The 71,103-nt window shown below is 45.3% G+C and overlaps 3 protein-coding genes and 1 pseudogene across 3 annotated transcripts; all 4 read right to left on the bottom strand.

The window, feature by feature from the left end:
• Positions 1 to 1,808: 1,808 nt before the first annotated feature.
• On the bottom strand, positions 1,809 to 6,518 carry LOC136652547 (vomeronasal type-2 receptor 26-like; annotated as a pseudogene).
• Positions 6,519 to 16,699: 10,181 nt separating this feature from the next.
• LOC136652546 (vomeronasal type-2 receptor 26-like) lies at positions 16,700 to 30,798 on the bottom strand. The gene is made up of 9 exons (XM_066629485.1): positions 30,303 to 30,798; positions 29,833 to 29,932; positions 27,356 to 27,647; positions 25,321 to 25,330; positions 24,485 to 25,005; positions 21,027 to 21,099; positions 19,801 to 20,661; positions 17,310 to 17,358; positions 16,700 to 16,763 (listed from the first exon to the last, which is right to left on the bottom strand). Exons 1-9 carry the CDS (start codon positions 30,796 to 30,798, stop codon positions 16,700 to 16,702), a joined length of 2,466 nt encoding a protein of 821 aa, XP_066485582.1.
• A 12,123-nt stretch (positions 30,799 to 42,921) lies between these two features.
• LOC136652545 (vomeronasal type-2 receptor 26-like) lies at positions 42,922 to 59,386 on the bottom strand. Its single transcript, XM_066629484.1, has 6 exons — positions 59,289 to 59,386; positions 48,950 to 49,241; positions 47,436 to 48,311; positions 46,223 to 46,450; positions 45,316 to 45,442; positions 42,922 to 43,820 (listed from the first exon to the last, which is right to left on the bottom strand). Exons 1-6 carry the CDS (start codon positions 59,384 to 59,386, stop codon positions 42,922 to 42,924), a joined length of 2,520 nt encoding a protein of 839 aa, XP_066485581.1.
• Positions 59,387 to 60,888: 1,502 nt separating this feature from the next.
• On the bottom strand, positions 60,889 to 69,192 carry LOC136652544 (vomeronasal type-2 receptor 26-like). The gene is made up of 6 exons (XM_066629483.1): positions 69,173 to 69,192; positions 68,247 to 68,489; positions 65,909 to 66,134; positions 64,967 to 65,179; positions 62,148 to 62,274; positions 60,889 to 61,793 (listed from the first exon to the last, which is right to left on the bottom strand). Exons 1-6 carry the CDS (start codon positions 69,190 to 69,192, stop codon positions 60,889 to 60,891), a joined length of 1,734 nt encoding a protein of 577 aa, XP_066485580.1.
• Positions 69,193 to 71,103: the final 1,911 nt, after the last annotated feature.

The following is a 71,103-nucleotide window of genomic DNA, read 5'->3' as shown; positions in this document are numbered from 1 at the left end:
TGCCCTGAGCAGCTGCTGTGCATTGCTGGAGAGGAGCTGCAAACACTGGCTGGCGGAGGGCATGTTTGTGGGGGAAGGATGAGGAGGATCTCTGGCAAGGCTGGACAGCACATTGTACACACGTAGAATCCCTTTTCACCTGCCCTTAGCATGTGAAAACGGGTGCAGATATATATCTCTGCCAGGATTAAGAGCCCAATCCTAGGTATGTCTACTCTGAAGTAAGTCTCGTTCTAGTCAATGGAGCATACTCCCAGGAAAGTGCCTAGGATTGCAGCCTAAGAGCCCAATCCTATGCATGTCTACTCAGAAGTCCACTTTAGTGAATGGGGCTTACTGTGGATAGGATGGAAGCCTTAGAGTCCAATCCTGTGCCTGTCTACTCAGACGTAAGTTCTATTATAGTGAATGGGGTTTACTGTGCATAGGATGGCAGCCACAGGGCCCAATCCTGTGCCTGTCTACTCAGCAGTCAGTCCCATTAGAGGCAGTTGGGCTTCCTCCCTGTAAAGTGTGGACAGGACTGCAGCCTCAGAGCCAAAGCCTATGGCTGTCTCCCCAGAAGTCAGTCCCATTAGAGTCAATGGGACTTCCTCTCAGGAAAGTGTGGAGAGGACTGCAGCCTCAGAGCCCCTCCTCTGCCTGTCTCCTCAGAAGTCAGTTCCATTAGAGGCAGTGGTGCTCACTCCCAGGAAGGTGTGGAGAGGACTGCAGCCTCAGAGCCCTTCCTCTGCCTGTCTACTCAGGCTGCAAGGCTGTGACACTTTCCTGGGAGTAAGCCCCATTGAACACAATGGAACTTACTTCTGAGTAGACATGCATAGGCTTGGGCTCTCAGGCTGCAAGGCTATGCACCCTTTCCCAGGAGCAAGCCCCATTGAGCACAATGAGACTTACTTCTGAGTAGACACGCTTAGGCTCCTGCTGCAGATTGGCAGAGGGGCTGCACCAGCCAGGTTCCTTCCCCTCCTCCTCTGCCAAGCCAGTACCTGGGCATTCCATGGGTGCCGCAGTCTGTCTCCCTGGCTGGCTGGCTGGCTGTCCGTCCTCTTCCTTAGCGTAGGCGCGTGACCCCCGCGCCCTCCACCAGCTTGGAAGCTGCGCGGGGAAGCAGAGCGCGGGGGGAGGGGAGGCAGGCTGGGCTCAGGCGAGAGAAAGGAGATGGGGGCAGGAGGGTGTCATTGTGCAGTCAGGCAGGGGCCAGGCGCCCGCCCTCCCTGCACCCCCCAGCACCCACCCAGCGAATGCCTCTGTTATGCTGCCCCCCCTCCTGGAATGACTCCGAAGGGGAGGGGCCCCTGCAAAAAGGAGCCAAAACTCCGTTCCCCCACATTCCATTAGAAAAAATGCCTGATAATAATAATAATAATAATAATAATAATAATAATAATAATAATAATAATAATAATAATAATAATAATAATACAGGAATTTATGTATCGCCTTTCTTGGTCTTCAGATTTCTCCTCAGACTTTATTCAAGGCGGTTTACATAGGCAGGCTATTTAAATCCCCGTAGGGATTTTTACAATTGAAAGAAGGTTCTACCTTTCAAGAATCATAACATTTCAGATGTTTTTTTCTGATCTGGTTTCACATTCTGGCCTCCATCCTCCCACGCTCAGAGCAGATAACTCGGCTCAGCTTGTCAACTGCTTCAAGGTTGCACAGTGCCGGTGGCCTCGAACTGGCGACCTGTGGATGTTATCTTCAGGCAAATGGAGGCTCTGCCCTCTAGACCAGACCTCCTGCCTGTTTTAATAACTTCTTTTCTCTGTTAGCAGCTGCTTGGAGTTGAGAGCTGGTTTTAGAACAATAACATAGCATTTAGGGAGAAAAATGCAAATCAGGAGGCCAGTGTTGGAGGCCAAGATGGCAAAGACCTCCATGGCCACCACGTCTTTCCCCTTGGTGCTCAGGTAAGCAGGAATGAAGGTGATCCACACACTGCAGAAGACCAGCATGCTGAAGGTGATGAATTTGGCTTCATTGAAAGTATCTGGCAGTTTTCAGGCAAAGAAAGCGACCGTGAAGCTGGTGAGGGCCAGAAAACCAACGTAGCCCAGGACAGAATAGAGCATGATGATCGACCCTTCATTACACTCCACTATGATGTGTTCAGTCTGGGAGTGCATGTCAACATCTGGAAAAGGAGGAGAGGTGGACAGCCATACAGTGCAAATCCCCACTTGAATGAGGGAACAGGAAAGGACAATGGAGTGGGCCACTTTTCCCCCCAACCATTTCCTCATCCTGTTCCCTGGCTGGGTGGCCATGAAGGCCAGGACCACAGTGATGGTTTTTGCCAAAACAGAAGAAATTGCCACAGAGAAAATGATGCCAAAAGCTGATTGTCGGAGAAGGCAGGAGACCTTTCCAGGTTTGCTGATGAAAAGCAGGGATGAAAGATAACATAGCAGGATGGAGGTGAGAAGAATGCAGGTGAGGTTTTGATTGTTGGCTTTGACAATGGGAGTGTTCCAGTTCCTTAAAAAGATCCATATCACCAAAACTGTCATTATTGAAAAGGAAAAAGTGAAGGAAACCAAACTGATTCCTAAGGGCTCATTGTAGGTTAAGAAGGCCATGCGTTTGGGGATACATTGATCTTGGTTCTTGTTTGGGTACTGATCTGCTGGGCATATGAAGCAATGTACTGCATCTGAAAAGGACAAAGAGTGTCAGTAGAACTATTAAGTCATAAGAATGATGGGAGGTTGAAAGCAAATGTTGGACAAAAATTCCTCCTTTTCCTTGTTAGCTCTCCAGTGTTTAGTATGAGGGGATTGACCAAATGCAGCAAGGGATAGGCACCAGCGGGATTAAGTGCACTTAACTGTATGATGGACTGCCTCTGAAGTCCTTCAAGGTGCCTCCCTTGTTGCAGTTTTAATCAGTGTTACCTTTAAGAATCAGTGCATCATAAACTTAAGTGTTTGGAGAAGAGCAGGCCAATACAAAGCCATATGTTATGGTTTTAGGGTGGACTAGTATTTGCAAATATATCCTGGAAAATCTGTGCATTTCCATTTACCTGTCTGGTTAGACATCATGTCATCGGGACACGGAGTACAATCATAGCAACAGATTGCTTCCCCCTCTTGAACCGTCTTGCTGTGTCCAACATGGCAGCTCTCAACACAGGTTGAACGAGGCAGATTCTAAGAACAAAGAATGGGGAGAAACACTGAAGCGAATATTTAATGCCCACCACCATGACCATCCTTCCCTTTCAGTGCACTTCAGCTTATCGAGAGTAGGAGCTCACCTGACCAGCAACAGATTACTCCCCTGCTGCGAGTGACCTGTTGAAGACTCTGTTCTGTTGATTTCAGGGAGAGTTCTATACTCCCATTTTGGTAGAGAGATTTCTTTTTCCTACTGAGGCTCAAAACAGCTCAGGGCAGAGCCAAATGAAACAGGAAATACATCATTATTAGATTTTATTCCCAATGTGCCCTTCTGCTAGCAGAAAACCTAGCATGCTTTTTTTCATCAGGGAATTGGCTCAGTAGCACTGACATTCCTGGCCCCTGTGCCGCCCGAGGCCAGGACCACAGAATGCTGCCTTCCCAGTGTTTGCTACCCCTTACCATCGTGTAGCCTCCTCTGGCGTTCCAGCGGCCTTCAAGTGCTTTTATACATTACTTCCCGTTTTTGTCAGAAAACCAGAAGTGACAGTTTGAAGGGCTTTTAAGAAGGCCTCGGGAGGGCTGACCTTGTGCCGCCTTCCCGGATCCCAGAAGGACTCCAGAGGGCAGTTGAAAATGGCAGTTGGGAGGTGTGGATGGTGTTGCGGGTGTGCATGGCAGCTAACTGTGTTTCAGGATCAATTAGGTTGTTCACGAACCAATTTCAGGCGTGTCTCCATTCACTTCACTTCATTTTAAATATATTAGACTTGATGCTACCGCGGTATGCATGTTGGGAAATGCTATAGATCTGACATGTTTACATAAGTTTACATAAATGAATATATTAAAGATGAACTTATATGAATGAATCAAGGTCTTGCAATAGCTCAAGGCCTATAAAAGGTCTTGCACAAAGCAAGGCTGGCCTTTCCTTTGCTGCCACTACTGCATCACAGATGTGAAACAGCAAGCGGTAGAGGGAGCCCTCATCCCACAGCTCATGAGAGAGGTCAAACAGTCGCCCTCACACTGAGAGCAGTTGCATCGGGCCAGTGCGGGCTCCAACAAATCTCCAGAGGGCCAGAGGCTCATTGGAGACTGGGGGTTCCCTGAGGGCTGCACTGAGAGGCCTCGAGGGCCACATGTGGCCCCAGAGCTGGGGTTTGGGCACCCATGGTATAGATTAAAGTGGATTAAGATATTTAATATTATGCATGTATACTAATGGTGTATTTGCAGCATTCCTACAAGACCTGAACAATATCGGCAGGGGTGGGCCATGGGCAGTGAAGAAGATAATGGGACACTTCAGGGGAGGAGCCGGGGTGTGTCAGGGAAGGAAGGGGTTGTTCTGATGGCAGTCATGCATTTCGGATCGTATTCCCTATTTTTCAACCTGCTCCACTGTCTGGGTCTCTTTGGGCTTATACCAATTATATAGCTGGCATAGGCATGAGAAGACCCATAAGCTGTCAGCAGCCTATGCAGAGGCAAGTGAAAAATAAGTACCCTTACATCTCAAAGGTCTCTCAGTCATGCCTCCACCACTGTATGCAGTGCATGACTCCAGGTATGTTCAGTTGTTCAGGAATGCTTGGGTGGTGTGGGTAAAATCATGTTCCCAGGCAAATGAGGCGGTCACCTTGCTGAAGGATTTTAGCCCAACCTGCTTAAATCTGCTATTCCACACAATGGCATCATCGTGGATGGTAAACTCTTGACTTGGAGACATCTTTCCAACTTGAATCTTAAGGAAGGATTTATTGGGGAAAGTGACCCAATTAACAACATCAAGTCCAGATGACAATTCCTCCTGGGCAAACCAGACTTCATGGACAGCACCATTGTTAAAGTGGACATTTTTCAGAAAAGTGTGCATCTAGATTGGCCAAAAATGGAAAATAGAAAACAGTTCATACATTCTTATTATAAACTTGTATTGTATCAAACCTCTGGTCAAAAAAAAGTTACCTGTAAACCTGAGATGTACAAATTACAAGAACATTTTATTCATTCATTAAAAACAGAATAGGCTTGGCAGATCTTCCTCATCTTCCTCTCCTCTCAGCTCACCATCATATCCAACATTTCCATATCTATGGGCCCAATCCTATCCAACTTTCTAGCACTGATGCAGCTATGCCAACAGGGCATGCACTAAATCCTGCAGTTTGGGGGTAGTCACAGAGGCCTAGGGGCTACACTGCAGCTGCATTGGTGATAGAAAGCTGAATTGGTTGAGCCTTATTGAAGTATATAATTTGTTCCCCTACTCAAAGGTTTCCAGGGAGCTTTGTGTTAACAATGCAAGTGGCTGGTTTGCACAATTAAATAAATATTTATATTCCACCTTTCTTTCATTTTGCAACTTAAAGCATTGCATCTGGGATACTCAGTTTGTCTGTCTTCAAAGTTCTGCAAGATCCAGATCTGCTTAGCTTCCGCAGTGTGTCCACCCCAAGTGCCCAGGGACATGATTTCACCTGCACCACCCATTCCATCCACAGCAATTTCATTTAGAAGAACTTTTCATTCTGCTCAGTAGCAAGTTTCTTCCTAGTGGCAGTATCATACATAACCATATCAATACAGTGAGGAATATACCTGCCACGGTTCAATGTTCAACAGTTTGGATGCATCTCTGTTCAGCATTGTTTTTGGTCTGGGCATATATATGGCATTTAAAGCATGAGCTACAGCATAGAGAGCATTGTAAATGCGGTAGCTCTGATCACTCATCTCCATTTCAAACAGAGACTGAGGCAGGCTCTCCAGTTTCTCCTTTCCCCTACAGTGTTTACAAGTTTTAATTTTCACATCACTGCAACACCCGAATGCAAATTTGTAGAAAAGGCAGAGAAAACGTGTGAGTGACTTATCAGGCTTTAGAGTCTGAAGGAAGTCCTGGAATCCTGGCACGGGCCTTGTGGAGGTTGTGAAACACAAAGTCCCATGGAATGTTTTTGCACAGCAGTCCTCAATTTCGCTGGTGAAATCCCACTGAGGTGGTGTGATCCAAACTTTCCCTATAACAGCTCTACGGTGAAATTCAGCAGTATGTAAAACGACTACCAATGGCAACAGAGTCTGATTGTCCCCGTTAACAACAACAACATTGGCTGTCATGGACAAAAGTTTGGAGTGTATACTTAATATATTGTGCTTGACTGTATTTTTATTGGCGTCGAAATTAAGATCCTTGAAAATGACAGTCCTTTCTAAGAAGGCAACACAAATGCTGTTCCGGGCCAGCAATGGGGTCAGTCTCTGCAGAAAGCCTTCTCCACTGTCATCCTCTGAAACAATGAGACCAATCCAAGTCCATTGGAAATGCAGCAGTAGCTGGACGATTCCGGTGTGCAGAGTACCTTCCCTTATTGCCATCCAGTATATAAAAGGAAAATTATTTCTTGTGACTGGTATCTCATATGTTCCATAGGTAATCTAGCAAGGGGAAACATGGCTCACAACAGGTTTGAAAATTAACCACTGTTTTCCATACCAAAGTGTTTATTACAGTCCAGACTTTTGCTTATCGATGATACTTTAAGCATACTGAACAATGTGTCTTTGGACATTCCCGCCTAGAATTTATAGCAAGTCTGCAACACTAAACATGCTTTCCTGGGAGTAAGCCCCATTGAACATAGGGAGACTTGTAGACATGCAATAGGGTTGTGCTCTGAATTTGTTACATTTGCTTTCACCATGTCCACAAGCCATCACTTAATGTCCTGAAATGGGTAATGTATTTGATTCAGACCAAGCTATTGTTTTGACTGAGCTTCAAGTTTCCATTTTTTTAAAAGAATAAAATCACCTTTTATATCTGGTTTGTATCCCCAGAATATGAGACATGACTAAGCAGTGTTGAAATCAGTGCAACAAGATTGGTGTGCTTAAGCTGAAGAACAGTTTATATAATGGGCTGTATTTATGACACATTTTCTTGGGAAACAAAACTGAGTTTTATATATTGAAAGACATATTTTGTGCAGGAGGTCTGGCTCAGTGGTAGAGCTGCTGCCATGTGTGCCTGAAGATCTGAGGACACCAGTTTGAAACAACCAGATGTATCTGAGAGCTGTCGACATGCTGATAACGAGTTGACCATCAGTGGCAGAGAGGAGTTGCTATCAAGTTGCATGGGAGGCGAAGCAGCCAGAGGGAGGCCAGACTGGGAAGGAATTCAACTGTAATGAGGTTTTCTTTTAATGAGGCTTTCTTAGTAATGAGGCTATCCTTTTATAAAAATTCTGACGGGGGTTTAGAAAACCTTACTATGCAAACTGCCTTGAATTAAAGTCTGAGGAGAAATCTGATGACCAAGAAAGGCGGCATATAAACACTATTATTATTATTATTATTATTATTATTATTATTATTATTATTATTATTATTTTGAGCTGAAGGTCTCTCTGCCCACACCTGGGTTGCTGGTCAGTCATTTTATGTCCTCCTATACAACTGAGATCTCAAGAACCTCCTCAAATGGTCACTTCTTTTGAAAAAAACAATTTACTTATTGCAGTGCATTGCCCCTTTGCAATTCTTTTCAAGCTAAAAAAAGGGGATTCACTGATAAAGTCCCAAATAATATACGAAGTGAAGAGCGGTTTTATGCCACCCATTCATGCATCTGAATGTACATACCTGTGGAAACTTGTAGTGACTAAGAATGTTGGCCATTTGGATGACATACTCTACCGTGAATCCCCCAATGACAGACAAGACATCACCTTTCTTACCACACTTGTAATTGGGCTCATTCCTTTGCTGTTTGAAAAGTAGATCCAGGATGGACTTATATGTGGCCATTCCTTCAAAAAAGTTGTCATAGATTTTAAAGCCCAAGGTCATGTTGGGCAAGAGGTTGGGATTCCTGTTGATCTCATGAATGGCAAAAATGAAGGCCAGGACATGCTGATAATGTTTGTACTGCATTCTGAAATTAGATTGACATTGAGGCAGAAATAAGGTCTATCATAAGAACATAAGAGCATACGAAGAGCCCTGCTGGATCAGGCCATAGACCCATCAAGTCCAGCTTCCTGTATCTCACAGTGCCCTACCAGATGCCTCAGGGAGCACACAAGACACACCCGCCTTGGGTGCCCTTTGGGGACAAAGGCGGATTACAAGTCCAATAAATAATAAATAATAATAATAAATAAGACAACAGGAGACCTGCATCTTGGTGCCCTCCCTTGTATCTCATGTGCATCACATGTACGTGTACAGTAATTCCATCTGCAATAGCATTTCCTTGAGGGTTTTACTACAGTGTTGTTCATCCTGGGCATGACTGACAGCTGTTGTCATTGTGAGCAGTGCATTCTGGCCAATCAGTGTCAAGAACAATGTCGTTTTTAGTGCTGAATCACACAGCACTCGATTTTAGGGGACAATGACTCCCCTGCTATTGGATATACACTTCTACAGTGAAAAGCTCATTCCAAGTACAATTAGAAAAGGAAACAAAACTAAATAGGTGTAAGAAAGAGGGGTGCAGGAATGGAGTTGTTCATCTGAGCAGAACAAAAATGATTAGGTAAGGGAACATTTCTTCCTTTGTCCTGAAGCAAGTCTTAGCTGCTACAATGCACCTACTGTGCCTATGATTTTGCTGGTGCAAGTCCAAGTGGACATATGTAGGTAGTCTGTGGCCAGGAAAGGGGTAGGATATAAACAGAGCTGCTTTCAATGCTCTCCGCTTCCTTCCTGGCCATGGCACAGCCCCATCCCCAAACTGTTCTTCCCAACAAGCTGCACCTGTTGAAATATCACCCCAATGCAGTTGTTTGATCCCTAGTCTTCATATTTCAAAAAGCATGATGGGTACCAAACAAGAAATAACTTACGTGAAATTGACTCCCTCCATTGCTGGTAGTCTCTGAAAATTGATTGCAGTGTGTACAGGACGTATAAGAGATAAGACCCCACCAATGACAGCATCACCTAGCCTAGTATCCCCATAGCTTTCTTCAAATTCACATTTACTGGGCACATCCTCCCAACAGACAAGAGAAGGGAGAAGCAGCAGCAAGAAGAGCAAAAACAACCACAGGGCTGCAAATGCATGTCTAACCCAGTTGCATCTGAATGTCTGCATCCTGAACTACAGTTCCAGCTACAATGATATATCTATGGCAGGCACCTCGCTAGAGCCTCACTCTGGAGCCACATGGAAGCAGCATATGTGCCCACAGAGATTCCTCCTAAAAGTATTTATCCAAAGAAGAGATGCTTGGTGATATCTGTTCCACCATGGGGCACTGATACAGTTCAGGATATATCCAACTCCTTTTGAAATATGGATGTATTTCTTACCAACTGCACAAGGAAGGAAATGACAGTATTCTGGATAATTACAGAGTACCTAAACATCTCCCTGATTGTCTTTGTGAAATGAAAAACATACATGTTTATGAAGATCAAACGGTATGCAATTTTACGGAGCGCAGTCTGTACTTAGATCATGGTGAGATGTGAGATGTGTGTTGCCTTTGCTGTGATTCGAGTTCAGATTTCACCCCACATTACAGATCAGCTACTCTATGGTAAATAAAACTGTTAAGGGAATGTTACACAGGTGGGCCAAATCATATTATACATGGTGTACACATAAAACATGGTGTTTTTTCAATAGCAGTGGGGCAACATTTAACAAAGCAGAATAATGGTGGAGGGTGGGGTGGGGGCTTTAGGACTTTAGGACATATGGTTACACTTCCCATCATGCCCCTATGTGAAAATTTAAACAGAAAGAAGCACCAAATGGTTTGTCAAGGCAAACATCGTTCTGTTTCAAATCGTGCAGCAGTTCCCAAACTGTGAGTCTGAAACCCACCAGTGGGACATGACCCCATTTTTGTTCGGTTGCAAAACTAACAGGGCAGATTGTTCATTAAGGGTTAAACAAACTGCAAATTGGGGGGGGGGTACTGCTGCCCAACCACCATTATAGCCACACACCTTAGTGTTTATAAATCAGACAGCAGCCTCTAGGGCCTGTAAAAAGTTTGCAACCACTGGAATATTGTATAGTAGTGAGATCAGGAGTAAGCCACAGCAAAGTTCTAAAGAACGGTGGCCACATCCTCAAAGTTCTGCTCCAATTGCCAGGTCCTCCAACTGCTCTTTTACTTATTAAAAAAATGAAAAAAGAAGGCAAAGCAGCCACCCCATGCTATGACTTTAGTGGTATATATTATTTACTCTGGCACTGACTCGCGTCTGAGGCCACTGACTCGGAAACGAGTCCCCACGCGGGCAGAATCAAGTGTCTCTGTCTGGGTGTGCTTGCTTACTTTTTTTGAGGCATGAAAGGCATTGTGGGGCCATCATTCAGACCAGGTAAGCAGCAGGGCCCTTCCAGCCAGAGGCAAGGAAGACTGAATGTCTTGGTTTTGCATTGAGAAGGAACTGGGGGGAGGCAGGTGAGCTCTCTTGTCCATCTCTAAAGGAACCAGTGATAATTGGAAGAAGGTTTTTCCCCTGGAAAAGGGGGAAGAAAGCAACATGGGTGGTGGTGGTGGTGGTAATTCATAGCCATCCAGGAGTCATGGCATGGTTTCAGCAGGCTCATTGAATGTCTGGTCATAATGAAAATACTTATGAGTAGAGCTGCAAAGGAGTGGGTCATACTGGTAAGCCTGCCCGCTGCTGCATGTGACCCTCCTCCCTCGTGCCACTTCTGTCTGCGCACTCACAGTTTGCTCCACTCCTCCCACCTTGTTTACAGATATGATGGGGACATCAGTGGAGTATTAAATGAGAATTCCAACATATACACACACCCTGGCAGCAGCTTCATTTTTGTCCACAGATCTGGAGTTTAGCCTTCTGTGAGCATTCTGTGGATTTTTTTTTTTTAATACGGATTATGGAAGACAGAAAAATGCTGGATGGAAGTTTGCAGAAGTACATTCAAAGACTAATGAGTGAATCCATGCAACTGGACTTTGGTGCCTTCTCAGGTTTTGTATTGGTGGATTCAGCTAAGACGTTGAGCTCCACAATCCTACAGTGTTTTAGGTAGTTGACTTTTCCAAATCTATAAACTAAGACTCTGTAAAACCCAGGCATGCATGACATTTACAGTACCACATTGTCGAATTTCTTAGGCTGCCATGACAGCAGTCAAAGCACTGATAGAAGCCTCTAGCAAGGTCCATGCTTGGTTATGACAAAGTTCACTCACTTCACTTCAAACTTGAACTCTTGGACAGATGTTTTTGGGTGTTGCCCTCTGCTTTATGACTGGGGCAGAGAGGAAGGGTCAATTACAAGGACGTTCTAGATGTGGGTTGCTGTGATTGCATAGTTTATTATTATTATTATTATAGTGATTGCATAATTATTATTGAATCTGTGGTCTATCTGTGTGTTTTAGTACATGTTAATCCTTTCTAACTCGAGGGGTAAGGCAGAATAAGGATAGGTCACTGTTATAATCATTTCTTTACATTGCAATTGTAACTGATGTGCATGAAATTTTCCAATTGCAACTGAGCCCATTTTTTTCCACATTGTTTTGCATGATTTTCAAGACCTACTTTCAACTCCTAGCAGTAGCAGATCTGCCTAAACGGGGCCAATGCCCCAGGTACAGCGACCATGTATTTCCCTTTGGTGCTTAAGTAGGTGGGAATGAATGAGATCCACACACTGCAGAACGTCAGCATACTAAAAGTGACCAGCTTGGCATCATTGAAACATCAGGTATGATTTACTCTGGCACTGTACTTGAGTCCAGGCCACTGACTTGAAAATGAGTCCCCACGCATGCAGAATTGAGTCTGCCTTGAGTCTGCAGGGAAATTCCAGCCAGGAGACAGGGAAGGGTTAATGTTTTGGTTTTGCACTGAGAAGCGGGGGAGGTGGGAGCAGGCTTTCTTGTCCATCTCTGAAGGAACTGGTAATCATTGGATGGTTTTTCCCCTAACAAGTATGGGAAGGGTAGTTGGCCCAAGTTGGCCAAGGGTAGTGGTGGTTGATAGTCATCCAGAAGAAATGGCATGGTTTCAGCAGACTCAGTGAATGACTGGCCACAGTGGAACTACTTCTGAGTCAAGCTGCAAAGGAGTGGGTCGTACTGGTAAACCTGCCAGCTGCTGCATGTGGCCCTCCTGCCTCTCACCGCTTCTGTCCCCACTCTCACACACTTTGTTCCACCCCCTCCCACCTTGTTTACAGATGGGATGGGGATACCAGGGGAGTAGCAAATGAGAACTCCAACATACACACACAGACCCTGGCAGCAGCTCCATTTTTGTCCACAGAGCTGCAGTTGCCTTTTTTACCTAAAAAGTCAGGACTTGAGTCTTTTAGAGTCCCCAGAATGCTCTAGGCAACTCGGAAAGTCCACTTGTTTGGGCTCCTTTTCGAGTCAAGTTAAAGGGGGTGGAGACTCATAACTTGACTGAAGTCAAGCTGCACTGGTTTTGTCCATCTCTGCATTTGTGCACCTTTTTGGTTGCCTGCTGTGTCACAATAACACATCATTGGTTCTTGGAACTATCAGTGTTATTGGTGAGTTTTGAGTTCAGCAAATTCACTTTTTGTTGCATAAGGCAGTTGTGTTTTCTTTTGGGGGGTTAAATGGCCCAATGTGTGATAGAATGCAGATAATTCAACATGGTTTGTTCCATTTATGTTCTGCATGCAATTACTATTCCCATATAGAACATTTAAATCCCATATAACTTGATGCTATTATTCATAAATACGGAGAGTCTAAAAGGTTTCCAAAACGTCGGCCACTAGTGGTTCCATCCCCCTGAGGGTGTCAGCCGATGCAGTACGCACCTTCCACACCTCTTCCTGATACCACAGAAGGCATATCGCAATTTCTCTCTTTCCAACCCAGTGACCCCACCAGTGCAGCAGTGTTGGGTGCTTATTCTGGTCTAATGCATCAACCTAGAGATCATTATGATTGAGATCTAGATGATGAACATTGAAAGAAAAGGGCCCAGTTTAAGTGTACTATAAGTGTACTGTAGTAAAAGTACTGAGAAGCAGCACTTTATAATGCTCAGAAGAAATTGGGTTATTGGATCATGACCAGAAATATCGAAGATTGGAAAAAAAAACCTCAGAACTATAGAAAATTTCCAATAGTTTGGACTACAAAAATTCCCTTCCTCTACTCAGAAAAATTGTTGTTCATGTGAAAGAAGGACTTCTTGGAGGAAGATTCTGCTCTTAGAGGATGGAAACCTTTGGGTTCTTTTGGTGATCCTGTGCTGCCTTAGTATCATGTCTTTATATGAACTTTGTATTTCCTTGTTTCAACATTGATTTCTGGGTTGTGTCTTTGTCCTGCGTTATTATCATTATCCTTGGATAGCTACCAAGGAGATGCAACTATTGCTTCTGAAATGATTTCTCATCCCACCGTATACATTCCATCCCAAAGAATCTGGACTGAGTTAAAAATGTGATATGCTGTGCTCTAGTATTCTTGCTGTGTGGAAACAGAGAGAGAGAAAAACATGCAAAACAACTATCATCTTGGAATCGGATTTAATTACTTCTTTTCTCTGTTAGCAGCTGCTTGGAGTTGAGATCTGGTTTTAGAACAGTAACATAGCATTTAGGGAGAAAAATGCAAGTCAGGAGGCCAGTGTTGGAGGCCAAGATGGCAAAGACCTCCACGGCCACCACGTCTTTCCCTTTGGTGCTCAGGTAAGCAGGAATGAAGGAGATCCACACACTGCAGAAGACCAGCATGCTGAAGGTGATGAATTTGGCTTCATTGAAAGTATCTGGCAGTTTTCGGGCTAGAAAAGCGACTGTGAAGCTGGTGAGGGCCAGAAAACCAACGTAGCCCAGGACAGAAAGAGCATGATGATCGACCCTTCATTACACTCCACTATGATGTGCTCAGTCTGGGAGTGCAGGTCAACATCTGGAAAAGGGATGGAACTTGACAAAAGATTACTAGAACTAATTCGTGTCCTACACCTAAACACTTCCTCTCAAGTGAAATTATCCCCACAAGGTGACCTTTCAGCTCCAATCCCGATCAACAAGGGGGTCAAGCAGGGTTGTGTGCTGGCACCCACTCTGTTCATCCTTTTCATCAATGATTTGGCCCCCATCTTATCAAAGCTTGACTCGCATTGCCCCGAACTAGGATCGGTGGACGTCCCTTTACTTTTATAAACTGACGACATGGCTCTGATCTCATGTACAAAAATGGGCTTATGGAGACTGGTCAAAGCCTGCATTGAATATCTTACAACAAACTCTTTGCAGCTAAACTATGAAAAGTCTAAAATTGTGGTATTGTGGTATTGTGCATGTCATATAGTGACTTGCTGAACAATAAAGGAGAGATTTTAAGTAAGTCTGAGTTAGAAGGGAAAGGAATAAAGTTGGACTGGTGGAATGAAATGCAAATAAGAACAAGATTACGAGAAGACCAAAAAATAGGTCTATGTGAAGAAGATATAAGTTTTGATAAAATATTTTTGATTGATGAGGGGAAGTATATAAGAAAAATGTACAGTTTTCTCCTGGAGATGAGAATGGAAGATGAGATAGTTAAAGATGCAATGGTGCGTTGGTCAAAAAAATTTGGATATAATATATTAATGGAGGATTGGAATCAAATTTGGAATACAAATATTAAGATAACTAAAGCAGTGACTTTTAAAGAGAACTTATCTAAAATGTTTTATAGATGGTATTTAACACCAGAGAAGTTAGCAAAAATGTACTCTGGGTTATCAAATAAGTGTTGGAAATGTAATGAGCTAGAAGGAACTTTTTATCATATGTGGTGGACATGCGAAAAAGCAAAGAAATATTGGAAAATGATACATAAAGTGTTGCAAGAGATATTGCATTGTGTATTACCATTCAAACCAGAAATATTCCCCCTAAATGTGACATCAGAAATTAAAGACCAACCTAAGAAACACCTTATTGTAAATATTGTTACAACGGCAAGAATATTGTTTGCGCAAAAATGGAAATCTATAGATGTACCAACTAAAGAAGATTTAATAGATAAAATTTATGAAGTAGCAGAAATGGATGTTTTAACAGAAAGAATGAAAGAGAGAGATTTAGATAGAGTAAGAAAATATTGGAAGTTTTTTTATGATTGGGCAGATAAATCTAGTTAGATAAAATTGAGTGTTTCGTAAAAATTAATTTTTTATATTGATAAATATGCGAACCTTTGTATTGATGATTATTGTGTGTTTTTTTGTGTTAATTGAATGATGTATGTTGGAATCTGGGGCCAAACCTTATGCGTAACCTGTGTTGTACCCTACCCAAAGTTAAGCCTATTTCCTTTCCTGTATCTGTAATAAATGAATAAAATATATTAAAAAAAAGAAAAAAAGAAACCTTCATTTATTCATATAAGTTCCATCTCCAATATATTCATTTATGTAAAACCATTATTCAAATTTTAAATGTAAAGGAATTCTTTTTTTCCTGGCCCCCAACACATATGTCAGAGAGATTATGTAGCCCTCCTGACAAAAATTTTGGACACCCCTGCTCTAAGAGAAGAATCGTCCTCCAAGAAGTCCTTCCTTCACAAGTGGAGCACTTTTTCCAAGTAGGGACCTCTATAGCCCACTTGACTTTTGGAAATTTGCATGCAGTATCTACTTTTCCCCAGTCCTGGATATTTCTGGTCATGATGCAATAACCCAGCTTCTTCTGAGCATTATGAAGCACTGCTTCTCAGTCATGTTACTTAGAACTGGGCTGCCGTCTAGCAGAATTTCAGCTGCTGGAGCTCTTATCTTTTTGCCTTAGTGGCAACGCGGGAGGTTTTTTCTTCTCCCAAGTTATTTTAACTAGCTGAAGACCCTGCTGACAACACTGATACTGGTTATTTTGCCGCTTTGGAGTGCCTACTTCTGTGGATTGATTTGGATTGAGCATGGGCAGGAGAAAGAAAAGGCAGCGAGCTGGCAGCGGGTCCCCTCCAAAGGTCTCTAAACAGCTCAGACTGGACCAAATAACATCTTGGAACGAGACCGTAAGTGTTACTCCCAACCCTGCTTCATCTAATAACTCGAGCTGTCTAGAGGCTGAAATTGATTTGGAGGGGGAAGAACATAACAGCATACCATGTTTGGGAAACACTAAGAATGGGTCCTGCCCTGAAGCGATCTCAGTAAATGTTTATGCTCATGAGAGTGCACTGGGAGATAAGGACCTAACTCACAGAGACCAAGAGAAACAGGTGGACCTTGAACCAGGCAATACTTCCATCTTAACTCTTTTGGGAGATCACTCCCTTGTTGCGGCTAGAACAGTTTTGGCAATCTTTCGGGAAGTAAGTTTATATCCTCCCAAATTGATAAACTACAAAAGAAGCTGCAGGAGCAATCAGCCCCAAGACCCAAGGGCAGTTCTCCAGCAACAACACAAGCTTATAGCCACACGCAGATAATGTCCAAGGACGCCTCTGTCTTTGCGAAAGAATCTAGGATCAAACCTGTCTCTTTGCTTAAAGCTGCTGGCTCTCACTCACGCTGTTTCCAAGCAAACCAAATTCTCTTGGAGGTTGGCAGAGTGCCAGTAAATTATGGAAAATGGAGGGACAGGTTCTGTGTAAAAATATCCTTAAGTAAACTTTTATGTATGGATCTTAATCAAATTGACATGATAAGTGCCCAATGGCTAAGTAGTCCTGCATCTAGAGTCAGACTCCTTCTGTCCTTTGACACCTCTACAATTCCCCTGACTCTGCTTCGAATGAGAAGGTTTCTCAGTACATTCAAAATAACAGCAAAGAGAGTCTTCTCTGATTTCTCTGACTCTAATCAAGAGCTGCTGCGCTCCTCCACACATAGCTCCAAGCCTCTGACCACTGTATCATCCTCCATCCCTGCACAAAGTGATTCTTGCCTGCTCAGACAGCTGATAAGACTGCAGCAACATCCCCCTCTAATGAGCAAACAAACTCTCCGAGTCCAAATATAATAAAGAACACTACTGAAAGGGACTCTGCTACCTAGCAAAGCCTATCCCTCTGCCTAGAAACTGCCTTAACTGAACTGAATCGCAATTCCAACCTGCGATATCCAGGAACTGACAAAGACATATGTGGAAAGCTTTCCCAACCCGCTCTGTCAGAGTCCCATCTGATGTATACGTTTGCCACAAGGCAGGAACAAATGAGGGAGACTGAACCTAAGTCGGTAAGCTGTCCTTTGGATGTTGATGAAACAGCTGATGTCATTGTGGGCACAATGCCTGGAAATCCTAGGAAAGACCTTTTATCACAGCTCGATGCTACTGAGCTTGATAGTATGGAAATTGCTGAAGAATCCAATAACTCAAGGAATTTGGCAGATGGGTCTGTTCCTCCAGATTCTCTTTCATCCATAGAGCTGACTGCTAAAAGAGTTTCAACCACCTCTGCAGGTCTGAACCAATGACCCCCCGCAACACTAAATGACCAACTGGTCAGGATGGACCATGTGAGTTCACCTTCAATAAGGTGCCCTAAGAGGGTCATTAACTCAACTGCAGAACCACAGGATGAGATGCCCGACATAGATATGGAATGCGCCAGGAAACATCCTTCAAAGAACTCTGTGCTCAGCTCTGAGGAGATTGCAAGTACTGGTGATGTTCCCCAGCGTCCACCTAACGACCCTCCACAAACTATGATATCTCCTCAGAAAACTGGCTCTCTCAGCAGCAACACAAGCTCCTAGTCAATAGATCTATCACTGTACCTGAACATTGATGAGGACACATTGACCAGGGAGGCCCTGGAGGCTTTTAGATTTCTTCCCCGACGGGAACAACTAAGAATGGTCAAGAAATTGGAGATGGTATGGCAAGAACTAACGGACATTATATTGATCCCTTGTGGCTCTGCATCATCTAAGAGCTTACCTCCTTCATGAGACCATACAACTTCTGTTCCAGATGCAGCCCCGCCTCAGAGGTGATCCATCCAGGCAGAGATTCATCAGGAGCCTCCAGCTGGAGGTAGTTTGTCCTCCTCTCTAGGTCTATCATCTGTCAACATGGCTCAGATCTCTGAGGCTATGGAACTGCCTCTGAATAATCTGGACTCACCATATACAGAGACCATTGTCAGTGGCCTTTGCCAATCAATGGTAGTGTTGGAGAAAGCAGCGGCAGAGAACTAAACAACAGACAGTATTTGCTAATCTAGAGGAAGCTACAGCACAACTACCACAGCTCTCATCAGAGGATATTCAATCTAGCCAATTGGTGCAGATACCTTCTACACCTGATTACACTCATCCTCTTCCAGAAACCAAAACAACCTCAGAAGGGGCAAAGCTGCTGAACAACCTAGATGCCAAGTCAAGACTGTCTGAGGACACTACCCCTGAAAAAGGGACACGACATTCTCTTATAAGAAATCAGAGGGATTCAGATACTCAAATTCTCTCAGCGTCAACTTCATTAGATTGACTTCCACCTACCCGCTCCCAGAGCATTCCACAGGGCCAGCTGAAAATCCTTTCTTGGAATATCGCTGGTTGGTTTGCAAAGACTCGTGGAAAAGAGCTAGATACTGTTTTAAGAGACCGAGACATTATTTTACTGCAGGAAACTTGGGCAATTAGACCTATTGAGTTTGATGGGTTTCTTTCTATATGTTTACCCGCACGGAAGAATGCAGTAAAAGGCCGCCCAGTTGGAGGCCTTGCCATATTAGTGAAACCTGCTTTCAAACATGAATTGCTATTTATGGCTGACAGTTTTTGCAAAATTCAAGCGATCAAGGTGAAGCTAATGCCCCAAAGCATAATGATAATATGCCTCCTTTAAAAGATAAATCTGCTACTGAAAAGCAATGTGCATATCTTAGTGGTATAATTAATGACCTGACTGGTAAATTTCCCTCTTATAAGATTCTAATTGCAGGAGATTTCAATTCCAGGGTGGGGCACAATTCTGACATCTTTCATCAACTTTGGGACGTACCTACTGACACGATATTGCCAGAGACCTGTCTATTCGAAAGGCAATCGAAAGATAGAACAATTGTTGCTGTGGGGCTGCTTATGTGTAATGTATTGAACAAAGCAAGGCTGGCCTTTGCTGCAGCTTCACAGATGTAAAAGAGCAAGCAGCGGAGGAAGCTCTTGGCCTGTAACTCACGCAAGAGGTCAAACAGTGGACCCTTTCACTGAGAGTAGTCACGTCCGGCCAGCACAGGCTCCAACAAGTCTCTGGAGGGCCAGAGGCTCACTGGAGACTGAGGATGCTCTGTGGGCTGGTTTGGGGGTCCCCAAGGGCCACAAATGGCCTCCGGGCTGGGGTTTGGGCAAGGCTGTTTTAGAGGATGGAAACCCTTGGGTTCTTCTGGTAACCTGTGTTGCCTTAGCATCATGCCTTTAATATGAACTTGATATTTCCTTGTTTCAACATTTTGACTTCTGGGTTGTATCTTGCATTATTAACATTATCCGTGGATAGCTACCCAGGAGGTGCAATTATTGCTTCTGAAATGATTTCTCACCCCACATTGTGGATTCTAAAGAATCAGGACGATTAAAAATGTGAAATGCTGTGATCCTGTATTCATACTGTATGGAAACATATAGAGAGAAAAAACATGCAAAACAACAATCATCTTAGAATCTGACTTAATTTCTTCTTTTCTCTGTTAGCAGCTGCTTGGAGTTGAGATCTGGTTTTAGCACAATAACATAGCATTTAGGGAGAAAAATGCAAGTCAGGAGGCCAGAGTTGGAGGCCAAGATGGCAAAGACCTCCACAGCCACCACGTCTTTCCCCTTGCTGCTCAGGTAAGCAGGAATGAAGGAGATCCACACACTGCAGAAGACCAGCATGCTGAAGGTGATGAATTTGGCTTCATTGAAAGTATCTGGCAGTTTTCGGGCTAGAAAAGCGACTGTGAAGCTGGTGAGGGCCAGAAAACCAATGTAGCCCAGGACAGAATAGAGCATGATGATCGACCCTTCATTACACTCCACTATGATGTGCTCAGTCTGGGAGTGCATGTCAACATCTGGAAAAGGAGGAGAGGTGGACAGCCATACAGTGCAGATCCCCACTTGAATGAGGGAACAGGAAAGGACAATGGCGTGGGCCACTTTTTTCCCCAGCCATTTCCTCATCCTGTTCCCTGGCTGGGTGGCCATGAAGGCCAGGACCACAGTGATGGTTTTTGCCAAAACAGAAGAAACAGCCACAGAGAAAATCATGCCAAAAGCTGATTGTCGGAGAAGGCAGGACACCTTGCTAGGTTTGCCGAGGAAGAGCAGGGAGGAAAGGTAGCAAAGCAGGATGGAGCTGAGAAGAATGCAGGTGAGGTTTTGATTGTTGGCTTTGACAATGGGAGTCTTCCAGTTCTTTAAAAAGATCAGTATCACCATAACTGTTATTGCTGTAAAGGAAAAAGCAATAGAAACCAAACTGATTCCTAAGGGTTCCTCGTAGTTTAGGAAGGCTGTCTGTTTGGGGATACATTGGTCTTGGTTCTTGTTTGGGTACTGATCTTCTGGGCATTTGACGCAATGAGCTGCATCTGAAAAGGACAAAGAGAATTTCAGTAGCTCTATGAATCCAGAGGAATGATGGAAGGTTGAAAGCAAACGTTGGACAAGAATTCCTCATTTTCCTGGAGAACAATGCTTAGTATCAGGGGAACGACAAAACGCAGCAAGTGACAGGCACCAGTGGAGTTAAGTGCACTGAACTGTGTAATGGACTGCTTCTGAAATCTTTCAAGGTTCCTCCCTTGTTATAGTTGCAACCAGTTTCCTTTTAAGAATCTGTGCATCATAATTTAAGTGTTTGGAGAAGGACAGACCATACCTAGGCATATGTTATGATGTTAGGGTGGACAAATATTTGCAAATATTTCCTGGAAAATCAGCAACTGTCAGTCACCTGTCTGGTTAGATATCATGTCATCTGGACACGAAGTACAATCATAGCAACAGATTGCTTCTCCCTCTCGAACCGTCTTGCTGTGTCCGACATGGCAGCTCTCAACACAGGTTGAACCAGGCAGATTCTAAGAAGAAAGAAGGGGAAGAAACGCTGAAGCAAACATTGGATGCCCACCACCACGACCATCCTTCTCTTCCAGTGCACTTCAGCTTATCAAGAACAGGAGATCAACTTGATCCTGACCAGCAACAGAGAACTCCCCTGTTGCCAGCGACCTGCTGTAGACTCCTGTGGTATTTGACTTCAGGGAGAGTCGGCAGAGAGATCTGTTTTTCCTACTGGGATTCAAAACAGTTCAGAGCACAGTCCAAAAGAAGTAGGAAATACACCAAGATTTGGTTTTAATTCCAAAGTGTCTTTCTGCTAGTAGAAAACTCAGCGTGATTTTATTCATCAGGGAATTGGCAATTGCACTGGCATTCCTGGCCCTTGTGCCATCCAGGGCAAGGATCACAGAATACTGCCCCCCCTCACCGGTTGCCACCCCTTACCATCGCGTTCAGGCCGCACGTGGTCTCCTCTGGCCCTTATAAGGCTTTAAACAAAAGGGCTTTTAGAAGCCTTCCAGAGTATTCAGAAGGCCTTCGGAGGCAGGAGGAGGCCATATGCAACTTCCCCGGCCCCCAGAAGGTCTCTGAAGGGCAGCTGAAAGTGGTGAAAGTGGTGCTTGGGAGGATGGAGGCATGGATGCTGGCAGGGGGGCAGAGGGGTGAAATCCTGGGACGTGTGTCCCCCTTTACCCTCTGTGGTACGCAAGTGCCCAATAGCAATTAGATTCTGAATGGGGTAGCATCTAAGAATAAAAAGAATGGGACAGAAGAGAAAGCTGTCTTTTAATACTCAACACTAGGGACATCCTCCTTTTTTCTGTGTGTTTCAACTTGTGAAAAGGTGGGGCCCACCTTGGAGTGGGGCCCAACTCAAACCCCAGCTATCTATTTGATATTTTTCTCAATATAGGTATATTTATTTACCATCTTTTCCTCAATATAGATATTTGATTAATCAACTTGATAGGCTATGTGCCTTGCAAATATGATTAAAATGATTTTATTCTGTGTCTGTAGAGGACAGGAATGACCCAGTATAAGTTTAGGTTAAAGTGCTTGAGGATATTTACTTTAGGCAAGTGTACTAATGGTGTAGTCGTAGCAATCCTACAAAACCTGGATAATACCGATCTGTGACTCTTGCAGTCGTATTCAGTGTTTCTCAAACTGTTGGTCAGGACCCATTAGGTGAGTCACAAACCAATTTTGGATGGGTCCCCATTCATTTCAATGTGCATTATATTTTTAATGTATTTGACTTTATGCTACCATGGTATGTATGTTGGGGAAATGTTTCAGATCTGTACTTTTAACAGGCTACTATGTATATGCTTTTAACAGTGATAGTCAATGGGTCTTACTCGAGGTAAGCGTGGTTAGATTTACAGCTTCTGGGATGTTTGGGGAAAATAGATCAGTTAAAATTCATTTACATGTACTAATGGTTTGTTTCAGCATTCCTACAAGACTTGTACAATACCAGCTGTGACTGTAAGGCTGCAATCCTATATACACTTTCCTGGCAGTAAGCCCAATTCAACATAGTGAGACTTATTTCTGAGTAGTCAGGCATATGATTGCACCACAGGAGTAAAATCCTTTGGTCACCCTGCACTGCTATTACTCATATTCCAGCATTGCAGGACACTTTCTGGCTGCCACAATTGGAGACTCAAGTAAGTTGTTGGCAGGGTTGGGTTTTGGGCAGAGAGGAGGAGTAATAGTGCACTTCAGGGGAGGAACCGGGGTCGGTCAGGGAGGGGAGGGGTTTGATCTGGCGGGAGTCATGCATGTCGAATCCTGTCCCCTAGTTTTCAAGCTTCCCCACCCTCAGGCTCTCCTCAGGCTTATATCAGTTATAGAGCTGGCATAGGTACAAGGAGACCCCTAGGCTGTCAGGGGGCCAATACGGAGGTCAGGGGAAAGTATGCTCCTTTACATTCTCAAAGGCCTCTCCATCCTGCCCCCACCATAGCATGCAGTGCATGCCTCCAGGAATGCTCTCATGTTCAGGAATGTTCCCAAGCAAATGAAGAGGTGACCTTGCTGAAGGATTTTAGCCCTACCTGCTGAAATCTGCTATTCCACACAATGGCCTCGTCATGGATGGTAAACTCTTGACTTGGAGAAATCTTTCCAACTTGGATCTTAAGGAAGGATTGATTGGGGAAAGTGACCCAGTTGATGACATCAAGTCCAGAAGACAGTCCCTGATTGGCAAACCAGACTTCATGGCCAGCACCATTGTTAAAGTGGACATTCTTCAAAAAAGAGTGCATCTAGATTGGACAAAATTAGAAAACAGCTGATAGCTTAAATGTATATTGCGCACTGTATGACCAATCCCCTGGTCAGAAAAGACACCTGTAAACCTTAGATGTACAGGTTAAAAGAACATTTTTCATTTATTAAAAACTATAAGAATACACCTAGCAGATCTTCCTCATCTTCCTCTCCTCTCAGCTCACCATCATATCCAACATTTCCACATCTATGGGCCCAATCCAAACTTTGCCGCACTGATGCAACTATGCCAATGGGGCCTGCTCTGCATCCTGCAGTGTGAGGGTAGTCACAGAGGCCTTGTCGAGGTCAGGGAATAATTTTTCCTTTACTTGGGGCTACGGTGCAGCTCATTGGTGCTGGAAATTGGGTAGGATTGGGTCCTATTGAAGTATTCAATTTGCTCCTCTACTCAAAGGTTTCCAGGGAGCTTTGTGGATGCTTTCACAATGAAAATTAATATTTCAGGGTCGTGCGGTTCAGAGCAATAGGTGTGGCAGAACTGCCCTGTCTTTGTCCTTGGAAAAGCACCTCAGTTGCCCTGCCTGCTTACACCCGAGGAGGCTCTCCTCGCCCCTACTTTCTCGAATGTAAAGAGAGCCTCCTCAGGTGTAAGCAGGCGGGAAAGCTGTGGCACTTTTCCATGGGCTACAAAGGGGCAGTTCTGTCTTGCCCGCAGCCTGAATCACACATTCCTGTTATATTCTGCTTTTCTTACATTTTGGAACTTAAGACTTCAGCCCTAAGCGTTTTCCTAGGAGTAAACCCCATTGAACACAATGGACTTATATCTGAGTAGACAAGCATAGGCTTGGGCTATAAAGGAATGTGCCTGGGATATACAAGAGGTCTGTCATCAAAGTCCTGCAAGGTTCAGATCTGCTTAGCTTTAGCAATATGCCCCCCCCCCATGTGCCTGGGAACATGATTTCACCCACACCACCCATTCAATCCACAGCAAGTTTACATAGAAGTGATTTCCACTGTGCTCCAATTATCTTCCTAGTAAGTGTGCTTGGAATTGCACCATACATAACCGTTTCAATACAGTGAGGAATATACCTGCCAGGGTTCAATGTTCAAAGGTTTGCATGTATCTCTGTTCAGCATTGTTTTTGACCTGGATGAATATATGGCATTTAAAGCATGTGCTACAGCATAGAGACCATTGTAAATTCGGTAGCTCACATCACTCATCTCCATCTCAAATAGAGTCTGAGGCAGGCTCTCCAGTTTCTCCTCTCCGGTACAGTGTTTACAAGTTTTAATTTTCCCATCACCGCAACACTCGAATGCAGATTTGTAGAAAAAGCAGAGAAAATGTGCAAGTGACTTTTTAGGCTTTAGAGTCTGAAGGAAATCCTGGAATCCTGGCACGGCCTTCACGGATGTTGTGAAAGACAAAGTCCCATGGAATGTTTTTGCGCAGAAGCCCTCAGTGTCAACAGTGCTGATGAAATCCCACTGAGGTGACGTGATCCAAACCTTCCCTATAAGACGTTTATGCATAAATTCAGCGACATATAAAATGAATGCCAGTGGTTTCAGAGTCTGAGCATCCCCATCAACAATAACAACGTTGACTGTAGTGGATAAAAGTGTGGAGCGTATCCTGAATACATTTTGCAAGAATGTATTTTGAGTGGGATAGAAATTAAGATCCTTGAGAATGCCAGTCCTTTCTAAGAATGCAACACAAATGCTGTTCCGGGTCAGCAATGGTGTCAGCCTCTGCAGGAAGCCTTCTCCACTCTCATCGTCTGAAACAATGAGACCAATCCATGTCCATTGGAAATGCAGCAGTAGCTGGACTATGCCGGTGTGCAGAGTACCTTCCCTTATTGCCATCCAGTATAGAGAAGGGAAATTATTGTTTGTGACTAGTTTCTCATACGTACCATAAGTAATCTAATGGGGGAAAACATGGCTCATAAAAGCTTAGAAAATTAACCACCGTTTTCCAAACCACAGTATTTATTACAATCCAGACTTCTGTTTATCAATGATATGCTAATTCTTCTGAACAATGTATCTTTGTATACATTCCCATCAATAAATTATAGTAAGTCTGCAATTGTATGCACACTTTCCTGGGAGGAAGCCCCATAGACAGTGGCTTAGCTACGGGGGTGCAGGGGGTAGCCGTTGTACCGGGCATCAAACTTTAGCGGGACAACAAGCTGAGCTTGACACTAGTGCCCAAAATTGTGAAAATAGTGTTATGTATGAATAATACCATCATGTTATATATCATTGGAAAGGTAATGTAACACAGAATGCAATGAAACAAAATGGCATTGGAATATCTGTATTCTATCAAAAGTTGTGGCCAATTAACCAGAAAATAAAAACAACTGCTTTATGGAACAAAACGTGGATTTTCTTAACTCCAAACTGACCTATGAGACTAGTTGTTCTGAGAGCCAATGATATTTTATGTTATTGACTTGTTGCAATGACATATTGTCATGATACAGCATGAAACCAAGAAGGTGTTAATATGAGTCAGCTCTCGTTTCCATGTATCATAATACAGTTACCCTGCTAGCTGGGTAAAAAGGCCCTTTTTCAAGTGGTGCCCCTCTTATATTTAGCAAGGGGATAAAAACCATCCCTCTTCACCCCATCACAGTATCTTGAAATAATCAGGGGCACAATTTTCATTTATTTTATCGGGGTGGGGGGGCTACAAATCTTATTTGACCCGTGGGAGAAAGTAGATGCCTTAGTTATGCCACTGAGAAAGCAGAGCAAGTGGGTGGTGAGCTGCTGGGAGGAGGAGGCGTGTTCTTCCCAGTTTTCACTTTTTTAAAAGCCCGGGTGTGACGTCACTTCTGGTTGTGACATCACTTCCGGGGCAACATTTTGAGCTTAGCAGCGGGCTACACAATCATTAGCTACGCCACTGCCCATAGAACACAATGAGACTTACTTCTGAGTAGTCATGCATAGGCTTGTGCTCTCAATGAGTTACATTTCCTTTCACCTTGTCCACAAGCCATCACTTAATGTCCTGAAATATGTAACGTATTTGATTCAGACCAAGGTATCGTTTTGCCGAGCTTCAAGCTTCCATTTTTTGAAAGATTAAAATCACCTCTATGGTTTGTATCCCCAGAATATGAGACATGACTAAGCAGTATTGAAATCAGTGTGATAGGATTGGCTTGCTTAAGCTTAAGAACTGTGTATATAACTGGCTGCATTTATGACACATTTTCTTGGGATACAAACCTCGGTGCTATACACTGATAAGCATATTTAGGGCAGGAGGTCTGGCTCAGTGGTAGAGCTGCTGCCTTGTATGCCTGAAGATCTGGGGACAACAGTTCGAAGCAACCAGAAGTACCTGGGACATGCTGATAATGAGTTGACCATCAGTGGCAGAGAGGAATTGCTGTCAAGTTGCACTGGAGGCAAACAGCCAGAGGGAGGCCAGACTGGGAAGGAATTCAGCTGTAATGAGGCTTTCTATGAAACATCAGAACTATTCTATTATAAAGGTTCCTACAGGGTTTGGAAAACCTTGCTATGCAAACCACCTTGGATTAAAGTCTGAGGAGAAGTCTGATGACCAAGAAAGGCGGTATATAAATACCAACATTAGTATTGTCATGCTTCGTGTGGGGGCGACCCCGACAATATTATTATTATTATTATTATTATTATTATTATTATTATTATTATTATTATTATTATTATTATTATTATTTAGAGCTGGAGGTCTCTCTGCCCACATCTGGATTACGGATCAGTCATGTTATGTCCTCCTATACAACTGAGATCTCAAGAACCTCCTCAAATGGTTATTTCTTCTGAATAAATGATTTACTTATTGCACTGCATTGCCTGCATTCACTGATAAAATCTCAAATAATATAATAAGTGAAGAGCAGTTTTATGCCACCCATTCATGCAGTTGAATGTACATACCTGTGGAAACTTGTAGTGACTAAGAATGTTGGCTATTTGGATGACATACTCTATTGTGAATCCTCCAATGACGGACAAGACATCACCTTTCTTACCACACTTGTAACTGGGTACATTCCTTTGTTGTTTGAAGAGTAGATCCAGGATGGACTTATATGTGGCCATTCCTTCAAAAAAGTTGTCGTAGATTTTAAAACCCAGGGTCATGTTGGGCAAGAGGTTGGGATTCCTGTTGATCTCCTGAATGGCAAAAAGGAAGGCCAGGACATGCTGATAATGTTTGTACTCTCTTCTGAAATTAGATTGACATTGAGGCAGAGTTAATGTCTATCACATTGTCACATGCACCACAAATACATATTCAGCAGTACCACCCACAGTGGCATTTCCATGAGCACTGTTTTGCTACAGTGTTGTTCATCCTGGGCATGACTGACAGCTATTGTGAATGCAAGCGGCCAATCAGTGTCAGGTTCTTGCCCCATCAAGAACACTTCTTCCTTTGCCATGAAGCAAATTTTAGCTGCCCCAATCACAGATCTGCAATGGATCTCCTCAGACCTGCACCATTGATTTTGCTGGTGCAAGTCCGAGTGGATATGTATGAGTAGTTGGTTGCCAGGAAGGGAGACAGAATATCAATGAAGCTGGTTCCAATAATAGCCATTCCCTTTTCAGCCATGGCACACCCCCTATCCCCAGCTTGTTCTTCCCAACAAGCTGCACCTGTTCAAATTCCACCCCGGTGCAGTCATTTGTTCCCTAGACTTCATGTTTGAAATAGAGTGATGGCTACCAAACACAAAATAACTTACATGAAATAACCTTTCTTCATTGCTGGTAGGCTCTGAAAATTGATTGCATTGTGTATAGGACGTATAAGAGAGAGGACCCCACCAATGACAGCATCTCCTAGCCTAGTATCCCCATAGCTTCCTTCAATTTCACATTCACTGGGCACATCCTCCCAACAGACAATAGAAGGGAGAAGCAGCAGCAAGAAGAGCAGAAACAACCACAGGGCTGCAAATGCATGTCCAAACCAGCTGCATCTGAACTTCTGCATCCTGAACTACAGTTCCAGCTACAATGAAATCTCTATGGCAGGTGCCTCGATAGAGCCTCACTCTGGAGCCACATGGAAGCAGCATGTGTGGTCATAGAGTTTCCTCCTTAAATGTTTGGCCAGTGAGGCGGGCTGAAGAAGAGATGCCTGATCAACCTCTCTCTTTTCCACCATTGAGCACCGACACAGTTCAGAATAAATCCATCTCCTTTTGAAATACGGATATATTTCTTACTGACTACCCAAGGAAGGAAATTACAGTACTGGATAATTACAGAGTACCTAAACACCTCCCTGATTGTCCTTGTGAAATGAATAACATACATGTTTACGAAGATCGAACAGTATGTAATTTTGGGAAGGGCAGTCTGAACTGGGATCATGGTGAGATGTGTGTTGCCTTTGCTGTGATTCCAGTTCAGATTTCACCCCTCATTACAGATCAGCTACGCTATGGTCAATAAAACTGATAAGGGAATGCTGCGCAGGTGGGCCCAATCATATTATACTACATATAAAACATGGCCTGTTGGTATTTTTTTCTTATAGCATTGGGTACAACATTTAATAAACAGTACAGTGGTCGATGGGGGGGGGGGGGCTTTAGCACTTTAGGGCATAAGGTTACCCTTCCAATCATGCCACTTTTTGAAAATTTAAACAAAAAGCAAGTAACCAATATCTGTCAATGCAAACATTGTTCTTTTTAAAATCGTGCAGCAGTTCCCACACTGTGAGTCTGAAACCCACCAGTGGGGCATGACCCAATTTTTGATTGGTTGCAAAACTGACAGGGCAGATTGTGCATCAAGGGTTAAAAAAGCTGCCAATTGCAGGGTGGGAGCACAGCTGCCCAACCACCATTATAGCCACACACCTTAGTGTTTATGAATCAGACAGCAGCCTCTAGGACCTGTAAAAAGTTTGCAAACCACTGGAATATTGTGTAGTGGTGAGATCAGCAGCAGAACCACAACAAAGTCCTAAAGAACTGCGGCCGCATCCTCAAAGGTCTGCTCCATTTGCCAGGCCCTCCAACTTCTCTTTCATTTATAACAGTGGTTCCCAACCTTTAAGAGACCACAGACCACTGAGGCAAAAGTTGGAATTGTCAGGGACCACATGCAAGCCTTCCACCCCAGCACACTAAAAATACATTTAAATTTGTAATACAGGCAGCCCTTATTATCCACAGGGGTTCTGTTCATGGAACCCCCATGGATAATGAAATGGTGGTCCCGCCCCCCCAAACTCCTAGAGGCTCTTCTGAAGCCTGCAGAGGACGTGTATATCTGCCTTCAGCCTCTGCAGGCTTCCATATGAAACCTGAACTCATTTAAAGGGGTCTTCTGGTTTTCATTGAAAACCAGAAATCACTTTAAATGATTCTGGGCTTCATTCTGAAGCTCACAGAGGCCATGGGCAGATGCACAAATCCTCTATGGGCTTCGGAAGAGCCTCCAGAGGCAAGAGGAACACAGCTTCCTCCACTTCCGGGGGCTCCAGGTTCACTGGCACCACAGGTTCGGAATTAGAAAAGATTTGTAATTAGAAAGGATTTATTAGAGATTTATTATTTATAAATAATAATTCCGGTGGCATATGTATTAGCACACCACCGGCGTTTACCCTGCCCCCGCACGAGGCGCAGGAAGGGCCAGTCTCGCAGCCGATTGGCTGGGTGCTAATTGGTCTGGGGCCATGTGCAGGCTGCTCGGAGAAGCCTGCACAGTCGGGACCAGGCAGCGGTCAGGGAAGGTTGGGGAAGGTCAGGGAAGCGGTCCTGCATGCTGCTCCCTGACTCAGGCCACTTTGCTGGGGCCCCAAGCCCAGCAGGCTTGGCTGCAGGCACCCTCCTGCCCACCTGCCCTCTTGGCTTACCTTTGGGCAGCGAGCGGCTGTTGGGGGTGGTGCCTGTTTGGGCTTCTTGGCTGGGTTGTGGCGGGCTGCCTTGCAGGGGCAGCGGTCCGGCTGCGCCCCTCTTTGGCCGTGTGTGAGCGGCTGGTGTGTCCACACCTCTGGTGGGCTCGGTGTGCTTTGGGGCTGGGTGCTTGGCTACTCTTCGTCTTCCTGCTCCAGGCTGCTGAGCTCCCGGCTGAGCTTTGATTTTGGGCATGCTTGCCGCCCTGCCGGTTGTTGGGGTGCCTGTGTGGAGCGGGTTCGCCTGATTGGTTTGCAGGTGCTCTGTGGGGGTGCGTTTGGGCACGTGCCTGGCTGCGGCTGGTGCCTGCTGCCCTTGGAGTTGCCCTGCCTGGGCTCCTGCCGGCTGCTTGTTGAGCCTGCTGGCAGAAGCACTAGGAGGTTTCTTCCCTGCGCGCCCTCCTGCTTGTGTTTGGGGCTTTTGGGTCCGCGCTGGGCATTCCTCCTCCCAGCGCATGGTGGGGATGCGTGTTTTTTCTTTAGTCTGCTTCCTTCACTTGCCTGGGAGGCCTGATGGCTGAGTGGTGTTTGCACTCAACATTGGTTGAAGCTAAGCACAGTCAGCTTAGGTCTTGAATTGGCTGGGAGACCTCAAAGTTGGTAGCAGTTTTGCTGTGTCCTTTGCATAATAAATTTTAAAAAAAAGGAAGGGTGAGAAAGAAAACAAGAAGTTAATTGGATAAATAAATAAAAAGGTGAGTTTAAAAAAATCATATTTAAGGAAGTTGTAATTTAAATATAAATTAATTTTTTTTTTGAAATTAAAAAATTAAATAAAAATAAGATCAAGGGAGTGGGAACATTATAGTAGTTTAGTGGTAAGTATTGTAGGGGTGGTAGGTTAGTTGACACTGCTTTCCCCCCACAGTTGTTCAATTGCTGCTATGCCTAAGAGAAACAAGAAATCTGGGGGGAAGGCCCCGAAGCATCGCCCCCCCTAATCCCGCACCAGCTTCTCCTCGGATGAGGAGAATGATACAGCTGAGCTGCGGGCCCTGGTTGCACGGGGGGAGGTGCTTGAGAAGGAGAAAGCAATGCGCGATGCTGGTTTGGGAGATGGTGGTAGCACATCAGGTGCTCCCCCCCCAGTCGGAGGTCTACCAGAAAAGGGCGTGGTGCGAAGCTCATGGAAATCCTCTCTTCCAGGTTAACCGCTTTGGAGAAACCCGTTGAGCGGCACGCTCCGCCTGGACCTCCAGTTGTTCAGGTGCAGGCATCAGACCCTGAGGAGCAGCAGCATTCGCAAGGAGCATCTTGCCAGGCAGTACCCATTCCTTCAACGGGTGAGAGTGGGCAGAAGGATAGCTCAGCCTGGCTGGTGTATGGGATGAGTGTGAAGGTGTGAATTCCTCGGTGTTGGCACCTTCGGCTCCGTTGCTGCATTGGCCGGCTTGGGGTTATTCTCAGGTGCCGCAAGCCCCCCCCCATTCCATATTCACCAGGAATGTGGCAGCAACCTGGGATCTCCCCAGGGGCACCGGCATCCCAGGCGGGACAGACCGTAGCTGCCGCTCTGCCGTTTACGGGGGTTTCCCCAGTCTCTGGTGTCCCTTATAGCTTTGCCCCTTATGCCAATGTCCCATATGGGTTTTTTTCTCAGGGAGCCATGGAAAGGTCAGGTGAGTGTCTGCAAGTAGCTTATGGGGATGTGGCCCTGCCTTTGGGTAGTCACCTCACCTTGGCGGTTAAAGAGAAAATTTGGAGGGGTGAGTTTGTTGATGTGTTTAGTTTATTACATAAGGATCCTGAGCCAGCCCTGAAGGTGGGTGATCCAGCGCCTGATCCCCAAGTGGCATGAAGGTGGAAAATTGATAAGAATTGGAATAACTGGTGAAATGGATACATTATTTATGCTGCAGTAGTTATTCAGATGTAGCCAGCACGGGCAACTGCGCTTTTTAAGTACCTGGATATTATCCACAGGGCTTTCCGTGAATATGCGGACGCAGCCTGGCTTGCATATGATGAACATTTTCGTTTACGTGCTTCGCACAACCCAGCCCTTGACTGGCGGGTTCCACAGTGGGAATTGTGGGTCCAAATTGTCCTGCCGTCCCGGTCCAATTTGGGTGACCGATCTGATAGCGGGCATTTGATTGCTTGGAGCACCACCAGGCCAGTGGCAGGGATGTCAGGAGTGCATTGGGTTCAACCCCCCCCACTCCTGCTACGAGTTTAACTCCTCAGGGCAGTGCGGTAAGGCAGGCTGCACTTTTGCACATGTCTGTGGGCAGTGCAACGGTCAGCACTCAGTGTCCGTGTGCCCCAAGCTGGCAGGTTTTAGGAGGGGTCCCAGGCCCCAGGCTGGGCAGGCCAAGAGAGGGGGTGGTCAGCCCCCTCAAGCTGGAAAGGGGGCCCACCCCGATTAGAGTAGAGGCGTTGGCTTCATTTCTGAAGGGGTATCCAAAGTTTCAAGATGCTCAGATATTATTGGAATGTTTTTCTAAAGGATTTTGGATTCCTGCACCCCCTCCCTCCAGATCTACCTGGACCAGGAATCTCCCATCTGTCAAGGGAATGGAGGGGATAGTTCAAGCTAAGATAGATAAGGAATTGGGAGCCGGCCGTTTGGCGGGCCCCTTTTAGTCTCCTCCGTTTCACAAGGTTCAGGTGTCCCCTTTAGGTGTAGTCCCCAAGAAGGTCCCTGGGACCTTCCTTCTCATTCACCATCTGTCCTATCCTTACGGGGACTCAGTTAATGATAGGATCCCTGCGCACCTTTGTTCAGTGCGCTATACTTCGTTGGACCAAGCTATCGGGGTGGTACGTGGCTGTGGCCGTGGTGCCCTCATGGCCAAGGCGGATATTGAGTCTGCATTCAGACTCTTGCCCGTCCACCCCGATGATTTTTGTTTGCTTGGTTTTCAGTTTAACGGTTCCCTATACCTGGATAAAGCGCTGCCAATGGGATGCGCAATCTCCTGTGCCCCTTTTGAGAAATTTAGCTCCTTTTTGGAGTGGGTAGTGGTGAGCAGAGCACGACTTGCCTCAGTGGTCCATTATCTTGATGATTTTCTTTTCATGGGCGCAGGTGGATCTGATCAGTGCCTGCACCTGCTACATACCTTTGTGGCTGTGTGCAAGGAGTTGGGGGTTCCCCTTGCCCATGAAAAGACTGAGGGCCCTGTGACTACCCTTACGTTTTTGGGTGTTGAATTGGACACGGTACAGCAGTAGGCTGCCTGGTGCATAAGTTGGTTAGGATGCAGCAGTTAATTTGTGCTGGCCTCCAGGCTCGGAAATTGTCCTTGAGGCATTTGCAGGTTCTGGTGGGGCATTTGAATTTCGCCTGCAGGGTAGTTGCCCCTGGTTGAGCCTTTTTGAGGAGGCTGTGTGAATGCATGGCGGGTATCAAGAAGCCTCACCACTGCCTGCGGATCACCCAGGACATGAAGGCAGATTTGGCAACCTGGTTACAGTTTTTGGAATTTTATAATGGTGTATCCTTTTGGCGGCAGGAGTGTTTACTTGAGGCGGCGCTGCAGGTTCACTCTGATGCTGCGGGTGGTTTTGGGTTTGGAGTTTATTTTAGAGGGAAATGCTGTTCCGCCCCTTGGCTGGATGCATGGGTTTCAGAGGGGGTTACAGCGGACATGACCTTTTTGGAGCTGTTCCCCCTTGTGGTAGTAGTTCATTTATGGGCAGAGGAATTTGCCAACTCCTCCGTGCATTTCTGGTGTGACAACCAAGCTGTGGTGTTTGTCGTTAACCAGCAGACGTCCCGGTCCCCACAGGTAATGAGGCTGGTGAGGGTGTTTGTTTTGCACTGCCTTAAAAATAACATCTTGTTTTTAGCTAAGCGTGTCCCGGGTCTTGACAATGGCATAGCTGACGCCCTATCTCGTTTTCAGGTGGAGCGTTTCCATCAGCTGGCACTGCGGGAGCCCGACCCGATGCCTCTTTGGCTTTGGACCCTTGGCTGTGCAGAGCGCAACATGTAATTTGATCTGCGCGCGTGCCTTCTACCCGTCACAGCTATCAAAGTAAGGCAAGGGAAATTGAGGCCTTTCGGGCAGCCCTGGCCTTACCCCAAGTCTGGCCTATTCCTCCGGAACACTTAATGCGGTTCCTGTTATACCTGCATAGCATTAATGTAGCTTGGAGGTCTTTATCAGTGTACTTGGCGGCATTGGCATTTTGTGCCAAGGCCTCAGGTTTCGCTGATGCTACTGCTGACTTTAGGGTACACAAGTTGGTCGAGGGTTTGAAGCAGATCTTTCCCCCTATCCCATTACCCCTGGGATTTTAGTCAGGTTGATTGCTCGTTTTGAGGTGCTGTGCTCGACTCCTTATGTGTCCTTATTGTTTAGAACCATCAGCATCATTATGTTTTTTGGTGCCTTCCGCCCCAGTGAGGTTTTATATGCCTCAGCGGGTGATGAGTCTGGAAGGGCCTTACAGCTGCAGGATGTACATATTAAGGCTGATGTGGTCATTATCACCCTCCGTTGTTCAAAAATCGACCAGCGGGGGGTGGGTTTTTAAGTACGACTGGGCCTGGCGCAGAACCTAGCCTTGTGCCCAGTAAGGACTCTTCGGTCTTATTTGGCTGCGCGTCCTGCGGTTTGGGGTGCCTTGTTCTGCCATGTTGATGCCTCACCTGTTACGTTTTTTCAGTTTAGGGTCCTTTTTCGCAGGGCAGTGGCGGACCTTGGGTTCCGGGCGGAAGATTATGGCCTGCACTCTTTCAGGATTGGGGCTGCATCGACTGTAGCTGATATTGGCCTCCCAGCCCGGGACATTCAGAGGATTGGCCGTTGGCGCTCCTGCGCATTTAAATATTACGTCAGAGAGCCTGACGAGCGCTGAGCGGGATTGGCTCCGCTATTTCCCCCTCGCCCTGGTGGTAGGGGCATGGGGTGATGCAGATACCACAACAAATTTCTGGGCGCAGCCCGTGACAGCGGTTGGACGCTTTGTTGTGGCATTGCCAGGTGTTTATAGTGACACTGCCACATGTTCCTGTGTTGCAGGCTATATTTCCGGGTTTGTCCCGTGACAGCGGTTGGGCGCTCTCTTGCACTGGCTTTGCCAGGTGCTATATAGTCAAGTGATGCATGTTTCTGGAATTGTGAGTCCTGTTTTTCCTGTCCAGGTTCCAGGGCGGGAGCAGTTCGGGTTCTTATCTGCGGCCACTCCACCGTTTTCTGGGCAAGGAAGAGGGCGGCCTCCAATAGCTTTGGCACGCAGCTGCAGCTTGGTTCATTGGCTACTGTGCACTGGGTTGCACAGCGGGGAATACTGTGGGATCAGCTTCTTCCCGCTTTTTGTGAGTTTGTGCATGCCCATGCCCCGCCTCACATCATCATTATTCATTTGGGGGAGAATGACCTGGACCAGAGGACGACTCTGTCCTTGAGGCTTCAGGCCTGCAGCGATATTCTCCACATTAGTCAGCGTTTTCGCGGGATGGTCATCTTATGGTCTGACCTCTTGCCTCGCAGGATTTGGCATTATGCCTCTAATGTTAAAAAGATCGAACTGGCTAGGAAGAAGGTAAATTCTTATGTGAGGCGGGCGGTGCTCCATCATGGAGACGGTGTCATTTCTCACCCAGATATCAGCTATGATGTGCCCTAATTGTTCAGAAGCGATGGAGTACACCTTTCGGTGTTTGGCAATGATGTTTTTCTTCGTGATTTGCAACAGGGCCTGCGGAAATTTATTTCCATGTGGAGCAGTGGGGCCAAGCGCTAGGCTGACCCCCCGGGTGGCAGGTATCATGCAGGTTTTGGGTAGGTAAGGTCATCTCGGTGTACACCGCAGGGTGGCAAGGGCCTGGTGGACTCCATGCTTGGTCATGCTGGCATTCCCGCTTGGGTGACACAGGCTGGATGAACCTCGGCCTGGTGGTAAAGGAGCACCGCGGGTTCGTTCGGGTGGCCAGAGCTAGCCTGCCACCCTGCCCTTTCGGGGTGACAATGAAAGGGGCGGCAGGCTTGTACTGACGCTGCCCAGAGTCTGGTGTGGTCGCCCAAATCACTATAGGGGGAAGTAGACGGGCTACTCCGTTTCCCCCATGTAGAACCCGCATGACTTATTTGTTAGGCCCTGTTGCAATCTGAAGTATATTTAAATAGTTAATAAAGTGGCCCTTTGTACCATATGCCCTTGCCTATGTCTTTATTGGGGGGTGCTGGGTAAAATATATTTCTACCATAGTTAAAAAACTCGATAGAGGTAAATGTGTCATCCAAAGAAATCTAAAGGCATCCTGTGCTATGAACATGCTTGGAACTTCTATAGAATTTTTGCCATGGATATGATTTGGACTGCTGGACATTACAGCTGGATAAACAGATCTCCTTACTTAGGTTCATCCACCAACTTTGCTATGGGGTGTTCTCTGAAGGATGTTTGCTCAAAGAGGCAGTTAAACTGTAAAGCAATTGCACCAATGATGAGGTCTCCACTCTGATAATACTTGAATGGGAACTGGGGGGGATCAGCGATGGTGCACATTACGGTCATTGCCTTACATTCCGTGGGAGTTAATTGCAGACCCAGAATGAGCAGCCGCACCAACAGAAAGATTCTTGCCATCTTGGTCAAATCTTGACTGAGAATGTCCAGGGTCTGTCTCTCACCCATTGGCAGCTGGGGTACAGCACCCTCCTTTAGATGTTGCAGAACCTTTGGGTGAATTAAGCTATTGAAGGCGAGACTAGTGCTGTCCTCGTTGTTCACAGATTCACAACCCCACTCTGAAGAGCACAGGGATGATGTCTAAAATGTGCTTGGTTATAGATCGTGCTTGTGGCTTTAGAAAATCCACATGGGGTTTGCCTGGATGGTAATTCAATGATAACTGAAGTCGATTATAGGTTTTCAAATAATTGTTCCAGACTATTGTACTACTCAGTGATCTTTTTTTTCCCCTGCCAGGCAAGGAAAAAACAAAACAAAACTATTATTGGCTCTCATAGTAATATTGAAAGTCAAGAGGTCTACTGTGAGATCAGTGGAACATGAAGCGAATTCATCCTGACTGTGGGGTAACCATTCAGACATACTCCAGCTCAGCCCATTATCCAGTCATAAAGAGTTTGTATTGACTCCTTATAATTGCCATCTGTTTGCTTTAGAGAAGAAGACTTGCAGTTTCAAATGGCTAAGCTGAGTGTAAATTATCAGCAAGCACAGTGCTTGGTTTTACAAGGACCCTCAAATCCCTTGCCTTCTGAAATACCAAGAAGTCTGAACTTTCCTGCTCTTGCTACCCAGGAGATATTGCAAAAAATCAAAGTTTGGTTCAGGGGGTCCAGCACCCCAGTTGGTACAATTCCTTTGCACCTCATATTTAGTCTGTTACTTAATTATTTATTATTTACTGTTATTTCTCCCGTCGCGTTAATCTGGCTCTTTACAATTTACAATAATCTGACAAGACTCTGGCTCTTTCTCTCTGGTCTGTTGGGAACAAACCTACAGTTTATTGCCTGGTAATCTCTTACCTTGACAGTAGAAATCTATTGCTGGTCTTCCATTGGCTCATCTTAGCCCCTCACCTCTTCCAACACTGCTCTGTTCAAGTCATTAACCCCGCTCATCACACACATCACATCCCATCACTCCTTAAGTCCCTTCATTGGCTTCCTATCTGCTCCCAGATCTGGTACAAACTCCTTGACCTTACATTTAAAGCACTTTATTGCTTCCCCCTACCCTTACTCTCAGCCAGTGGCATTGTTAAGGGAGGCCGAGGGGGCAATTGCCCCATGCTCCATGCTGCCGGGGTGGGGGAGGCTCCACTCTGCTAGGGGATGACAGTGTCCTGCTGCTCAAAGGAGGGATTTTAAAATCAGCCATGTCTGATTTAAAGCCCTGTTTAAAGGGCTGACAGCTGTTCGTGGCAGATTGCAAAAGACAATAAGATGCGAGAAGCAGCAATAACAAGACGTGACTGATTTAAAGTCCCTATTTAAAGGGTCTTATTAGCCTAATCAGTAAATGATAGTCACAGATTTAAAAAGTCAATAGGATGCGACAGCAGCAAGCAGTGAGGCTTGAGAGACCCGATGATTGGGATCAGTTCTGAGGCCGTAATGGACCTCACGATTGATGTTACACAAGACACCAGCAAACCGCTTCCTCTCAAATTACAACACACAACCAAAGGGGTTTGCTGGGGTTACTGGGTATTGCACAAGAATGACATCTTTGAGTTGTCTTTTTTCCCCTGCAAGTTTTTGCTGCTTTGAGGCTGCCCTGCAAAGGTGAGAACGAGGTACTTTAGATGATGCCCAAATGTGCTCGCATGGTCCTCTCACCGAAGAGCATTTGAATGTAAGTAACAGCACAGCAGTGCTTTACTACTCCTGGTACTGTGGTCCACACTCCACAAAGGATCTGTTCATCCTTTGGGACCTTAATGCTAAACACTCACTTTGGAACTAATATAATTTCAAAAGCAATGCTGGTTGACTAAGAGATAGATTTGTCTCATCTGATTTGATTTATGAATTTACTTTAGAGTTTATTCATTTTTTAAATAAATTATATTTATTTAACTTTTTTTAATTTTTATTTTCTGTACATTGTAAGCCAACTTGGACATTGCTCCAATAGAGGAAAGTCAGGATAAAAAATAATTTAAATGAATGAATGAATGAATGAATGAATGAATGAATGAATGAATGAATGAATGATGTGATCCTAAGAACATAAGAACATAAGAACAGCCCCACTGGATCAGGCCATAGGCCCATCTAGTCCAGCTTCCTGTATCTCACAGCGGCCCACCAAATGCCCCAGGGAGCACACCAGATAACAAGAGACCTCATCCTGTTGCCCTCCCCTACATCTGGCATTCTGACTTAACCCATTCCTAAAATCAAGAGGTTGCACATACACATCATGGCTTGAACCCCATAATGGTTTTTTCCTCCAGAAACTTGTCCAATCCCCTTTTAAAGGCGTCTAGGCTAGACTCCAGCACCACATCCTGTGGCAAGGAGTTCCACAGACCGACCACACGCTGAGTAAAGAAATATTTTCTTTTGTCTGTCCTAACCCGCCCAACACTCAATTTTAGTGGATGTCCCCTGGTTCTGGTATTATGTGAGAGTGTAAAGAGCATCTCCCTATCCACTCTGTCCAGTCCCTGCATAATTTTGTATGTCTCAATCATGTCCCCCCTCAAGCATCTCTTTTCTAGGCTAAAGAGGCCCAAACGCCATAGCCTTTCCTCATAAGGAAGGTGCCCCAGCCCCGAAATCATCTTAGTCGCTCTCTTTTGCACCTTTTCCATTTCCACTATGTCTTTTTTGAGATGCGGCAACCAGAACTGAACACAATACTCCAGGTGTGGCCTTACCATCGATTTGTACAACGGCAATATAATACTAGCCGTTTTGTTCTCAATACCCTTCCTAATGATCCCAAGCATAGAATTGGCCTTCTTCACTGCCGCCGCACATTGGGTCGACACTTTCATCGGCCTGTCCACCACCACCCCAAGATCTCTCTCCTGATCTGTCACAGACAGCTCAGAAGCCATCAGCCTATATCTAAAGTTTTGATTTTTTGCCCCAATGTGCATGGCTGACATTGAAGCACATCTGCCATTTTGCTGCCCATTCTGCCAGTCTGGAGAGATCCTTCTGGAGCTTCTCACAATCACTTCTGGTCTTTACCACTCGGAAAAGTTTGGTGTCGTCTGCAAACTTAGCCACTTCACTGCTCAACCCTGTCTCCAGGTCATTTATGAAGAGGTTGAAAAGCAGCGGTCCCAGGACAGATCCTTGGGGCACACTGCTTTTCACCTCTCTCCATTGTGAAAATTGCCCATTGACACCCACTCTCTGCTTCCTGGCCTCCAACCAGTTCTCAATCCAGGAGAGGACCTGTCCTCTAATTCCCTGACTGTGGAGTTTTTTCAGTAGCCTTTGGTGAGGGACCGTGTCAAACCCCTTCTGAAAGTCCAGATATATAATGTCCACAGGTTCTCCCGCATCCACATGCCTGTTGACCTTTTCAAAGAATTCTATAAGGTTCGTGAGGCAAGACTTACCCTTACAGAAGCCATGCTGATTCTCCCTCAGCAAGGCCTGTTCATCTGTGTGTTTTGAGATCCTATCTTTGATGAGGCATTCCACCATCTTACCCAGTATGGATGTTAGGCTGACCGGCCTATAGTTTCTCAGGTCCCCCCTCTTTCCCTTTTTAAAGATAGGCGTGACATTTGCTATCCTCCAATCTTCTGGCACCGTGGCCATTTTGAGGGACAAGTTGCATACCTTAGTCAAGAGATCTACAACTTCATTCTTCAATTCCTTTATAACTCTTGGGTGGATGCCATCAGGGCCCGGTGACTTATTGATCTTTAATTTATCAATGAGGTCTGAAACATCTTCCCTTTTAACCTCTATCTGACTTAACTCCTCAGTTAGGAGGGGCCGTTCGGGCAGCGGTATCTGCCCGAGGTCTTCTGCCATGAAGACAGATGCAAAGAACTCATTTAATTTCTCTGCCATCTCTAAGTCTCCTTTTATCTCCCCTTTCCCTCCCTCACCATCCAGAGGGCCAACCGCTTCTCTGGCGGGTTTCCTGCTTCTAACATATTTGAAGAAGCTTTTATTATTCCCCTTAATGTTGCTGGCCATGCGTTCCTCATAGTCTCTCTTGGCCTCCCATATCACCTTCTTACATTTCTTTTGCCACAGTTTATGTTCCTTTTTATTCTCCTCATTAGGGCAAGACTTCCATTTACGGAAGGAAGCTTCCTTGCCCTTCACAGCCTCTCTAACTTGGCTCGTTAGCCATGCGGGCACCCTCCTGGATTTAGTGGAACCCTTCTTTCTTTGCGGTATACACCTCTGCTGGGCCTCTATTACTGTTGTTTTAAGCAGCCTCCATGCTCTCTGGAGAGATTGGACTCTTTTTACCCTCCCTTTCAACCTCCTTCTAACCAGCCTCCTCAGCCTGAGGGAAGTCCGCCCGTCAGAAGTCAAGGGTTTTTGTTAGAGATTTGCCTGGTATTCTTCCCCCAACATGCACGTCAAAACGGATCGCAGCATGATCACTGTTCCCCAATGGCTCAGTAACATTTACATCTCTAACCAGGTCCTGCATACTGCACAAAATTAAATCCTATGCCATTCTTTCTGTTAAAACAAACAAAAAATGGGGGGGGGATGTGTGTGTGACATCATACCCAGAAGTGACATCACTTCCAGGCATAATGTCAGTGGGGCATTATTTTGAACTTTGCTCTGGGCTTCAAAGGCCTGGGAGGGGGGTGGGACTGGCCTTTGGCACTTAGTTTGGATCCTAACCCCACACCTGAGCAGCTCGGCATTACACCAGGAAGCTTGGATTTGTGCCAACACTTTTGCTGTTGCAGATTCAGGTAGACCCATTGAGGTGACTGGGGCATTACTTGGGATAAGGGCACATAAATCCAATTAATCTGTGGATCTGTGTCCTCCAGTCTGATCACAGGTGATTCAAATTTCATTCAGCCAGGAAAGCCCTTAAGCAAGAAGAAGCACCACCAGTTCTTTGCTCTATCTGCTACCTATGCATGTGTGTGAAAACTTTTTCCTTTAAAGAATCTTGTCATAATCCGCCACTAATTTGGGGTGATTCAGAGACTTATTAGTCATGATAGCACAGCTCACCCAGTGCCCAACAAATTCAGAGAGGGAAACCTGAGCGGAAAAGAAAATCTAAACATATGGCATTTTTACTGTTTGCTTGCTATACTCAAATAAAAACACCGCACTGTGGAACAACAAATCTGCAATTTTATTGAAATTCACTTTGCCTGCTGGGGGTGTTTCTGTTGTCTGGCAATGCAATGACATTTCCATGCTGAGGGAAGCTAGGATGCTGAGGTGCTATGATTATTCCATGCGTGGCTATGCCAAGCTTATGGTTAGGATGAAACGGACATGTAATTTAAGGCCCCTTTCAGCACAATCCTATCTTGCACTGGAACAGGCAGGCCAGGAGGCCTGTGTGGTATCCAGTGCAAGATTGGGGCCAGAATCAACTCAGCCAGAGGCAAGAGGAAACTCTTCCCCGTATCCCCCGGGTAAGCCACCACAGCCCCAATGGGTCTCCCCAGACCTGCACTACCTCAGGAGGTGGCACAGGTCTGAGGAGAACGGAGTGACTTCGAGCTGCTCTGTGCTGCTCAGGAAGCAGGTTGGGATCTAGCATAACTGCTGGGTCCCAGCCCCACCTCCTGCTCCTCGCGTGCCAACTCCCTGGAATCCCCTCTGCTGCCCTGGAACACCTCCGCATTGGCACAGAGGCTGGATGCAACCTTTGTGGGCTGACGTGCATCCCTGCGCCAGCCCAGCCGACACACGAGGCGGCGCAAACATGTGTCATGGCACATTTGCGACCCTGCTGGGCTGGTGCAAGGAACATCCACAGGCACACTTAGGATTACACCCTTTGTTAATTAATATTGAGATGTCCAAAAGGTGTGCAAATGCACCACTGGTGCCCACCCCTTATGGTAACACTCAAATTTTTCTGGGGGCATAGCTGTCACAGGTTCTGTCCCCTAATAAGACATTAGCAGATGACAGAAAACATTTCAAATGAGGTCTTCCCCTGGGGAGCAATGTTAATTTCTCCTTCTGAGCTGATCTTTGTTGTTCAGCTCAGGCCTCAGGAGAATTATGTAGCATTTGGGGAAAAAGATACAGCCCAGCAAGCCAGAACTGGAGACCAAGATGGAGAAGATCTCCACAGCCACCATGTATTTCCCCTTGGTGCTCAGGTAAGGTGGGACAAAGGACAACCAAACACTGCAAAACACCAACATGCTGAAGGTGATGAACTTGGCTTCATTAAAAATATCTGGCAACTTCCTGGCTTGGAAAGCCACCAAGAAGCTGACAGTAGCCAGAAATCCCAGGTAGCCCAGAACACAACAAAACATGGTGATGGAGCCTTCATTGCACTCCACTACAATTTCTTCAGCCAGAGAGTCCATGTCCAAATGTGGGAATGGAGGAGCAGTGGAGAGCCACACAGCACAGATACTGGCTTGAATCAGGGAGCATCCAAGGACAATGGTGTTGGCCAGTCTCTTCCCCACCCATTTCCTCATCCTGGATCCTGGCTTGGTGGCCATGAAAGCCAGAACCACAGTGATGGTTTTCGCCAAGACACAAGAAACAGCCACTGAGAAGACAAGGCCAAAAGAAGTTTGTCGTAAATAACAGCTCACTATCTGAGGTTGACCAATGAATAGCAAGGAGCAGAGGAAGCAGAGCAATAAGGAGACCAGCAGAGAGTAGGTGAGGTCTCGATTGTTGGCTTTGACAATGGGAGTGTCCTTGTTCTTGATGAACATTCTGAGCACCAAAACTGTGATCAGAGAAAAACACAAAGCAAGTATAGTTAATATAATTCCCAGCGGCTCTTCAAAAGAGAGGAAATGGAGGTTCTTGGGAAAGCAGTGGTTTTTATTCTTGTTTGGAAACTGACCGTTGGGACATTTGAGGCAGTCATCCATGTCTGAAACAACAGAATAATTGCAAATTCAGTATTATCATTCATGTCATCATTGGCTTTATATTGTGCCCTATCATCAGAAGTGAATGTATTCATCTCCAATGTGCTGTGTTAGTCACTTAACTCGAGTCCTTTGAAATGTTGCTTTACTCAAACCATTCAAAACTGATGGAAACCTTTCGTGGCCTCTTTGTACAGCATGAACAAGTAATATGGTGCTATTGTATTATTTACAAGGTTGGGGAATTTGTTTGTCAATTGAAAAGAATCCATGATGCCTGTTAAGTACTCTATGGATGATTGAATGATGAATAAAGACACATTGTTCAAACAATATCAACCATGTGATGTTTAGTGTGGTGTTTTACTGGCTTATAAACCTAGTATACACTTAGAGCTGCAGAATAGCATTTCACATAGAGGAAGGTCCAAACCAGTTTGTTATGGGTGGAAGAACATCTTCTTGGCATGAGACCTGTAGTTAGTGGAAAAGAACATGACAGGACAGGTAAGGCCTGCCTGTCCATGGGACTAACTGAAGAGGTCACCCCAGACAGCAGATTGGCAAGGGAATTTATTCTCCCTGTTGCCTCTGCCATAACTCCTCTCCTCCTCCTCCTCCTCTCTGCATTAGAAGGGACAGAGTGGAAGAGGGACAGAGTGGAAGACTGGCGGAGAAAATAATCTTCTCCCCTCCACACTTCCTCTACTGGTCTGGACCATTTTTCCTTTTCCAATCCAGCAAGAAGAGTCCTCCACATCATCATTTATTGGGAAGCAGAATTGAACATGCCACCTTGTGATAGCTGCTGCAGAGTGGACTGAACTAGCAAGGAGACCTGGCCAAGACCTGGCAAAACAAGGAGTATCTCAGCATGTCTGTTCTTGTCAGGCCCTTCAGGACCTAAGTCAGGGTGGAAGACAGGGCAACATGGCAGGGAATAGATTTAAGCCAGGAGAAGGAAGAAGTCAAGGAGGGAAGGGGGAAGGAGGAAACAATGTGGTTGCTCTGCTGGTGGGCAGGTATTATGTGGCTCCATGTGCTGCTGTCAGGCCATTTGTAATAGCCTTAAAGTGCATTCCACGCTTGGAATGCTAGTTGAACCCCCCATGGCCTCATCCCAAGGAGGCAATGTGGTATCAAAGGATTAGGATTTGAAATTTCTATGGCTTGGCAGGATTTGCCTGGGGGGAGGAGTGATGAATATGACCCGCTCTAGTGTTTCTATTCTGTCTTAAATCAGCTTTATCAAATAAATGTGTCCAATTAAAAGTCATTATGGGCCTCAGGTTCTCCTTAGGGTGTGTGTGTGCATAATTTGACAATAAAATAATCCAGACTCATTGAGTTCAAGCATTCAGTTAGTCACCTTTTTTGAACAATCAGTAGAGTCTGCTGATTACGTTCTCTGTTTGGAAGTGTGAAAGTGGAGAAAAGGGGAAACCAGCAGAAGATATTCAGTGTCTGATTCATGACCCTGTACTTCATGTCTCTTACCCTTCTGGTATGAAACCTTCCCTTCAGGACATGGATGACAATCATAGCAACAAAATGGCTTCCCTTCCTTCTTTTTTCTCCTGTGACCTGGATGGCAGTGGTCATTACATACAGCAAGGGGCACTACCTATAGATAAAAAAGGACAATCATCCTCGTTTTGCTTCTTTATCTAATAAACAATGTTCTGACCTCATCAAAGATGAAACTCGCTTCTCTTCCATGGTGGATCATGAATGAATGGGAGCATTCGCAAATGAATGAATGTTGAAGGCCCAGCACTGGACAGTTCCACTTCAGCTTGACTTTCAAAGGGCTGGTTTGAAGTGAGAAAGACCTAATCTCAGAATGCAGCCTTCTGATCTTTGTTAGAATGTCCAGGGCAACCGCGGAAGCAGCACAAGCAACTCTTTGGGGTTCCTCATTGGGGGGGCTCAGCAGAATCACCTCATCCTATGGGCAGTTTATGAAGTGGATCTATCAACCCACTGCCATAAATGACAATACGATGGTGCAAACAGGGTGACCAGATACAATGGAGGACAGGGTGCCTATACCTTTAACCATTGTATAGAAAAGGGAAATTGGGCAGCTACTTAAACCCTTCCATATTGAGCTGCACCTGCTAAAATTCCCTCTTGTATACAATAGTTAAAGGTATAGGTACTCTGACCTCCATTTTAACTGGGCACCCTGAGTGCAAACATTGCACCACGATTGAGTGTGATGGAGCCACTGGCAAAAGTAGTCAATGTGTATGCACCAGATTTTCTCAGATGCTATGCCATCCCAGGTAAGGTGATGGAGGAGGCAGTTCTAGGGAGGCTGGTGCAGGGAGAGGGGAGGGCATGGGGCAAAGAGCAGGCTGTAGGGGGTGGGCCTTGATAGCAGAAGTGTGTGGATTCTTACCTGATTGAACATGCTGTGCCATGTGATGGCCTCTTCATTAATGGTGAACTCTTTGCCAGGGAAAGCCAGTGGGTCCATCATTCCTACTTTCTCTCTTATAAAGGACTGGTTGGGGAAAGTCACCCAGTTGATCAGATCAAATCCACCTGCTAATTGACCTTCCTTGTCAAAAGACACTAGGTCTCCAGCACTGTTGTTGAAAGAGATGCTCTTCAGGAAAGGGTGAAGCTGCATTAACAAAAAAAAAAAAAGATATAGGAAGATATTACAAACCGAGACCTCTGTAAGGGTATAAAGTTGTTTTTTTTTATTTCTTCATTTCTGTTTATCTGTTTCAGTGCCTTGGAGTATTTGGTTTTCTTATCAAAGAGAAAAAGCACACTGGTTGTATCTAGACACTTCTGCCTGAATGCTTGCACAAGCCAGACACAGCCATGCCAGCAAAGGCTTAACCTTTTGTGAGTATCCAGTTGCTCACTTGCAACAAGCTTGTGGTAATCAGCACCAGCCACTGTTGCATCTGTATCCAGATGTGCTTATCTTTGGAGAAGGGGCAGAATGCAATGATAATGAACACTTCCAAGACCCTGTGGCATCCTTTGCTGGTGGAGATGGGGTCTACTAATTCCCAAATCTGGGCAGCTCCATGTAAGGATACCAGCACTGGGAACAGGGTTAGGAAATGGCAGATCCTGACCCCCCTCCCAGGCCTGCCCCACTCCTATTCTGCCCTCCCCCTCCCCCCACCTAGAAGCACCCTTTTCCCCATCTCTGTTCCACCTTTCCACCACATTCCCCCTTTCCCTGTGCTGCTCAATGGACTACTCACCTCTGCCAGTAGGCTTTCCTGTTGATACAGCACCAGCAGGCCAGCACCAGCTTTCTTTTATTTAACGTTCATCAGAAAGAGGGCTCTCAGAGGTCCTTTTTCTGCGCAGAAATCATAGGTATAGCATTTACCATTCTTGGACTAGAACTACCAGTCCCCTGCCATCACCTTCCTCACCCCCAAATAGGAACACTTTGCTTTAAGTGATGAACTTGAGAAACAGCTGTCCAGTTGATTGCTCTCAAGAGTCACACACTTTGTGAACATTTGAATAAGTGTTTAAAAAAGTTAATGTCACTTTGTCCATCTCTGAATCCAGTGGAAGAGTTTTGGTTCTGTATGCTTTATATGTCACCATGGAGAAAGGAACTTGTGAAACCTTACCTGAGAACTTTGAAGATTTGGAGGAAACAATCTACATTTGTTTTCAATTGTGCCGTGGCTGGGCCTGAAGGGACACATCTTTTGCAATGCATGTGCTACAGCATGAATGGCATTGTAGATGCTGTAGCTTTGGCCTGTCATGCTCATTTCAAAAACAGTCCCTGGGAGGTCCTTCAACTTTTCTTGACCAGTGCAGGTATTACCGTTCTCTTTGTCCTCATCAGAATCGGAAAATAAGCAACCAAAACTCTGTTCCCAAAAGATCCTGATGAAGTCATCTCCTTTTTGTGAGTCAGGATGTAGAAATTGAAGGAATTCTGGAAACCCCATCACTTCCTTAGAATGAATTGCAAAAGACAAGGCACCATGGAAGAATCCTATGTCTAAAGCCCTTTGAATTGCCATTGTTGAAAAATCCCACTGGACGGTCATAATCCACACTTTCCCCGCAGAAGTCTCCGTATTACCCTCTAGCACCATATGAAGAAAGATCATCCATTTCAAACATGTTGTGGTCTTAACCTCTGCATGTAACACATAGACTCTGACTTCTGAATTGATTAGTGAAATGATCTCATTCATAAGTAAGCCTTCTCCTTCCTTAACCTTTCCTATTTGAGATGATATCGTAATCGCTGTACTTATATACATGACTATTTTTTTACTGAAGGCTGTGCAGATACCATGTTTAGAAAGCATTTTCATCATGGTCTGCACAAACCTTTCACCATCGCCATCATCCGAAGCAATGATCCCTACCCAAGTCCATTGAAAATGCTGAAGTAGACGGACAATCCCTCTGTATTGATGCCCTTCATTGGGGACCATTCGGTAAAAGGATGGGAATTTCATGTTGGTATTCATCACTGGAGCAATCTAAGGAAATAATGATAATTTTTCAGATGGGGAGGAGAACCGAGACTCAGCTGTAGTGAATCTGGTCAAACATCTGCTGAGATGAAGCCCAATTCTGAATTAAAAAACATACTTCTTTCACTGAGTGCATTTAATAGCACATGGTGTGAATAGTTTTATTATTGTTTTTTAAGCCCCACCTTTCGAAACCTAATGGGAAAGCTTCCTGCTAACTTCCTTACTGTGTCCCTAGAGCATGTAGGGACATGCCCCTGCTTGTCACATACCTGTTCTAGCCTCTGTAAAAGCAAGAAACATGCATGCTTGCTAATGGAACAAAAGGTACATGGGGTGCTGAGAGCTGTGGAGAATCACAGATAACCGAATCCGCAGATACATGATCCAGGGAGACGTCTGTACCTACAAAAGAGTCAAATGGCTTTGCTAAGATTATTTCATTCATTTTATATGAATTTGAAATCATCATCATTTCTTAGGAATATTTGAGATGAATAAATTCTATCAACATTAGCTAAGGTGGCATTTCTACACAGGTACTTCTGGGCATTTCTAATTGAACACATTCAATGAATGTCGCTGTTAATAGGATAAATATCCCCACAGCTGAAAAATCATCTTGACCTATATGCTCATTGTACCTGTGGAATCTTGTAGATGCCTAACTGGGTAGCCATGTGAAGAGAGATTTCAGAATCAAATCCTCCAATGACAGCTATCAGATGCTTTTCCTTCTCACACTTGAAGTTGGGGGCAATCCTTTTATCAGTGGAAATAAGTTTCATGGTGTTCTGATGAGTCATCCTTGCATTTAAGTAACTGTCATAGATGTGGAAGCCCAGGCTGACATTTGGTAGGATTTTTGGGTTCTCATTGATCTCCTTTACAGCAAACACTAAGGACAGGATATGCTGGTAGTTCTTTGGTGTTGGGCTAAAGGAAGGTTTAGAACAGAGTCTGTGTGAAACAGATATTGCTATGGCAGCAGCACACACACACACCCATGAATGACACAAGGCAAGATTGTTTATTGGGTTAAATGGGCCACATTTATTAATTAATAGCATATACGTAATAATCAACATGCCGCAGGCTCATCTAAAAGTGATGTTTATCCCCTTTAGTGTGGACACCTGCACTGTAAGAGACAAAAGCCCTGCTATTTCTCCCCTGGACATTTTTATTTAATTATTTTCTAGATTTTTATACCACCCTTTTTTCTAGGAGCTCCGGGTGATGTGCATAGTTCCTCCTTTCCTTTTGTCCTCACAGTAACCATGCAAGAGATAGTATAAGCTTCATGGCTGAGTCAGGATTTGAACACGGCTCTTCCAGGTCTAAGTCCAACTCCTGAACCTCTACAACAACATGGCTTGAACCTGAGGTAGTTTCAAGGCAACCCCAGCCTTTCCACGTCAGCCTCTGAAAGGGGACACCTGGCAGCCAACTGCTCTGCATATCCCAAATCTGACAGCATTTGAGGTGGACTCCCTGAATTGGGCGGAAAAGAAGAGGAAGTGTGGAGGGGAGGATATGAACTGCAATGTTAGGGAGAGGTAAAAGAATTTCCTTACTTCACTTCATCTATTAGCTTTGTTTTGGGGTGTTCGTTGAAAGAAAGTCCATCAAATAGGCAGCCAAACTGCGAAACAATCGCTCCGATGATGAGATCTCCACTCTGATGATACTTGTATGGGAACTGGGAGGGATCTGTGATGGTACACATGACAGGCTGCGCCTTGCATTCCACTGGAGGAAATTGCAGGCCCACAATGAGCATCTGCCCAAACAGAAAGGTCCCTTTCATCTTGGTCAAGTCTGATTCAGAACGTTCAGTGTCTGAACAGTGCAGGATATTGTGGATATTTTATGTCCACTTTCCGACTTGTGTGATTTGATGTAGCATGACTCATAGTAATTGAAGTTAATTACAGCTTTCAAAATCACTGCTCCTGACTATAGTGCCTGGTGTGATAGTTTTTTTTCCCCCATTATACGAGCAGAAGAAAATATTTGTTGGATCTCATTGTGACTTGGTGAGGTATGGGGTCAATGGGACCCAGAGAGACAGAGAGAAATGGCAGCCAAACAGAATGCCTATGGGATGGAAACAGAGGGGTCTGTTGATGTATCTGAGAGAGAAGCTCCTTTACATTGACTTGCACTGCACTGCTTGCTGATCTGCCCCCACCCATCCCCTTGTACACATTCACAATGAGGAAAAAAATTAGATTGTTGTAAACTGTCCTCTGTGGGGCTGGTCTTGGTCAATGCTCAGAAGATGCAGCTAATATAGAACAATGCTGCCTCCATCTTTATTTGATTCAAGTGCCTTAATTGACATTACTGGCTGTGCATACCCAATGATTAGACTACCCAAATCTATCCTTGCCCCTCACTCCAGTGGTGCAGCCACACCAAAAATGGTGCACTGTACCCAGCTAGGGGAGGCGGTTTGGGAGGCTTCAGCAGGGAAAGGGGATTTAAATCCCCCTACCCCTGCATAAGCTTCCCGCTCCACAGTGGGTCCCCTTTCATTAGTGCAGGTCCAAGAGAGAATGGGGGAATCAAGGCTACAAGAAACAGGGATACGATCCGGCATGAGCCATCACCACCTAATCCACCTCCTCCCGCAGCCTCTGCTCTCTCCCTGCTCCCCTCCCAACCCAGTCTTCCCCCTGCCTGCGTTCCACCCCTTCCCACCTCTCCTGCTGGTTTAACTGCTTTATGGCTCATGTTCCACTGGTGGCTCCAGCCCACAGGTTTGGGCTATCAAAGGAGGAGAAAGGAAGAGAGAGGAGGAGGATGGAGAATTTCCTTAGAAGGGGAAGGGGCAGAGCAAAGTGGGTGAAAGTGTGCAGAAGAAGGGATATAGGGAGATCAGATAGCTTTCCAGAAGAACCTAGGAGAGGGAAGTACCTGCCTATCTGTACCCAGGTGTCATTCATGTCAAGTCCATGTTAGGCCTAAGTTGGCAGAAGCCTGAACCAAACTAAGAAAGTGTAACTGAGAAGCTGCTAGCGGTTCCCAGTTATAGGAATGTAGGTAAATAAACAAAGAGGAATCTCTCCTTTTATGGCCAGGAATTACAATCAAATGCAATGCTTGCACCTCAGCAGACAGAGTGCCGCCTTATCAAGGGTGATTGAGTGCAAGGGAGTGGTAAGAACTATGAGGGTTTAACAACCAGGCCAACTTCGGGAAGGCTCTGTTCACCAAGGGTTCTGATTGGACAGTCTAATAATTAGCCCCGGAGCTAAGAGATCTGAAAAGAGTAACTAACCAGGTGAGAAATAGGTATTACTAGAGATAGCCAGCTAGCTTTATTGTTTTAGTGCTGAAATGTTTCCTAGATGTTTATGCCTCTAGCATTTGCTGCCTTATTGTAGAGTGTGTAACCTTATGTACTTAATAAACTAAAATATATTTTACTAAGTTGTTTCATTGTTTGTTGGGGACAAAGGCTCAGAATCCTGCCTGGCTGCTCAGTAAGCTACTAAGTACTCATTGAGATCTAGTAACTTGAGGACTGAGGCTTTAAATGAGAAAGAGCTCAGTGCCTGCAAGGGATAGAATTAAGCCTAGAGAGTCTCAGTGTCCCTAGACTGAGGCACTGGCATGTACAGGGTGGTGGCAGTACTACCGGGCAAGGGGTCTTGAGGGTTTTAAGGTTCAGAAAAGCAAGAGCCCTAGGTCTTCCAAACCCCCTTTGTTACGACACCAGGTGCCCCTTCAATTGAAATTAATATGTTGCATCCAAATTAGTCATAACTAAAAGTCAGCAAAATTGACTAGACAAGTGACATTCCAATTCTAATTCCACCCCCACCCCCCCCCGGCCACTTCCAGAACTTCTCACACAGCAGACTTATGACTTACACCCAGGAGGAAAATGACAGAGGCACATAAGAACATAAAATCATATGAAGAACCCCGCTGGATCAGGTCAAAGGTCCATCTAGTCCAGCTTCCTGTATCACACAGTGGCCCACCAAATGCCTCAGGGAGCACACAAAACAACAAGAGACCTGCATCCTGGTGCCCTCCCTTGCATCTGGCATTCTGAGGTAGCCTACTTCTAAAATCAGGAGGTTGCACTGCACATACACATCATGGCTTGTAACTCCTGATGGACTTTTCCTCCATAAATTTGTCCAATACCCTTTTAAAGGCATCCAGGCCAGATGCCATCATCACATCCTGTGGCAAAGAGTCCCACAGACTAATTACATGCCGGGTAAAAAATATTTCCTTCTGTATGTCCTAACTCTCTCAACACTCAGTTTTAGTGGATGTCCCCTGGTTCTGGCGTTGTGTGCGAGGGAAAAGAACAGCCCTCTATCCACCCTATCCATCTCTTGCATAATTTTGTGTGTCTCAATATCCCCCCATGTGCACCACCAATTTGATTGCACACAAGACAAGGAATGAGATATGGGATTTTGTGGATTGATAGCAAGAATGTATGAAGGACCAAGATATACCAGCCTGTCTCTCCTGTTTCATGTGCATAGCATTGGCCACCTATGAGTCTCCTTGGACCTACACCAGCTATGAAGCTGGCATAAGTCTGAGGAGAGGAAGCAGTTAGGGCAGATTGGGAAAAGGGGGATAGGATTCAGTGCACGCTTTTGACACTGAGATTCAACTTTCCAGCCCATTTTTCAATTCTTCCCCTCTTCTTCTTCAGAGTCCTTGACGGATTGGTTAACAGAAATTGTTCAATAGAGGCCTTTAGCCCAATGGTTCCTAAACTTTTTTGACTGATGGCTCAATTGGCCACTGGGTCACTGACCACAGCCTCTGTGAGAGCTACAATGCTATACATTGTATAGGGCTATGGGTTTTTTGCAACTCCCCTGGCTTGTTTCCATGGCTTCCTGGGGAGCCATGGCTTACCGTTTTGGAACCACTGCCTTAGCCTGATCTCAGGCTTTCCTTAAACACTTAGGGCGCAATCCAAACTGCGCCCTATGCCGGCCCAAGTCCCTTGGGCCAGCCTAGGAGGGTTGCAAAAGTGTCATAAAGCATATTTGCACCTCCTCAAGGGGAAGCCAGGCCAGTGCTCCAAGAAGCACCAGCATGGGAGGCTGACATAAGCCTCTGCGCCAGCTTCCCGTCAGCCACTTGTGTCGGCCCGCCGGCGCCAACACAAGTGGAAAAGGTAGGCGTGGGGGGCAGGGAGGAGGATGGAGGGAGGCGTTCCTGGGCGGGGGAAGGGTGGGCGATGAGTGGCCCTGGGGGTGGGCGGTGAACAGGAGGTGGGGCTGGAATTTGGCAGTTATGCCAGATCCCAACCTCCGTTCCCAGGGAGTATGGAGCGGCTCCACCTCCAGAGGAGTCCGAGGAGACCCATTGTGGCCAGCAGCCCTTATCCAGGGGTAAGGGGAAAAGTTTCCCCTTACCTCTGGTTGAGTCACTTCTGGCCACAATCCTGCGCTGGATACAGCACAAGCCTCCAGGCTTAAGAACATAAGAACAGCCCCACTGGATCAGGCCATAGGCCCATCTAGTCCAGCTTCCTGGCACTTAATGTCATTCCCAAAGGGTCTGTGATAGACAGGAAACTGAGGTCTTTGGGAAGGCATTGATCATGCTTCTTGTTCGGAAATTTACCTTCTGGACATTTATGACAATCATCCATGTCCGTTAAAAAATAGAACAAATGCAGCTGTAACGTATCAGTCATGCCATCATTTTTTTATACTGCCTTATGACCCACAAAATGGTTAGTTTCATCTCTAACCCATCTTTGAACCCTTGCTTTACTGAAATGACTCATATCTTTGGTCAGCCTGTGCAGGTAATAGGGAGCTCTTGTCTGATCTATGCGACTGGATGTCTTGCTTCCCAGCGGGATAAATTTGAACAGAATTGTCAGGGGCTGTATAGCAAAGGGGAAGGAATTTAATGATAAATACACAAGCAATATTCATGTAATACCAATCCCATGTTACATGTGGTATTTTAGGGCACAATCCAGCTCTTGAACTTGGGCCGGCGCAAGTCCCTGGCGCTGGCCCAGAAGGGTTGCAAACGTGCCATATGGCACATTTGCGCCTCCTTGGGAGGAAGCTGGGCTGGTGCTCAGAAAAGTGTCGGCCTGCGGAGGCCAAGCGCTAGGCTGACCCCCCCGGGTGGCAGGTGTCGTTGCAGGTTTTGGGTAGGTAAGGTCATATCGGTGTACACCGCAGGGGCCGGGTGGACTCCACGCTTGGTCATGCTGGCATTCCCGGCTGGGTGGCGCAGGCTGGATGAACCTTGGCCTGGTGGTAAAGGCACACCGCGGGTTCGCTCAGGTGGCCTGAGCTAGCCTGCCACCCTGCCCCTTTGGGGTGACAATGAAGGGGGCGGCAGGCTTGTACTGACGCTGCCCAGAGTGTGGTGTGGTCGCCCAAACCACTATAGGGGGAAGTAGACGGGCAGCTCTGTTTCCCCCATGTAGAACCCGCATGACTCATTTGTTAGGCCCTGTTGCAATCTGAAGTATATTTAAATAGTTAATAAAGTGGCCCTTTGTACCATATGCCCTTGCCTGTGTCTTTATTGGGGGGTGCTGGGTAAATAAGTGGCTCTGCGAGACACTGGAAGTGATCAAAATAATTTTTTTTTCTTGTGACGTTGCGGACCACTTCTCAGGGTCTCACGGACCACCTGTGGTCCCCGGACCATAGGTTGGGATCCAGTGACTTATATAAAAATAAAAAAGAAGGCGAAACAGCCATCCCATGCTATGAATTCAGGCTGGAATCATAACCACACTTTCCTGAACGTCAGCCCCATTGAACAAAATAGGACTTACTTCTGAGTAGACCTGGTAAGGATTCTGCCCTTAGTGTGGCATATTATATACTCTTGCACTGTCTCGAGTATAGGTCACTGACTCAGAAATGAGTCCCCACACATGCAGACATGAGTCTGTCTCTGTCTGGGTGTGCTGGCTTACTTTTTCTGAGGCGTGAAAGACATTATATTGTATTTTTAATGTCTATCAGTATTTTTTAATCTTAATTGTTAGCCGCCTTGGGTGCCGTTCGGGGAGAAAGGTGGAATACCAATCCAATAAATAAATAAATAAATTATGAGGCCATCCTTTAGACAGGGCAAGCAGCAGGGAAATTCCAGCCAGGAGACAGGAAAGGGTTAATGTTTTGGTTTTCCACTGAGAAGGAGGGGGGCTGGGTGGGAGGTGGGAGCAGGCTCTCTTGTCCATCTCTGAAGGAACTGAGAATCATTGGATGGTTTTTTCCCTAACAAGTGTGGGAAGAAGGTGTTGGCCAAGGGTAGTGGTGGTTCTTAGTCATCCAGAAGAAATGGCATGGTTTCAGCAGGCTCAGTGAATGACTGGCCACAGTGGAACTACTTCTGAGTCAAGCTGCAGAGGAGTGGGTCGTACTGGTAAACCTGCCAGCTGCTGCATGTGACCCTCCTCCCTCTTGCCACTTCTGTCCCCACTCTCACGCAGTTTGTTCCACCTCCTCCCACCTTGTTTACAGATGGGATGGGGATACCAGGGGAATATCAAATGAGAACTCCAACACACACACACACACACACACACACACACACACACACACACACACACACACACACACACCCTGGCAGCAGCTCCGTTTTTGTCCACAGAGCCACAGCTGACGATTTTGCAGAAAAACTTGGGACTGGAGTCTTTTAAAGTCCCCAAAATGCTCTTGGCAACTCAGAAAGTCTGCTTGTTAGCAGCGGTGTAGCTAGCGAGCAGCATGGGGGTGGTCCACCCCAAGTACCACCCTTGGGGGGGTGACACCACATATGACCTGTGAGGGGTGCCCCAAAAGGGGGATCTCTTGGAATCACACAGCAGGTCGTTAAGGGTCAGCTGGATGGTCTCTTGGGACCCCTGGGTGGGGTGTCCACCTCCCTGGGGTTCCTTGCAGGGGAAGCCTCAGACCAAACCAGGAGGAGGGGGTTCACGACACCCTTGTACTCCTCCCTGGAGGCAGGACCTAAGGCCCTTGGTCTTCAGGCAGGGGCTCCCGCCTTCCTGTTCCAGAACAGCCTGTCATCAAAGGCTTCCCTGCTTTTATCCTCCCCAGCCACACCCTTGGCTCCTCCCCTTCCTCCCTCTCTAGGCTTAAAGGGGCCCTGACCCTAGCCTGCTTCCCTCCTCTTTGGTGGTTAATGGTGACTCTGCCCTGCTACCTGCTCTGGTCAGGTGAGCTCTGGGGGCAGTCTCTCCCACCCAGCTGCCCTGAGTCTTGCCTGGTCAGCTGGAGAGGCAGTGGTGGCTCTGTGGCTAGGCAGTTCTGCCCCTGGCCTGCAGCCAGGTAAGGCAGGGGTCGGACAAGGGCTCGACCCCTGTCATGACCCAACATCGCTAACATCGCAGAGGTGAGGAATGACCCCATCATGCTACATGCCGTTGGATGCCAAATTTCTAGCTGAATGCACTGGAAAAAAACAGGGTAAGGTATCTCCTTTCCATCAAATGTTATGGCCAAAAAAACAGGAAACCCAAAAATGCATGGAGCCCTATGAAAAGTGAAATTGAGCCATATTGCATGTTTACTCATGAGTAGGTAAGCTTGTCTTAATTCTTTTGAAAGGACTGAGAGGAATCCAAAGACGCCAGAATGGTTCCTATGCAATGAAAACAACCCCCAAAAAACACATAAGAAGGAAGTCCCTTCCTCCAAGCAGACGAATGTATTGAGCCCTATGGAAAGCAAAAGTAAGCCACATGTCATGTTTACTCACAAGTAAGCAACCGTGCCTTGGCTGCTGATCAAGTCAGGCAAAGGGGAATGCAAGGCTAGCTACATGGTCCCAATCCGATGAAAGTGGAGCTGAACAAATGCTCCAGAAGGCACCCCCCCCCCCAAAGAATAGAACAGAGGCATCAGCTAGTAAGATCAATTTTTATTTGTTTTTACACTTGTAAAGCCAGGTGGGTCCTGATAGTGATACGCTTGAAATATAAAACACTGAACTGGGCACTGGGGAGGGCTGGAAATCTCACTATTTGGGTGGAGGGGGTGTTATGGCAGACAGGCTACAGAGAAAATTTACTTGGTGAAACAGGGCTGGCTTCCCCTTATTTAATTATTTGTTTTTCTTTAATTTATTTTTTTAATTATTATTTTTTTTTTGCTAGATGATGTCCCTTCCAGTCATGACATCACTTCTGGTGGGTCCCGGACAGATTGTCATTCTAAAAAGTGGGTCCCAGTGTTAAAAGTTTGAGAACTACTGCCTTAACTCAAAACAGGTCAATGAGACGTCCTCGGGGAAGTGGCGGATGGGTGACACCCTAGTGACCAAAATTCTAGAAATTGTGACTTTTAGGAATAATACCATCATGTTATATACCATTTGATGCAGAATTTCATGTGCTGTTTGTGGGGAAATATTCACTGCATTTATTTTCTGGCCATTATTATTATTATTCATGTCATGTCATGACCATTACTATCTCTCAGTCTTGGATATTTGGGGAAAATAGATCAGTTAAAATTCATTTGGATATTAACTTTAGGTATATGTACTAATGGTTTGTTTCAGCATTCCTACAAGACTTGTACAATACCAACTGTGACTGTAAGGCTGCAGTCCTATATACACTCTCCTGGCAGTAAGCCCAATTCAACATACTGAGACTTTGAGTAGTCAGTTATAGGATTGCGCTGCAGAGGTAAAATCCTTTGGTCGCCCTGCACTGCTAGGACTCATATTCCAGCATTGCAGGACACTTTCTGGCTGCCACAAATGGAGACTCAAGTAAGTTGTTGGCAGGGTTGGGTATTGGGCAGAGAGGAGGAGTAATAGGGCACTTCAGGGGAAGAACAGGGGTGGGTCAGGGAGGGAAGGGGTTGATCTGGTGAGAGTCATGCATGTCGAATCCTATCCCCTAGTTTTCAAGCCTCCCCACCCTCAGGCTCTCCTTGGGCTTATACCAGTTATAGAGCTGGCATAGGTACAAGGAGACCCCTAGGCTATCAGGGGGCCTATACAGAGGTCAGGGGAAAGTATGCTCATTTACATCTCAAAGGCCTCTCAATCCTGCCCCCACCATAGCAAGCAGTGCATGCCTCCAGGAATGCTCTCATGTTCAGGAATGTTCCCAAACAAATGAAGAGGTCACCATGCTGAAGGATTTTAGCCCAACCTGCTTAAATCTGCTATTCCACACAATGGCCTCATCATGGATGGTAAACTCTTGACTTGGAGAAATCTTTCCAGCTTGGATCTTAAGGAAGGATTGATTGGGGAAAGTGACCCAGTTGATGACATCAAGTCCAGAAGACAGTTCCTCTTTGGCAAACCAGACTTCATGGCCAGCACCATTGTTAAAGTGGACATTCTTCAAAAAAGAGTGCATGTAAATTGGACAAAAATAAAAAACATCTGATAGCTTCAATATATACTGTGCACTGTATTACCAAACCTCTGGTCAGAATAGGCACCTGTAATACTGGGATGTTCAAGTTAAAAGAACTTTTTTCATTTATTGAAAAGTATTAGTATACGCTTGGCAGATCTTCCTCATCAGGGGTGCTCACACTTTTTTGACTTGAGAGCTACTTTGAAACCCAGCAAGCCTGGAGATCTACCAGGGGGGAAGGAATATTTTAATATTCATCACACACACACACACACACACACACAATGTATATGTAATATTCTATCTATATGCATCTATCAAATCTCTTATATATAGTATATATCAAATATATTAATAAATAATATATATATATATATATATATAAACACACATTATATGTGTATATATGTAAAAATCATATATACTGCTGAGTCAGCAGTCAGTCCCATTACAGTCAATGGGGCTTACTCCCGGTTAAGTGTGGACAGAGCTGCAGCTGCGAGTCAGCGGGGCTGACTCCCAGGCAAGCAACCTTCAAGCCCCGCCGCACGTCTGCTCAGCAGCCAGTTCCCCTGCAGCCAGGGGCCACTCCCGTGAGCATGGCGGGACCACAGCCTTACTTGTAGGTGAGGCCGTCCCCGCAGTTGAGCATCTGCTGGGCGGTGATGCCGTCGTCGGGCACATAGCCGGTGCAGCCGCTGATCAGGTAATTGGCCATGCTGGGCGCCCAGGTGGACCACGGCAGAGAGGGAGAGGGAGAGCGAGAGCAGAGCGTGTGCCAACCTCCCTCCGCCACGTGGGTGCTCCCTCCCCTGCGCACACACAGACGGGACTCCTACTGCCGGGCGGCGCATGCACGCACTGATGAGATCAGCCACGCACTCCAAAAGACACTCGAGCCTGGTGCGTGACGAACCTCGCCCACTTCGATGGCGCTCTCTCCAATCTGAAATAACCCGGAGTTGCACCCTGTGCATGTGCGGGTGTGACTCTAGCAATGAAGTCTATAGCGGCTATATAGACTTCATTGCTAGAGTCACACCTGCACATGCACAGGGTGCAACTCCGGGTTATTTTAGATTGGAGAGAAAGGGCTCCGCGATCGACTCATTTTGCCTGGCGAGCTACCAGTCGATTGCGAATGACGTACTGAGCACCCCTGTTCCTCATCTTCCTCTCCTCTCAGCTCACCATCACATCCAACACTTCCACATCTATGGGCCCAATCCAAACTTTGCAGCACTGATGCAACTATGCCAAAGGGGCATGCTCTGCATCCTGCAGTGTGGGGTAGTCACAGAGGCCTTGTCAAGGTCAGGGAAGAATTGTTCCTTTACTTGGGGCTACAGTGCAGCTCATTGGTGAGGAAACCTGGATAGGATGGGGCCCTATTGAAGTATTCAATTTGTTCCTCTATTCAAAGGTTTCCAGGGAGCTTTGTGGATGCTTTCACAATGAAAATTAATATTTCAGGGACGTGCGATTCGGGGCAGCAGGTGTGGCAGAACTGCCTTGTCGTTGTCCTTGGAAAAGCACGGCAGTTGCCCTGCCTGCTTACACCTGCTTTCTCAGGTATAAAGAGAGCCTCCTCAGGTGGAAGCAGGTGGGGCAGCTGTGGCACTTTTCCATGGGCGACAAAGGGGCAGTTCTGTCTCACCCGCGACCTGAATCACACGTTCCTGTTATATTCCACTTTTTACATTTTGGAACTTAAGGCTTCAATTCTATGCAGTTTCCTAGGAGTCAAAGAGAAGCAGCACTTCATAAAGCTGAGAAGAAATTGGGTTATTGGATTATGACCAGAAATATTCATGACTGGAAAAAAACTCAGAAATATAGAAAATTTCCAATAGTTTGGACAACAAAGATTCCCTTCCTCTACTTAGAAAGAGTGTTCTTCGTGTCAAAGAAGGACTTCTTGGAGGAAGATTCTTCTCTTAGAGGATGGAAAGCTTTGGGTGCTTTTGGTGACCCATGTGCTGCCTCAGTATCATGCCTTTATATGAAGTTTCAATTTCCTTCTTTCAACATTTTGACTTCTGTGTTGTGTCTTTATCCTGCATTATTAACATTAACCTTGGATAGCTACCAAGGAGATGCAACTGTTGCTTCTGAAATCTGGACTGAGATAAAAACGTGATATTCTGTGCATACATTCTTGCTGTATGGAAACAGAGAGAGAAAAAAACATGCAAAACAGCTATCATCTTGGAATCGGATTTAATTTCTTCTTTTCTCTGTTAGCAGCTGCTTGGAGTTGAGATCTGGTTTTAGCACAATAACATAACATTTAGGGAGAAAAATGCAAGTCAGGAGGCCAGTGTTGGAGGCCAAGATGGAAAAGACCTCCACGGCCACCACCTCTTTCCCCTTGGTGCTCAGGTAAGCAGGAATGAAGGAGATCCACACACTGCAGAAGACCAGCATGCTGAAGGTGATGAATTTGGCTTCATTGAAAGTATCTGGCAGTTTCCGGGCAAGGAAAGCGACTGTGAAGCTGGTTAGGGCCAGAAAACCAACGTAGCCCAGGACAGAATAGAGCATGATGATTGACCCTTCATTACACTCCACTATGATGTGCTCAGTCTGGGAGTGCATGTCAACATCTGGAAAAGGAGGAGAGGTGGACAGCCATACAGTGCAAATCCCCACCTGAATGAGGGAACAGGAAAGAACAATGGAGTGGGCCACTTTTTTCCCCAGCCATTTCCTCGTCCTGTTCCCTGGCTGGGTGGCCATGAAGGCCAGGACCACAGTGATGGTTTTTGCCAAAACAGAAGAAATTGCCACAGAGAAAATTATGCCAAAAGCTGATTGTCGGAGAAGGCAGGACACCTTTCCAGGTTTGCCGATGAAGAGCAGGGAGGATAGATAGCAAAGCAGGATGGAGCTGAGAAGAATGCAGGTGAGGTTTTGATTGTTGGCTTTGACAATGGGAGTGTCCCAGTTCCTTAAAAAGATCAGTATCACCAAAACTGTCATTGTCATAAAGGAAAAAGTGATGGAAACAAAACCGATTCCTAAGGGCTCATTGTAGTTTAAGAAGGCCATGTGTTTGGGGATACATTGGTCTTGGTTCTTGTTTGGGTACTGATCTTCTGGGCATTTGACGCAATGAGCTGCATCTGAAAGGACAAAGAGAGTGTCAGTAACTCTATTAAGTCATAAGAATGATGGGAGGTTGGAAGCAAATGATGGACAAGAATTCCTCATTTTCCTTTTGAGCACTTCATTGCTTAGGGACGGGGGATGAACAAATGCAGCAAGGAATAAGCCTCCTTATTAATGTGATGGAATGCCTCTGAAGTCTTTCAAAGTGCTTCACTTGTTGCAGTTGTAGTAAGTGTTCCCTTTAAGAATCAGTGCATCATAAATCAAGTGTTTGGAGAAGAGCAGGCGAATACAAAGTCATATGTTATGGTTTTTGTGTGCAATAATATTTGCAAATATTTCTGGAAAATCTGTGCACTGCCACTTACCTGTCTGGTTAGACATCATATCATCAGGACACGGAGTACAATCATAGCAACAGATTGCTTCCCCCTCTCGAACCGTCTTGCTGTGTCCAACACGGCAGCTCTCAACACAGGTTGAACGAGGCAGATTCTAAGAACAAAGAATGGGGAGAAACGAGGAAGCGAACATTGGATGCCCACCTTCATGACCATCCTTGCCTTTCAGTGCACTTCACCAAATCGAGAGCAGCTCACCTGACCAGCAACAGATTACTCCCCTGCTGCGAGTGACCTGTTCAAGACTCCTGTTCTATTTGATTTCAGGGAGAGTTCTATTCTCCCATTTCGGTAGAGAGATTTTTTTTTTCCTACTGAGGCTCAAAAGAGCTCAGGGCAGAGCCAAATGAAACAGGAAATACGTCAGTATTTGGTTTTATTCCCAAAGGGCCCTTTGCTAGCAGAAGACTTAGCATGCTTTTATTTCATCAGGGAACTGGCCCATCGCACTGGCATTCCTGGCCCCTGTGCTGCCCCAGGCCAGGACCACAGAATGCTGCCAGCCCCAGTGGTTGCCACCTCTTACCATCACATCCAGGAGGCACGTGGCCTCCTCCGGCCTTCTGGAGGCCTTCAAGTGTTTTTAAACATCACTTCCAGTTTTTGTCAAAAAACCAGAAGTGACAGTTTGAAGGGTTTTGAAGAAGGCCTTGTGCCTCCAGCCCGGTTCCTGGAAGGACTTCAGAGGGCAGCTGAAAATGGCGATTAGGAGATGTGGATGGTGGTGAGGGTGCGAATGGCAGCTAAGTTTGGTTCAGGGTTGATTAGGTCGGTCAGGTGTGTCCCCATTCACTTCACTTCATTTTAAGCATATTAAACCTGATGCTACCATGGTATGCATGTTGGGAAATGTGGCAGCTCTGACATGTGCAACCTCCACAGCCCCCAGAATGCCTCCAGAGGGTATCCAAAAACAGTGGTGAGGGGGCATGGTTGGCAGCAGGGGTGTGGATGGTGGCATGGGGGCTGGCTGGCTCCCAGGGGTGGCGCCCATGGCATTTTACCTCCTCTCAAGGTATGCCAGTGCCCAATAGCAATTAGATTCTGATGAGGTGATGTCTAAGTATAAAAAATAGGGACAAAAGTAGAAGCTCTTTTAATGTCCCCCACTATGACCATCCTTCTTTTTCCAGTAGGCTTCAAGTTGTTGTTGTTGTTGTAACCTTTGTTGGCATATACATATACATCAAAACAATATACAAATAAAATTCAAAATTTATATAAGATCAGAAGATGGCTACACAATCCATAAATGCATGTTACACACAGGAAATATCCAATAGTCAATAGTGCCCCCATTAGCTGACCTCATACAGGGCTAGGCTGCCAGTCTCATTTCCCTCGTACTTGTGACTGTGGCGACAAAACAAGATATGTCAATAAGAGTTTCTCCCTTCTCTACTGACAAAAGTGCAAATATGTTTAAAATAGTTTTATTCTGTGTTTTATTTATTTTAGCACCGAGACCCACTTTTTAGAGTGACAATCTATTGGGACCCACAAGAAGTGATGTCATTAACCTGGAAGTGATCTTATGGCTTCTAGTGACACCATCAAGCAGGAACATTTTTAACTCCCCCATGCAACAAAATTAGAGTAAATAAGTACATTAAAAGATTACAGATTGGCTTAAAATAAAGAACCACCATCCCAAGCAGTTGCCAATCAGTTTTTAAAAAATGCCCCAAACACCACACAAACTGCAATCCTATTCAACAACAACAACAACAGTATTTATATACCGCTTTTCAACAAAAAGTTCATAAAGCGGTTTACAGAGAAAATCAAATATCTAATGGCTCCCTGTCCCAAAAGGGCTCACAATCTAAGAAGATGCAACACCAGCAGACAGCCACTAGAAAAGACACTGCTGGGGTGAGGTGGGCCAGTTACTCTCTCCCTGCTAAATAAAAGAGGAGCACCCACTTGAAAAAGTGCCTCTTAACCAGTTAGCAGGAGTTAACTATTCACACTTACCTGGGTGTTATCCCCATTGACTATCATTGTTAAAAGCATGTACATAATAGCTTGTTAAAAGTGCAGATCGGTAACATTTACACAAATGCAGTCACATGCATCTAAAATATTAAAAATAAAATACACCTTGAAATGAATGGAGGCCCACCTGAAATTGGCTTGTGACCCACCTAGAGGGTCCTGACCCACAGTTTGAGGATTCAATTCAGCACAGTGAGACTTACTTCTGAGTAGGCAGGCATAGGATTGCTCTGTAAGGGTACGAACTCACATTGAAGCATTACACTTTCTGGCAGCAGAAAAGCCAAGCCACTGTTTCGTGCTGTCAGGCCAATGCCACAAATGGTGAACAGTGCAGACTGCACAGCTGTGGCTTCAGGAGTCTCTACCAACCCAAGCAAGTTGTCGTCAGGGGTGGGCCAGGGGCAGAGAGGAAGAGTAATGGGGCACTTCAGGGGAGGAACTAGGGTGTGTCAGGGAAGGAAAGGGTTGATCTGCTGGCAGTCATGCATTTCGGATTCGATCCCCTATTTTTCAAGCTGCTCCACCCTCTGGATCTCCTTGGGCTCATACCAATTAACTGGCTGGCATAGGTAGAAGGAGACCCATAAACTGTCAGGGGCCTATGCAGAGGTAAGGGGAAAGTATGTTCCCTTACATCTCAAAGGCCTCTCAGTCATACCTTCACCATAGCATGCAGTGCATGTCTCCAGGAACGTTCAGATACTCAGGAATGCTTGGGTGGTGTGGGTAAAATCATGTACCCAGGCAAATGAGGAGGTCACCTTGCTAAAGTATTTTAGCCCAACCTGCTTAAATCTGCTATTCCACACAATGGCATCATCGTGGATGGAAAACTCTAGACTTGGAGACATCTTTCCAACTTGAATCTTAAGGAAGGATTTATTGGGGAAAGTGACCCAATTAATAACAGCAAGTCCAGATGACAATTCCTCATTGGCAAACCAGACTTCATGGCCAGCACCATTGTTAAAGTGGACATTTTTCAGAAAAGAGTGCATCTAGATTGGACAAAAATGGAAAATAGAAAATAGTTGATACCGTAATATTGTACACTGTATTATCAAACACCCGGTCAAAAAAAATGTACCTGTAAACCTGAGATGTACAAGTTGCAAGTTACTAGAACATTTTATTCATTCATTAAAAACAGAATAGGCTTGCCAGATCTTCCTCATCTTTCTCTCCTCTCAGCTCACCATCATATCCAACATTTCCCTATCTTTGGGCCCAATCCTATTCAACTTTCTCGCACTGATGCAGCTAGGGCATGCACTACATCCTGCAGTGTGGGGGTAGTTACTGAGGCCGAGGGGCTACACTGCAGCTGCATTGGTGATAGAAAGCTGGATAGGTGGAGCCTTATTGAAGTATATCATTTGTTCCTCTACTCGGTGGTTTTCAGGAAGCATTGTGTTAACAATGCAAGTTGCTGGTTTTCACAATTAAATATTTATATTCCACCTTTCTTTCATTTTGCAACTTTAAGCATTGCATCTGGGATACCCAGTTTGTTTGTCTTCAAAGTCCTGCAAGATCCAGATCTGCTTAGCTTCCGCAATGCGTCCACCCCATGTGCCCAGGGACATGATGTCACCCACACCACCCATTCCATCCACAGCAATTTCATTTAGAAGAAATTTTCATTTTGCTCAGTAGCAAGTTTCTTCCTACTAAGTGTGGTTGGAATGACATCATACATAATCATTTCAATACAGTGAGGAATATACCTGCCACGGTTCAATGTTGAACAGTTTGGATGTGTCTCTGTTCATCATTGTTTTTGGTCTGGACATATATATGGCATTTAAAGCATGCGCTGCAGCATAGAGAGCATTGTAAATGCGGTAGCTCACATCACTCATCTCCATCTCAAACAGAGACTGAGACAGGCTCTCCAGTTTCTCCGCTCCTGTACAGTGTTTACAGGTTTTAATTTTCCCATCATGGCAACACCTGAATGCATATTTGTAGAAAATGCAGAGAAAACGTGTGAGTGACTTATCAGGCTTTAGAGTCTGAAGGAAGTCCTGGAATCCTGGCACGGGCCTTGTGGAGGTTGTGAAAGACAAAGTCCCATGGAATGTTTTTGCACAGAAACCGTCCATGTCATTAGTGCTGGTGATATCCCATTGAGGTGGTGTGATCCAAACCTTACCTATAACAGCTCTATATTTAAATTCAGCAATATATAAAATGACTACCAATGGTAACAGAGTCTGAGAGTCCCCGTCAACAACAACAACATTGGCTGTCATTGATAAAAGTGTGGAGTGTATACTTATTATATTTTTTAAGTATGTACTTTGAGTGGGATCCAAATTAAGATTCTTGGCAACATCAGTCCTTTCTAAGAAGGCAACACAAATGCTATTCTGGGCAAGCAAAGGTGTCAACATTTGCAGGAAGCCTTCTCCACTATCATCTTCTGAAACAATGAGGCCAATCCAGGTCCATTGAAAATGCAGTAGTAGCTGGACTATTCCGGTGTGCAGAGTACCTTCCCTTATTGCCATCCAGTATATAAAAGGAAAATTATTTCTTGTGACTGGTATCTCGTATGTTCCATAGGAAATCTAATGGGAGAAAACATGGCTCATGACAGCTCTGAAAATTAACCACCGTTTTCCAAACCAAAGTATTTATTACACTCCAGACTTTTGCTTTTTGATGATAATCTAACAGGGGGAAACATTGCTCATAGCAGGTTTGAAAATTAACCACTGTTTTCCATACCAAAGTGTTTACTACAATCCAGACTTCTGCTTATCGATGATACTCTGAGTATACTGAACAATGTATCTTTGTAGACATTCTCATCAATAAATTATAGTACGTTTGCAATCCTATACACACTTACCTGGGAGTAAGCCCCATTGAACACCATGAGATTTACTTCTGAATAGACATGCAAACCAAAGTGCTTCTCTCCAATATTATACTCCAGATTTTTGCTTATTGATGATACTTTAAGCATACTGAACTATGTGTCTTTAGACATTCCCGCCTAGAATTTATAGTAAGTCTGCAACACTATACACGCTTTCCTGGGAGTAAGCCCCATTGAACACAGTGAGACTTGTAGTCATGCATAGGGTTGTGCTCTAAATGAGTTACAACACATTTCCTTTCACCATGTCCACAAGCCATCACTTAATGTCCTGAAATGGGTAATGTATTTGATTCAGACCAAGCTATTGTTTTGACAGAGCTTCTCCATTTTTTTAAAAGAATAAAATCACCTCTATGGTTTGTATCCCCAGAATATGAGACATGAATAAGCAGTATTGAAATCAGTGCGACCAGATTGCGGTGCTTAAACTTAAGAACCGTGTATATAATGGGCTGTATTTATGACACATTTTCTTGGGATACAAAACTGGGTGCTATACACTGAAAAGCATATTTAGGGCAGGGGGTCTGGCTCAGTGGTAGAGCTGCTGCCTTGTATGCCTGAAGATCTGGGGACACAAGTTCAAAACAACCAGAAGTATCTGAGAGCTATTGACACGCTGATAATGAGTTGACCATTGCTGACAGAGAAGAGTTGCTGTCAAGTTGGATGGGAGGCAAAGCAGCCAGAGGAAAGTCAGACTGGGAGGCAATTCTATTGTAAAAATCTCTATGGGGGTTTAAAAAACCTTGCTATGCAAACCACCTTGAATTAAAGTCTGAGGAGAAATCTGATGACGAAGAAAGGCAGCATATAAATACCTGTATTATTATTATTATTATTATTATTATTATTATTATTATTATTATTATTATTATTATTTAGAGCTGAAGGTCTCTCTGCCCTCATCTGGGTTGCTGGTCAGTCATTTTATGTCCTCCTATACAACTGAGATCTCAAGGACCTCCTCAAATGGTTACTTCTTTTGATTAAACAATTTACTTCTTGCATTGCATTGCCCCTTTGCAATTCTTTCAAGCAAAAAAAAGGCATTCACTGATAAAGTCCCAAATAATATAAGAAGAGCAGTTTTATGCCACCCATTCATGCATCTGAATGTACATACCTGTGGAAACTTGTAGTGGCTAAGAATGTTGGCCATCTGGATGACATACTCTACCGTGAATCCCCCAATGACAGACAAGACATCACCTTTCTTATCACACTTGTAATTGGGTACATTCCTTTGCTGTTTGAAGAGAAGATGCAAGATGGACTTATATGTGGCCATTCCTTCAAAAAAGTTGTCGTAGATTTTAAAACCCAGGGTCATGTTGGGCAAGAGGTTGGGATTCCTGTTGATCTCATGAATGGCAAAAATGAAGACCAGGGCATGTTGATAATGTTTGTACTCTATTCTGCAATTAGATTGAAATTGAGGCAGAGATAACATCTATCACATTGTCACATGCACCACAAATACATATACAGCAGTACCACCCACAGTGGCATTTCCATGAGTACTGTTTTGCTACAGCATTGTTCATCCTGGGCATGACTAACAGCTATTGTGAATGCAAGCGGCCAATCAGTGTCAGGGTCTTGCCCCATCAAGAACAAAATTGGTGTGTTTTTTTTAGTGCTGATTCACATGGCACTCACATGGCACTCAATCACATGAGGGACAATGACCTCTGCACTATTGTACACCGAAAAGCTCATTAGTAGTACAATGAGAAAAGGAAGCAGAATTAAAGAGGGTTAAGGAAGAAGGGAGCTGGAATGAAGTTGTTCATCTAACCAGGACAAAAATGATTAGGTAGGGGAACACTACATCCTTTGCCATGAAGCAAGTCTTAGCTGCCCCTATCACAGATCCGCAATGGATCTACTCAGACCTGCACCAATGATTTTGCTGGTGCAAGTCCTAGTGGATATGTGTGAGTAGTTGGTGGCCTGGAATATCAATGACACACCCCTATCCCCACCCTGTTCTTCCCAACAAGCTGCACCTGTTGAAATTCCACCCCAGTGCTGTCATTTGTTCCTTAGTCTTCATGTTTCAAATAGAGTGATGGCTGCCAAAGACAAAAAAACTTACGTGAAATTGACTTTCTTCATTGCTGGTAGTCTCTGAAAATTGATTGCAGTGTGTACAGGACATATAAGAGAGAGGACCCCACCAATGGCAGCATCTCCTAGCCTAGTATCCCCATAGCTTCCTTCAATTTCACATTTACTGGGCACATCCTCCCAACAGACAAGAGAAGGGAGAAGCAGCAGCATCAAGAGCAAAAGCAGCCACAGGGCTGCAAAAGCAGGTCTAACCCAATTGCATCTGAACTTCTGCATCCTGAACTACAGTTCCAGCTACAATGAAATCTCTATGGCAGGTGCCTCGATACAGCCTCACTCTGGAGCCACATGGAAGCAGCATGTGTGGTCACAGAGGTTCCTTCTGAAATGTTTGGCCGGTGTGGTGTGCTAAAGAAGAGATGCCTGATCAATCTCTGTTCCACCATTGAGCACTGACACAGTTCAGAATAAATCCAGAAGGAAATTACAGTACTGAATAATTACAGAGTACCTAAACACCTCCCTGATCTCCTTGTGAAATGAATAACATACATGTTTATGAAGATCAAACAGTATGTAATTTTGGGAAGGGCAGTCTGAACTGGGATCATGGTGAGATGTGAGATGTGTGTTGCCTTTGCTGCGATTCCAGTTCAGATTTCACCCCTCATTACAGATCAGCTACGCTATGGTAAATATAACTGATAAGGGAATGCTGCGCAGGTGGGCCCAATCATATTATACTACAAATAAAACATGGCCTGTTGGTATTTTAATAGCAGTGGGGACAACATTTAATAAACAGAACAATGGTGGATGAAGGGGGGCTTTAGGACTTTAGGACTTATAGTTACCCTTCCAGTCACGCCCCTGTGTGAAAATTTAAACAGAAAGCAAGCTCCCAATATCTGTCAATGCAAACATTGTTCTGCTTAATATAGTGCAGTAGTTCCCACACTGTGAGTCTGAAACCCACCAGTGGGGCATGACCCAATTTTTGATTGGTTGCAAAACTGACAGGGCAGATTGTGCATCAAGGGTTAAATAAGCTGCTAATTGGGGGGTGGGGGCATTGCTGCCCAACCACCATTATCACCACACAGCTTAGTGTTTATGAATCAGACAGCAGCCTCTAGGGCCTGTTAAAAGTTTGCAAACCACTGGAATATTATGTAGTGGTGAGATCAGCCGTAGAACCACAACAAAGTCCTAAAGAACTGTGGCCACATCCTCAACGATCTGCTCCATTTGCCAGGCCCTCCAACTTCTCTTTCATATATAACAGTGGTTCCCAACATTTGAGAGACTGCAGTCCACTGAGGCAAGAGTTGGAATTGTCAGGGTCCACATGCAACCCCTCCACCCCAGTACACTAAAGATACATTTAAATTTGTAATACTGGCAGCCCTTATTATCCACAGGGGTTCTGTTCTTGGAACCCCCATGGGTAATGAAATGGCAGTTCCCCCCCCCAAACTCCCAGAGGCTCTTCTGAAGCCTGCGGAGGACGTGTACATCTGCCCTCAGCCTCTGCAGGCTTCCATATGAAACCTGAACTCGTTTAAAGGTGACTTCTGGTTTTCACCAAAAACCAGAAATCACTTTAAATGATTCTGGGCTTCATTCTGAAGCTAGCAGAGGCCATGGGCAGTTGCATATCTCCTCTATGGGCTTCGGAAGAGCCTCCAGAGGCAAGAGGAACACAGCTTCCTTCACTTCTGGGGGCTCCAGGTTCACCAGCACCAGAGGTTCAGAATTAGAAAAGATTTGTAATTAGAAATGCCCTTGGTGCCAATTTGGTGCCAGCGGACGATTATCCCCCTGCCTGCCTCGTGCTTCCAGGCTGATGATTCCACAGGCTCGGAATTAGAAAACATTCTAATTAGAAAGGATTTATTAGAGATTTATTATTTATAAATAATAAATAAGTGGCTAAGCGAGACACTGGAAGTGATC

This window comes from Tiliqua scincoides, chromosome 5 (assembly GCF_035046505.1).
Source record: "Tiliqua scincoides isolate rTilSci1 chromosome 5, rTilSci1.hap2, whole genome shotgun sequence".
Taxonomy (NCBI): Eukaryota; Metazoa; Chordata; class Lepidosauria; order Squamata; family Scincidae; genus Tiliqua; species Tiliqua scincoides.
Note: the sequence above shows the minus strand (reverse complement) of the source record. Positions and strands in the feature narration are given on the sequence as shown.

What these genes read in the sequence shown, in the direction of transcription:
- LOC136652546 (XM_066629485.1), bottom strand. Translation starts at nt 30,798, where the DNA reads ATGCGCTGGGAGGAGGAATGCCCAGCGCGGACCCAAAAGCCCCAAACA. An exon ending in TGAACATTGAACCCTGGCAG is followed by an intron (nt 21,100 to 24,484) that starts GTATATTCCTCA and finishes CACAGCAAGACG; the next exon opens with GTTCGAGAGGGAGAAGCAAT. An exon ending in TGTTATTGTGCTAAAACCAG is followed by an intron (nt 17,359 to 19,800) that starts ATCTCAACTCCA and finishes ATTGTGCCCACA; the next exon opens with ATGACATCAGCTGTTTCATC.
- LOC136652545 (XM_066629484.1), bottom strand. Translation starts at nt 59,386, where the DNA reads ATGGCCAATTACCTGATCAGCGGCTGCACCGGCTATGTGCCCGACGAC. An exon ending in CAAATCTTCAAAGTTCTCAG is followed by an intron (nt 46,451 to 47,435) that starts GTAAGGTTTCAC and finishes TTGTTAATGCAG; the next exon opens with CTTCACCCTTTCCTGAAGAG. An exon ending in GGCACAGCATGTTCAATCAG is followed by an intron (nt 45,443 to 46,222) that starts GTAAGAATCCAC and finishes TTTTATCTATAG; the next exon opens with GTAGTGCCCCTTGCTGTATG.
- LOC136652544 (XM_066629483.1), bottom strand. Translation starts at nt 69,192, where the DNA reads ATGAAGAAAGTCAATTTCAC. An exon ending in ATGAAGAAAGTCAATTTCAC is followed by an intron (nt 68,490 to 69,172) that starts GTAAGTTTTTTT and finishes ATCTAATTGCAG; the next exon opens with AATAGAGTACAAACATTATC. An exon ending in TATGATGTCTAACCAGACAG is followed by an intron (nt 61,794 to 62,147) that starts GTAAGTGGCAGT and finishes TTGTCCTTTCAG; the next exon opens with ATGCAGCTCATTGCGTCAAA.